Source organism: Bactrocera neohumeralis, unplaced genomic scaffold (assembly GCF_024586455.1).
Source record: "Bactrocera neohumeralis isolate Rockhampton unplaced genomic scaffold, APGP_CSIRO_Bneo_wtdbg2-racon-allhic-juicebox.fasta_v2 cluster09, whole genome shotgun sequence".
Lineage (NCBI taxonomy): Eukaryota > Metazoa > Arthropoda > Insecta > Diptera > Tephritidae > Bactrocera > Bactrocera neohumeralis.
The window spans coordinates 26,046,436-26,118,524 of record NW_026089622.1 but is presented as its reverse complement, the minus strand read 5'-3'; the positions used below and the strand labels follow the sequence as shown (position 1 = coordinate 26,118,524).

The window sequence follows — 72,089 nt, the reverse complement described above, 5'->3', positions numbered from 1 at the left end:
AGTAGCTACTCCTCACCAGAAGCCAAAGGACCATCACCGCCGCATAAATCACCGTGCCAACTTCCATCTAACTCGCGGTATAAATACATGCTGGTCTGGCTGTCCACATAAGGGGGTGTGGATACATCTTTACGAGAGTAAACACTTTTCTTTGCTAAGGGTTCGTGGGTCCCAAGGCTGACCCTAAAGCGGCTGAGCATACCTCAGCTATGGACGAAACCCCATTACAGTGTAATAGTATAAATTTCAATGATGATTACTATAACCATGCAAAACGAAGTAGACAAACAGATTCATGTTACAACTTTAACAGAGATCAACAAGAATATAAAATAAATCAACAATACTTGAGAAATTATAATACAAATTTTCAGAAATTCTATCCTGATCAAAATAGAAAGTTTTTGCCAAGGCAGAATTATTCAAGTCAAATTAATAATAAATTTCGGTTGCAAAATTCCAATCAATATAATAGCCCAAATTTTAGAAGAAGTGAACTAATGAATACAGATTGCGCACAATTTGATGAAATTGATAAAAACCAAGTTTCAAATTTTCATGTTATAGCCTCAAGGGAACATTACCCATAATAGAGCTTCACATAGAAAACAGTACTGTTTTATGTTTAGTAGATACTGGCTCAACTACTTCACTTCTAAATGAAAAAGTACTACCTTACTACAAAAGAATTGCACTTCGAGTTCCATTCAAATTTAAATCTTTAAATAGTGAAACTAAAATTAATTTTGAAATTATTACCAATTTACCAAAAGAATTTAAAAAAGATGCAACAATGTCATGGAAGTTAACCAGCTTTGAGGGAAAAACTTTTGATGCAATTCTAGGACAAAATATTTTAAAACCTCCGAAGGCAATTATAGATATGCACAAAGAAAGTATTACTATAAATAACATCGAAATTAAATTTGTTAATGATTATCCATATAGTAAAATAAAAGACTTCCATTACTTAAATACAATCAATATAACTGATACCTCGGGATTACATGACAGAGCTAATGTTGAATTAGTCGCAGATAGATTGTTGCTCATTCTCAAATAATTTTTAAGTAGAAAAGGCAAATTCGCCTGTACTCTTAACTTATATACATTCTTCTTCTTCTTAACCCTAGAAAGATAATCATATTGTTACGTACGTTAAAGATAATCATGCGTAAAATTGACGCATGTGTTTTATCGGTCTGTATATCGAGGTTTATTTATTAATTTGAATAGATATTACGTTTTATTATATTTACACTTACATACTAATAATAAATTCAACAAATAATTTATTTATGTTTATTTATTCATTAAAAAAAAAAACAAAAACTTAAAACTTCTTCTATAAAGTAACAAAACTTTTAAACATTCTCTCTTTTACAAAATAAATTTACTTATTAGTCAGTCAGAAACAACTTTGGCAAATATCAATATTATGCTCTCGACAAATAACTTTTTTGCATTTTTTGCACGATGCATTTGGCTTTCGCCTTATTTTAGAGGGGCTGTAAGTACAGTAAGTACGTTTTTTCGTTACTGGCTCTTCAGTACTGTCTTCTGATGTACCAGGCACTTCATTTGGCAAAATATTAGAGATATTATCGCGCAAATATCTCTTCAAAGTAGGAGCTTCTAAGCGCTTACGCATAAACGATGACGTCAGGCTCATGTTAAGGTTTTTCATAAAATTACAACAAAAGAATTTATGCAGGCAATGTTTATCATTCCGTACAATAATGCCATAGGCCACCTATTCGTCTTCCTACTGCAGGACATCACAGAACACATTTGGTCTAGCGTGTCCACTCCGCCTTTAGTCTGGTTATAATACATAATCATTTGCGGTTTACCGGTACTTTCGTTGATGGAAGCATCCTCATCACAAGATGATAATAAGTATACCATCTTAGCTGGCTTCGGTTTATAGGAGACGAGAGTAAGGGGTCCGTCAAAACAAAACATCGATGGCTCCACTGGCCTGGAGCGACTGGTTTTCAGTACTTCCGGTATCTCGCGTTTGTTTGATCGCACGGTTCCCACAATGGTTAACTTGTACGGTTCTTGTAGTAAGTTTTTTGCCAAAGGGATTGAGGTGAACCAATTGTCACACGTAATATTACGACAACTACCGTGCACAGGCTTTGATAACTCCTTCACGTAGTATTCACCGAGTGGTACTCCGTTGGTCTGAGTTCCTCTTCCCAAATAAGGCATTCCATTTATCATGTACTTTGTACCACTGTCACACATCATGATGATTTTTATTCCATACTTACTTGGCTTGTTGGGAATATACATTCTAAACGGACACCGTCCTCTAAACCCAAGTAACTGTTCATCTATGGTCAAATGAGCCCCTGGAGTGTAATTATGTATGCACTGATGGATAAAGAGATCCCATATTTTTCTAACAGGAGTAAATACATCGTTTCCTCGAAGTGTGGGCCGTATACTTTTGTCATCCATTCTAAGACATCGTATCAAAAAATCAAAACGATCACGACTCATTACAGAGACGTACACCATTGACAAAGATCGATCATAGAGGTCATCTGTGGACATGTGGTTATCTTTTCTCACTGCTGTCATTACCAGAATACCAAACAAAGCATGGATTTCATCTTCATTCGTGTCACGAAATGTAGCACCTGTCATAGATTCCCGACGTTTCAATGATATCTCAGCATTTGTCCATTTTACGATTTCCGAAATTATCTCATCAGTAAAAAATAGTTTGAAGCATAAAAGTGGGTCATATATATTGCGACACATACGCGTCGGACCTCTTTGAGATCTGACAATGTTCAGTGCAGAGACTCGGCTACGCCTCGTGGACTTTGAAGTTGACCAACAATGTTTATTCTTACCTCTAATAGTCCTCTGTGGCAAGGTCAAGATTCTGTTAGAAGCCATTGAAGAACCTGGTTGTTCAATAATATTTTGTTCTAATATTTCACTACCGCTTGACGTTGGCTGCACTTCATGAACCTCATCTATAAACGCTTCTTCTGTATCGCTCTGGACGTCATCTTCACTTACGTGATCTGATATTTCACTGTCAGAATCCTCACCAACGAGCTCGTCATCGCTTTGCAGAAGAGCAGAGAGGATACGCTCATTGTCTAAAGGACTACCCATTTTATTATATTTTAGTCACGATATCTATAACAAGAAAACAAATATATATATAATAAGCTCCAAGGAGCTCCAAGCGGCGACTGAGATGTCCTAAACGCACAGCGACGGATTCGCGCTATTTAGAAAGACAGAGCAATATTTCGAAAATGCATGCGTCAATTTTACGCAGACTATCTTTCTAGGGTTAATTGGCGTAGACACCGCTTACGCGATTATAGCCGAGTTAACAACAGCGCGCCAATCGCTTCTCCTTTTCGCTACGTGGCGCCAATTGGATATTCCAAGCGTAGCCAGGTCCTTCTCCACTTGGTCCTTCCAACGGAGTGGAGGTCTTCCTCTTCCCCTGCTTCCCCCGGCGAGTACAGCGTCGAATACTTTCAGAGCTGGAGTGTTTTCGTCCATTCGGACAACATGACCTAGCCAGCGTAGCCGCTGTCTTTTAATTCGCTGAACTATGTCAATTAGGTCGTAAATCTCGTACAGCTCGTTGTTCCATCGAATGCGATATTCGCTGTGGGCAATGCGCAAATTTTTCGCAGAACTTTTCTCTCGAAAACTGCTAACGTCGACTCATCGGTTGCTGTCATCGCCCAAGCCTCTGCACCATATAGCAGGACGGGAATTATGAGCGACTTATAGAGTTTAGCTTTTGTTCGTCGAGAGAGGACTTTGCTTCTCGTTGGGACAATAGTCCTAACGGCCGAGTGACGTACGAGTACATTCGGGACGTGGGGTTCGTTGTGGATAACCCAGACTTCAGATTTTGTCTGAGTCTGGCTTTCCTGCTTACGGGGCATGGGCCTCTGAATGCATTTTTGCATCAGAGGCACCTATCGGATACGTCGGGGTGTTTTTGTGGGGCGGGGTTAGAAAATTGGTCGCATTTAATTGCGGAGTGCCCGATGTACTCGGACATTAGGGATCTGGGTGGTATGGGCATTAGCTGGACTGATGGACGATTAGATGTTAGTGGTGTGATCTCCACTAGTCGGAATACTGAACAGTTAGGGTCGTTTGCGCGTGAATTATTTAAGCGGCGAAGGCGGTTAGCTGGAAGTTAGGGTTAGTTTCTGTATGATTGGGGTGTGAAAGTGATGTGTGTATGGGGTCCAACCCCTGGCCACCAGTCCAGAGCCGTATGGAAGCTCAACTGGTAGTAGTTTCGGCTACGAGGTCTGACCGGAGACTTAATTCTGGTACCACGGGGAGCAGGAGCCCTTGGAGTTCGCTCCAACCTGCTCGTGCGGACTGGCCCCTCGGGGAGTATCGTGGTGGTTGTGGTTGAAACCCAAATCGCGGGAAGAACTGACTTTGTCAGTTGAATGTGGAGTTGCATTGCAACCGGGTGCCAGACCCAAAGCACGGCAGAGGTTTTAGATGGGCGTCGAACCCTACCAAGGTGGTTAGTGTGTCCATTCCACACTGCCAATTGGTACTGAAAATGCTTGCATTCTCAGGGCGCTGATCAACGCATTGATTTGATCCGCTGTGCTTTTGAGCGCCGTGGAGTAAGGCTGTAATCAGCAGGTGCCCACGTAAAACACACCGGACGTTGTCAACAGTGACGTGAGTGTCAAGTCGCGAGTGCGACGACTGTTTGTTTGATGACAGGAGATATTTCAGTTTGCCCTCGTTCACTGCCAGACCCATTTTCTGTGCTTCCTTGTCCAGCCTGGAGAAAGCAGAACTAACGGCGCGCGTATTAAGGCCGATGATATCAATATCATCGGCATACGCCAGCAGCTGTACGCTCTTATAGAAGATGGTACCTTCTCTATTTAGTTCTGCGGCTCGAACTATTTTCTCCAAAAGCAGGTTGAAAAAGTCGCACGATAGGAAATCGCCTTGTCTGAAACCTCGTTTGGTATCGAAGGGCTCGGAGAGGTCCTTCCCGATCCTGACGGAGCTTTTGGTGTTACTCAACGTCAGTTTACACTACCGTATTAGTTTTGCGGGATACCAAATTCAGACATCGCGGCATAAAGGCACAAAGGCAGGTTGCTGAAATTATTTAAGATAAATACCGTTAGTTCGTTTCTGACCAGCATACAGCCTCTATTTCTACCTGCATCTTTGGCCACCAGCAGCTTATGGCTCTTCGTCCTTAGTCCAGATACACCGTTGCCAGTTAGCCACGGTTCCGGGATCAGGACCACATCGGCTTCGTCTTGCTCCAGACGAAGCAGTAGATTGGTGGAGGCCGCCTTTGCGTGATGGAGGTTAATCTGGAGGAATTTCATCTTTCAGACTCTCCTCTAGGAGCGCCAGTTCAGCGCTTAAGTCCACTCGTCCTCCAACAATTGTTCGAGGCTAAAAACGGAGTCGCCGGTCGACGAACCGCCTCCAGTACTCGCCACGTCCGAGGGGTTTGGGACGTTTTCCATGGTCATTTGACCATCACTGACGCCCTCCTCCTTCTCCCCCGCACCTGCAGCTTGAGTGCCATCAGCCCTGGCATCCGTTGGGAGTACCTTAAGTACCACCATTTCGAACCCATAGCTGATGGCTCTTTTGGTTTTTCTGAGAGGACCGATATGGTTTATCGGTTTTCTCCAGCCATATGACCCTCCAGTCTCTTTCGCAGTGGATGGTTCAGCTGGCAGCCAGACGCAAGCCCTAGGGCGAAGGGGAAAATCCTCTTTGTCCACGGCCTCCAGTCTGGCCCCCCTCCAAACCTCCCCCACCAGAGAAACCGCCTTCTTACATAAGATCTCCTCATGGGAGATAGCCCAGTCCACCCTACTGCGGTCAAGCACGCCAAGTACCCTTGCACCAGCACCTTTAGCGATCTCGCTGAAGGTTGGCGCCGCGCCCGTTCTCGGTTTTTAGCCAAGGGAGGTTTCTCCATCATGCGACCTTTGTCGCTTAACCGCTGGTTCCTGCCTCTTTGCTTCGAGTCGTGACCCATCGGTCTCGCTCTCACTAAGCACCTTCTTGGCCCACTCAAGCGTGTTAGCATGCTGCTCAGATACCTGACCAGCATGCTCACCACCGTAGCGTTCCACGATCTTTGCCGCTAATCGACGATCCGACTTCAGCTTCCTAGCTAAAGCCCCCTTGCTAATGCCCCCTGTGGAGCCCTTCATGATTCTAGCAGAAGTTCCTCTGCTAGTGCTGGCGACTCCGCCGCGTATGAAGGCTCCACCCTTCACTACCTGTTTTGCTGGCGGATCTGCGCCGGCTTCCCCCATGGGTGTCGATTTCGACGCCCCTTCGCCTCCCTTCGTCACCTTCTCGTCCATGTATGTTGGTGTGTCCATGCAATAAGGGTCCCCACTCAGAGCCGCTATCCGTCCCCCGGAAAGGTAATCGCTTTTTATGGTCCCAAGGTTGTCTCAGTGATGAGACCAAGGCGAGGGTTGACGTACGCCCTTATGAGGCAATACGTTCAGAGCCGACCAGCGTAAAGAAGGACTCCTCTCAACTTACATCTACCACGCCAACTTAACGACGACGGGGGGGAACGTACTCTGAGGCCTGCTAGGGTTTTAACGGGACGGCGGCAGTTTCGACATAAGCCCGACAGCCATTTCTGACTAGGTGTCACCCCATCATACTCAGGTGCCAGAATGCCGCCACCACCAGCCCAGGGTTTTAACAGATCCAGATAAGTTTCCTATTCTAAAAACTAGTTCGGTGCCTAAAGTCGTGTAGGGAGTTGTAAGGCCGTGAAGTCCGCAGGCCATTTGGCGTTACCCAGGATGCACCAGCGTGGAGGCGACCTGCACTACATCCCAAACATCCCGATACAGTTTCCATTTCCACCGCACAACGATGGTTTCAACGTTTTCGTTCTGGTGTAGAGGTGGTCGAAGATGCTCCACGCTCCGGAAGGCCTGTCGTCGAAAATTGCGATAAAATCGCTGAATTGGTCGAAAGAGACCGGCATAGTAGCAGCCATAGCATCGGTCAAGTGCTGGGCATGAGTCATAAAAAATTCATTTCAATTAAATAAAAATACCGCAAGACTTTTTTGTTATTTATATTTTCTGTTGCATCGAAAGTAAGAAGAAACATATCTAACGGCACTTTCGTTTTCCACTTCAGTTTGTTGACTGCGTTTATGGCTTTGAATCCCTTCTTGTGGAGGTCTAATAATATAGCCTCTGGATCGTTTGAGTGATGTAAATTTTTAACCATTACCTTAATTGGAAGAGATTGCTTATTTTCATAAGAAAACCACGGTAAATTCTGTGTAGACAGACAGACAGACAGGTTAACTTTCTATAATCATCAGAGTCCGATGTATTGATTTTGTATGTATTATTATTTAGAAGCTTAATAGCAAATGCTTTTATTGCCTCATCATTCGTAATTTTATATATTTTTTGGTATTCACAGTCACCCGATATCATTATTGGAGGAGGTCGTGAGATTTTCGTTTCTGTTTAATTTCTTCCGACTTCTCTTATGGTATTTGATGTCGCTGGAACCACAAGCTGAGGACATAGTTCAGACCACTTTTAGCAGATGCAACAGCCTATCCACTCGATCATCTCACTGCACTTCAACTTCCAGCCAATCTACGTAAAATGCACTTCCGTGTAGAAACAAGTTTTTTAAATTAATTATTGTAAATCTTTAAAATTTTGAATTTATTGAATATTATTCTATCACACTTCAATTTTCATGACTTCGCTTCAGGGTTGCTAAGAGGCTAAAAAGTTTCATTTAACAAAAAAAATTAAATTGGGGGAAGTTGAAAAAGTGTTACAGCTGTTAAAAATTGAGTGAAAATATGTAAGAAATTCGCTATATTTAAACAATTTTGTATAAAAAAAAGGAAGAATGCCACGTAAGCCACCAATGATATTTGTGAAGTTTACGGAGATGATGATGAATCAGTTCGTGTAGCACAACAATGGTTTGTTTGCTTCCGTTCTGGAAATTTTGATGTGAAAGATGCACCTCGCTCTGGTCGACCTATCGTTGAAAAAGTCAATGAAATTATGCAAAAGATTGACCAGGACCGTCTCATAAGCAGCCATGACATCGCTAAGAAACTTATCATTAATCATTAAACGGTTTTAATCCATTTAAAAAAGGATGGCTACCAAAAGATGAATTACCTGCTATACGAATTTAGGGCTTATACATATAGTAAGTATTCAGTATACGGGGCATCTCGACAGGCAAAATAATATTTGAAGATACTATAGGCTTGAATAGTAGGAAAATACATAACCTTTTTTAATCGTCTTTGTAAACTTACCTAATAATAATTTGCCGATTTTCAATATTATAACACCGAACGATTTCATAACTAGTTTTAATAACCTGTGTGTAGCTTTTTAATAACAATAAAATGCAAATAAATCGAAGTGCGGTATACTTAAACCCATTACAACAATTTGGTGTCAGAAGTGGCGGGTATCCCAAAAGTGGAAGAAGAACTGTTAAATCGAAAAAAATTAACTTGAAAGGCGGAGGTTGTCACACAAATCAGTGTACTTGGTGTCAGTGGTGTATGCGAAACAAACTAGCAGTAGCAGAGCGTACAGTTTCAACAAAACGTTAACTCTACTATTCACATACCGGCGACAGTTAGAAATCAGAAACAAACCTGCGCGAGTGGCGTCGGCAAAAGGCGTTAGCAGCCGTGGCTGCAAAGTTTAGTTTTTATACTCTCGCACCAAAGTTGCTAAGGATAGTATTATTGTTTTGTTCACATAACGGTTGTTTGTAAGTCCTAAAACTAAAAGAGTCAGATATAGGGTTACATATACCAAAGTGATCAGTGTGACGAGTAGAGTTGAAATCTGGATGTCTGTCTGTCCGTCCGTCCGTCCGTTCAAGCTGTAACTTGAGTAAAAATTGAGATATCATGATGAAACTTGGCTCCATAAGAAGGTTAAGTTCGAAGATGGGCAAAATTAGCCCACTGCCACGCCCACAAAATGGCGAAAACCGAAAACCATAACTAAGCCATAAATAAAGATATTAAAGTGAAATTTGGCACAAAGGATCGCATTAGGGAGGGGCATATTTGGACGTAATTTTTTTGGAAAAGTGGGAGTGGCCCCGCCCCCTACTTAGTTTTTTGTACATATCTCGGAAACTACTAAAGCTATGTCTACCAAACTCTATATAATCGTTTCCTTTAGGCATTTCCATATACAGCTTAAAAATGGAAGAAATCGGATAATAACCACGCCCACCTCCCATACAAAGGTTATGTTGAAAATCACTAAAAGTGCGTTTACCGACTAACAAAAAACGTCAGAAACACTAAATTTTACGGAAGAAATGGCAGAAGGAAGCTGCACTCAGGCTTGTTTTTTAAATAGTCCATATATGGGCGTGGCGTCGCCCACTTATGGACTAAAAACCATATCTTAAGAACTACTAGACCGATGTCAAAAAATTCGGTATATAATATTTTCTTAACACCCTGATGACATGTACGAAATATGGATGAAATCGGTTCACAAGCACGCCTTCTTCCAATATAACGCTATTTTGAATTCCATCTGATGCCTTCTCTGTATAATATATACATTAGGAACCAATGATGATAGCGGAATAAAACTTTACACAAATACGGTATCTATCTATCTTCTTATCTTCTTATATAAATAAAAATGAATTGTAGTTCGTTAGTCTGATTAAAACTCGAGAACGGCTGGGCGGATTGAGCTGACTTTGGTTTTAAAATGTTTGTCGTAGTCCAGGGTAGGTCTAAACGGTGAGCAAATAAGGAAAAATTACGAGTAAGATAGAGTAAAACGACAATTCCATATAAAAGTTGACCACTTACTTGCTGTCAAACATTTGACGGTATTTGTACTCTCAGTTCCACTCGAATTGAAGAACGCATTAAAACAAGACTTTTGAATTGACAACATAATATCAACTTTGCTCATAACATCGTGTATTTAAATTTCAATTTCAAATTTCAAAATATATAAATATAATTAATGTGTTGACATGTTTGATGGTGCCAACCTTACAGTGTTACCAACTCTCAAAAATACTTTTATTATAATAACGGAGCATCTCTGCCTGTGCAGACTCCACATTGCTCATTGCTTACTAGATATAGAATACTACATAGTTTGCCATATATCGTAAGCTGGAAGCTGTCTCTTCAGCAGTTTAACAGCGCAGTTTTCATTTATATGAAAATTTCGAAGAGGCAACATATTCCATTTCCAAATATGTCGACGGCATTTTAATTTCGGTAATATGAAAATTCGAAGAGCGAGTTAAGACGGTGTGTTATATTATAAAAATAAAGTACGTTTTCAAAATAACATTTAATATTTAGTTTAATATTGTTAATTTATAGAAATATTATGGAAATTGGGTTGTGAAGTCTTAAACTTAATAAACTTATACAAGCATATATCAAAATATCATTTCTCATTTTAAATTTATTATTTTATTTTCAAAATATAAATATAATTAATGTGTTGACATGTTTGATGGTGCCAACCTTACAGTGTTACCAACCCTCAAAAATACTTTTATTATAATCTCTGCCTGTGCAGACTCCACATTGCTCATTGCTTACTAGATATAGAATACTACATAGTTTGCCATATATCGTAAGCTAGAAGCTGTCTCTTCAGCAGTTTAACAGCGCAGTTTTCATGTATATGAAAATTTCGAAGAGGCAACATATCCCATTTCCACATATGCCGACGGCATTTTAATTTTGGTAATATGAAAATTAGAAGAGCGAGTTAAGACGGTTGTGTTATATTATAAAAATAAAGTACATTTTCAAAATAACATTTAATATTTAGTATAATATTTTTAATTTATAGAAATATTATGCCAATTGGGTTGGGAAGTCTTAAATTTAATAAACTTATACAAGCATAAATCAAAATATCACTTCTCATTTTAAATTTATTATTTTAATTGGTATATAAAAGTTATGCCACAATTATTATATAGTAGTCCAAAAATATAAATTCTTATTTTTCCCAGAAATACATTTGTAAACAAAAGGATATTTATCCTTTTTTTATGTTCCACACAAAAGATTTAAGGAGTTCAAGAGCTCAAAACGTGCCCTACATCAGCTACCTACCCGACGGCATTTCGCAAATGATAAAATAAATTTTTCAAGAGCTCAAAGCATACGCTACATCATCTCAAACCTACCTACCCTACGCTTTTGCGCAAATGATTATATCATGATAGCAAATGCCCACATACAGATTTAGCAATGGCAATAACATAAATTTAGAGACTTTTTGCTGCGCTCCTACTTTAACATCCTTGGTTTTGTCATCTCATGTTAAAAAAAGAAACATTTAATTGGAAAAATATTGAAATACTGCTAAAAGTGATTTTCTTCTCGCTGCTTACAATGCCGAGGAAAAGAAAACGACCTGACATAGGTCGTCGAAGTCGTGTAAATGTGCAACGAGCTACTTTACGCTCCAACCGCACTAATGACCAGCGAGATGCTGATAATGATAACAGTCGTACAAGTATGGGAGAATTACGTTCAAGAGTAAATAACTATCAAGTGGATAGGGGGAGAATGGAACGAGTTCGTGCACATCGATCACAACAGCAGCGAGCACGGGATAACGAATTTAATCGATTCCGCAGACGCAATGCTCCTGTAAACCTCGAACGAGGAGCATTTTCCTACGATCCGGAATTTGGTTATAGTGCCGACAAATCTGTGACGATTGGAGAAATGTCAATCATTTGTCAACATTGTAAAGCATTAAAGTACAGTAGTGAACCAGTAGGCAGGATTATGTTGTGCTGGTGGCAATGTACAATTGCCTCAATTGGTTCCACCACCTGAACCGTTACACTCATTAGTTAATGGGATGGAAAGTGAGTCTAAACACTTCTTGGCTAACATCCAAAAATATAATAATTGCTTCCAAATGACATCGTTTGGTGCAACGCATATAGTACAAGATAATTGTTTTAGTGAAATTCTAATTTGTATTTGAATCTCAATTAATTTAACCAGTTCTTAAACAATTACAGATACAAGGACAAATTCATCACCTACTGGGAGCAATGCTGCCAGTGCCAGAGGCAGATCATAAATTTTTGCAAATTTATTTTATGGGCAATCAAGATGTGGAAGTTGATACAGGTTGTGGTCATAATCCAACCGTCAAGCGAATCATTGTCCAACAACTGCAAACATTTCTTCACGAGAATAATGAATTAGTGAAGATGTTCAAAATGGCACTGGATCGGATGTCATCAGACAGCCATAATATTATAATAAGAGCCGACAAAACACCTGCTGGAGAGCATGCAAGGAGGCTTAATTCACCGACAATAGATGAAGTGGCTATTGTCATTGTTGGAGAGAATTTGCAATCAAGAGATATTGTACTTCATCGCCGGAACAATGAATTGAAACGTGTATATGAAACGCATAGAGCTTATGATGCTTTACAATACCCATTAACTTTCTGGCAGGGAGAAGATGGGTACCATTTTAGTATCAAAATAGTTAATCCAACAACAGGTAATTAGATTATACAAAATAAAATATTTTATATGTTCAATAGATAAATGTATTTTTTTTATCATATGTACTTCCAGGTGCTGATACACACAAAAAAGTCAGTGCCATGAATTATTATGCATGCAGACTCATGATCCGTGAAGGTGGAGTAAATCACATTTTGATGTGTCAACGGCTCTTTCATCAGTATGCAGTGGACATGTACGTCAAAATTGAGACTGAAAGATTGACATACATCCGTCTTAACCAACAGCAGCTTCGATCTGAAGAGTACATTCATCTTCGCGATGCAATCAATGCTGACGGCAATGTAAATAATGTAGGAAGAATGACAATTTTACCGGCCACTTACATCGGAAGCCCGCGCCACATGCACAGGTATGCTCAAGATGCAATGTCTTATGTTCGAAAGTATGGCCGTCCAGACCTATTTATTACATTCACCTGTAACCCACAATGGATTGAAATAAAAAAAGAACTGCTACATAACCAAACACCACTTGATAGGCATGACATCACAGCCAGAGGTTACAAGCAAAAATTAAAATCTTTAATGAATTTCATTACAAAGCATCGTGTGTATGGCCAAGTACATTGTTGGATGTACTTTGTTGAGTGGCAAAATCGTGGTTTGCCACATGCTCATATATTAGTCTGGTTGGTTGACAAAATAAGGCCAGAAGAAATTGATTCCATTATTTCAGCCGAAATTCCTGATGAAACGGTTGACCCAAAATTGCATACGATAGTAACTAAACACATGATACATGGACCTTGCGGAGTTTTCAACAACAGCTCACCCTGTATGATCGACGGCAAGTGCTCCAAACGGTACCTGAGAAACTTGTTTGCTGAAACCATCTCGGGAATCGATGGTTACCCATTGTATCGTCGGCGATCAATTGAGGACGGTGGACGATCTGTAGATGTCAAGATAAAAGGACAAGATTTTCACGTAGACAATCGTTGGATTGTGCCGTTCTCGCCCATATTGTCCAAAACTTTTGAAGCTCACATCAACGTGGAATTTTGTAACTCTGTGAAATCCATAAAGTACATATGTAAATATGTTAACAAAGGTAGCGACATGGCCATGTTCGCAGTAACAAACACAAATGATGAAGTGTCTCACTATCAGATGGGTCGCTATGTAAGCAGAAATGAGGCTATTTGGCGCATATTTTCGTTTGCAATTCATGAAAGACATCCCACTGTATTGCATTTAGCAGTTCATTTAGAAAATGGACAACGAGTGTATTTCAACCCAAACCACGCTGTGGATAGAGCGGCACGTCCACCTGTAACCACATTGACAGGTTTCTTCTCAATTTGTGCAACTGATCAATTCGCTCGCACTTTGCTGTATGCTGATATGCCGCGCTACTACACATGGAACGCATCATCAAAGTCTTTTCAGCGTCGTAAACAAGGGACACCACTTGAAGGATATGAAAATGTATTTGCCACAGATGCTATAGGCCGTATATATACAGTACATCCTAATAACGATGAATGTTATTATCTTAGATTGTTATTGGTGAATGTTCCTGGTCCGACATCTTATCAACAATTGCGAACAGTTGATGGACATCTGTGTGCGACTTACCGTGAGGCGTGTCAATTATTACGGTTGCTTGAAAACGATTCGCATTGGGATGATACGCTCAAGGATTCCGTGATATCTTCATCGCCGCATCAAATTCGCACACTGTTTGCGATTATAATATCGACATGTTTCCCCTCAAATCCGAATGATTTGTGGATGAAATATAGGGATGACATATCTGAGGATGTATTGCATCGCGTGCGTTGTGAAACTTTGAATCCTACATTCGAAATTACGGCAGAGATTTACAATGACACATTGATCATAATAGAAGATATGTGTTTGTTGATGGCAAATAAAGTATTGTCGTGTTTGGGCCTGACAGCACCCAATCGTGCTATGCAAGATGCATTTAACCATGAGTTGCAAAGAGAACTCCAGTACGATACTCAAGCTATGACCGAAGCAGTTCGCACAACTGTTCCGCAATTGAACGAAGAACAAAGGATTGCGTATGATCGTTTAACATAAGCTGTAAACAGTGGGTCTGGGGGGATTTACTTTCTTGATTCTCCTGGGGGTACTGGGAAAACGTTCCTAATTTCATTGCTATTAGCAAAGATCCGATCGCAAAATGAGGTAGCCCTAGCGTTGGCTTCATCTGGAATAGCAGCAACTTTATTAGAAGGCGGACGAACTGCACATTCAGCCTTAAAATTACCATTAAACATGCATATCGACGAAACGCCAGTTTGCAACATTGCCAAAAATAGCGCTATGGCGAAGACTAATTTGCACAATGGCCCACAAGAGGTCGCTGGAGGCACTAGATAGGGCGTTAAAAGATTTACGTGATAACCAAAACATTTTTGGTGGAGCTATGATACTGTTGTCAGGTGATTTTCGTCAGACTCTTCCAATAATTCCTCGATCGACTGTTGCTGACGAAATAAACGCATGTCTAAAATCATCAAATTTGTGTGGCACGTAAAGACACTACAATTAACTACTAACATGCGAGTGTTTTTGCAACAAGATCAAACTGTGGCAATGGTAAGGTCGCAGTTGACAGCTCGACCGGATTAATGACCTTTCCCACAGATTTCTGTCACTTCACAGAATCGAAAAAGGAGCTTATTCAGCGTGTTTTTCTGGACATTAAACAACAATATAATAACCACGATTGGCTAAGTGAACGAGCAATATTGGCAGCAAAAAACAAAGATGTCGATGATCTCAATGCTACCATTCAGAATTTCCTTCCAGGAGAGTTGTTTACGTACAAATCAGTTGACACGGCCACAAACCAGGATGACGTAGTCAACTATCCTACAGAATTTTTAAATTCATTGGACTTGCCTGGACTACCACCATATAATTTGAAATTAAAAGTAGGGTCAGTTGTCATCATGCTGCGTAATATTAATCAACCTCGACTTTGCAATGGAACGATATTGGTTGTGAAGAAACTCATGAATAACATCTTCGAAGCTAAAATAGTCAAAGGAAAATACAAAGGAGAGGATGTCTTAATCCCACGAATACCTATGATTCCAACGGATTTGCCATTTGATTTTAAGAGGTTGCAATTTTCCGTGCGTAACTGTATATGATCATAACTGTGTTGTATTTAATTTAAGCAAAGATTTGTTTATCATGTTCACGGTCCAGAAACGAGCACATTCAAGAAAATTTTAAATTTTTTTATATGAAGTGTATAAATATAAATAAATGACTTAATATGTATATAATATGTGCATTTGGATCCTTAATGTCAACGTGTATTAGTAACTCTTTATTTCCATCAACTTGGCTCCATCTACTTGGGAACCACTTGGCTCGCCAGGATATGATAATATGGTGGAAGTACTAGGCGACTCGGACAAATCTGATTCGATCAGAACATTATCAATGTTGAGCTGCTGGCTGTCTTCAATAACATCAATATCTATCAGAACATTCTTGATGTTGGGCTTTTGGCTGTCTTCAATAACTTGAATGTCCTGTATGTCTTCGGCCGATAAATTTAATTCACAGAATGTCTCCTCAGATGATGAAGATGGCATTGTAGAAACGTGTTTTGGTTTAGATAGCAGCTTTTGCTTTAATATATTTTTTTGTACTTTTGCCCTGTTCACGCGTATTATTCGTTCTAAACGCATCTTAATAATAATTTAATACAATCTGGACAGTTATTATTTTTTTTCTGCCGTTCCATTCACTTTTTACAAAACGGACAATGCATTTTAAGGAGTTGAGGGATATATAGCTTCACTATAACTATATTATAGTTGTTTGAATTCTTTATTTTCTCGATGACAGATGTAGTTCTTCTTCTTTTCCTAACCATGGCCATCGTCAAAAAAAAAAAACGACAGATGTAGTTTGATAGTTATAGTGTAAATATTTGTCAGTATTCACTCAAAAAAAATTGTCTACGGTAAAATGTCACTTGAAATGTTAACGTCTCTTTGCTGTGCATCTATACTGTAATTCTTTAATATTCCTAAAAATCTAAAAGCAGCAAATTTCAATATAATTAAAAAAGTATTGTGTCGTGTGTTTGTGACTTACTAAATATGCCTCCAATAATTAGGCGGTGCGAAGTTTGCCGGGTCAGCTAGTATAGAATAAATCTAAAGGTATGTATTCTCCTACTTTGTTTGGTGTTGGTACTGCACCAATCGGTTGTTTGTTTGGTCGGCGTTCGTATTTGTTTGTGAAACAGATTTCACAGTCTTGTACTTCTTTTTTACAAACGTCTCGTATGTTTGGCCAGTAATATTTTAACGAAATTTCCTTTGCGTTATTTTTGTAATTTCTGTGTGCACGTCTATGTGTGTCATTTATGATTTGTTTTTGTTTTTCGATTTCGGTTATGTCTTCAACCGTTTTATGAGTTAGAACAATAGACACAGTGGGAAATGCACTGATAATATCATTTTCAACGAAAAATAATATTTGTTCATCTATTTGTAGAGCGTTTACAACTTGTGGTTTGATTACATTTTTTAATCTGTCCAATAGCTCAGTTTTAGTGTTAAAAAAAATTGTATGTCTACTGTTAAAAAAGATATTTTGGGATGCTACTTGGGTGGAGTTTGCGTCTGGTTGTTTTATAATAATTTGATTTTTAAAGTAATTTAATGGTTGCTTTACACATTTAATTTTTTCTATAGGAGATCTTTATGCTGAATGTTGGGAATTATTAGAATTAGATGAGTTATTAACTTGTTGGCGGGAAAGTGCATCAGCAACAACGTTCTGCTGGCCAGGTTTGTAAGTGATTTTAGCGCCGTATTCTTCGATGAAATTTTTCCATCTTTTTAATTTTGTATTTTCCGATATGGCAAAAATTAAAGATTGATGATCGGTGTATATAGTTAAATCTGCTATGCCATACAAGTAATTTCGAAGCTTTTGTAAGGCCCACACAATTGCGAGTAACTCTTTTTCGTTTGTAGAGTAATTCTGTTCGGTTTGGCTAAGTGTTCGTGAAATAAATGATATGGGTTTTTTATTTTGCGATAATACAGCTCCTATCCCGTAATTACTAGCGTGTGTGATTAATTCGAAAGGTTTGTTAAAATTTGGTTGGAAGAGTTCAACCTGAGCTTGCAATTCTTCTTTTATTCGACTTAATGCTGCTTTTGCAGGTTCATCTAATGCAATTTTAATTTTTGCGCTTTGAGTCTTTGATATGCCACCGTTTTCTCCTCTGAGAAACGTAGTAAGTGGTTTGACAATGGCTGCAAAATTTTTTATGAATTTTCTATAACTTGCAAGACCTAAAAAGGATCTGAGTTATTTTAGTGAAGTAGGCGTGGGAAAATTTTTATGGTTTGTATTTTTACTGGATCAACAGTAATTTTATTAAATTTAATTATGTGTCCCAAATACTCCACGGAATCTTTAAAGAAGTTTGATTTCTCATTGGAAATCTTCATGTCAACTTGATGAAGTGCATTTACAATTATACGTATGTATGTGCTCGATATGCTCTTCAGGAGAAGAAGAGTAAATGAGAACGTCGTCTATATAGGCATAGGCAAATTTTCCAATATATGGTCTCAAGATGTCATCTATACACCTTTGAAAAATTGACGGAGCATTTTTCAGTCCGAAAGGCATACGAAGAAATTCATATTTGGCTCCATTTATGCTGAAAGCTGTTTTTTCTCTGTCAGATTCTTTAATAAGAATTTGATGAAATCCAGATTCTAAATCTAAAGTTGTAAATAGTTTTGCTTTACCAAGATTCTGTATTGTCATGCCTACATCAGATATGTGATATATATCTGTAATAGTTTGAGCATTTAGCTTTTGAAAGTCTACAACCATTCTGCGTTTAGGTTTCCCTTTTTCATCAGTACCTTTTTTAGCAACTGTCAAAATGGGTGAATTGTATGGACTTTTACTAGGTTGGATTATTTCATTTTCTAAAAGTTTATTTATTTCTTTGCTAATAAAACCATTATCAGATATAGGATACGGATATTGTTTTGTCCAAATAGGATCGTCAGATTTCGTCCTAATTGTGGCTTGTACTGTAGTAGTAAATGGTAATATTGAGTTAGTACCTTCATTTTGATGCATTATTTTTTCAATTTCAGATCTATATTCTTCACTGCTTACTGTATAATTTATTTTTGCAAAGTATCACTTTATTTCTTGGCCCTATATTTATAACTGAGCTTGTACTCGAAAAGATTAATCTCTGCTTTTAGTGTTCTAAGTCCCTGTTCAACTAGAAGCATATCAAATTCTTCTAATGCATCAGTTTCAAAAAATGTAAGCAAATTTTCTAACACTGATACTATTTTTTTTGATTTTGTTATTGAGAAACCATGAAGAGTTTCCACTTTAATAGGTTTAGTTGGAATAGACTCACCAAGATTACATTTAGTGCTTATATAATTGTTTGTTGCTCCGGTGTCGATAAGAATCTTTACTTCTTTGCCTGTATCCCTGCAGTGACGTTGCAGACACGGCAATTCATTCACTCGCTTAAAAAAAAACAGAGCATGTCTTGTAATCATCGTCGCTTTGTTGTGGAGCAAGAGAGTCTACTTCTTCTTCATATGTTTGGTTTACACATTGCATCTTCTGTGGTGCGACGTAGTTGCGTGATGAAGGATTTTGATGCCTCTTCTGTGGGTCTCCTCGAAATGGGTTGTTTGGAGATAATCGTTGCATTTGGCGGTCATAGTTGTTTTGTATAGGTGCGGCGTTGAAGTTGGTGGGTCTTCTGTATTGGCGTGAGGAATCTACGGCCATTGGTTGGCACTGCTGCGGCGGTGCACTTTGGGTATATTGCACTTGCACGTTTGGCTTGTATCTTCGCTGGTCATTGTGGTAACTTCTGTTTCGTTGATGCTGCATGTTGTTGTATTGTCTCTTGTAGTTGTACTGTATCTGGTTGTTGTACTGCATAGCATCAAATTGGCAATTCACGTTGTCATGGCTTATAGTGCAAGCGATAGCGTAGGCGGTTTCTAAGTCCTTTGTATTGTGGCTGTAGAGGGTGCCGCTGGTATACTTGCTATTCAAGCCAAGTATGAATGTTCTGATTACTTCTTGAGTCGCGTATTGTTCCATTTTTGGAGATTCATCGGAGCTGTTCATCTCGATTTTAGTTAGGGCAAGATTCAATGCCTTGCTGACTTCACAATGAAATTCTGCCAGCATAAATTTTCCTTGTATTATTTTTTTCATCTCATCCAAGTAACACGTATAAAGGCCTCTGATCTGCATAAGTGTAGTCCAGACGATTTATTATCGAGTAAAAATTGAACTTTGGGTTGTGGTTAATTAATATGTCGGCTGCCTCTCCTTGAATTTTTTAATGCAGTATCGAGAGTGCAGTGTAATATGTTGGGGTTGCGGCATATTCTTTTATGTTCTCCATGTGCGTCCACGCACGTTTCCTCCAGGATCTGTACTGATTTCTGTTGCCCGTGAAGTCTGGTAACGACTTTAAGACATCTAGGTTGATCTGCGATTCGTAGGCGATATTTGGCTTGCAATCATCGAGCTGTTCGATAGTCCTTATATTCGATTGCAGACCATGTTCTAGGGTAGCCACCCTTTCTCGGTTTTCTGTTAGAGATGCAGTTAAGGTCGCAATTTGAGCCCTTTCTGACTGCCTATTTTTCATAATCTTACTTCTATTTATACTAGTAAATAGTATGTTTACTTATTACTAGTTGATTTATTTATTTATTTATTATAATATGACTTGTAAATCAATTTACAAACATACTAGAAAAAAAAAAAGGAACTGGCTGCTTAGGCCTTCGTCCCATTTAGTACATATTAATTTACTTATATAAACATTTCAATTTTAAATTAATTTTAATAATATAGCAGGTAGATGTTTTCTTATATTTTCGTAGTCCAGTGTGGCTATAGCGGTATGCAAATCAACATTTTGCGATGTGTCATTGTAGCAGTTTATTAGATGTTGCATGGTCAGGGTATCATTGCAGTTCATGCAAAGTGGTGGTGAATCTTTTGAAAGTAAATATCCGTGCGTTAATTTTGTGTGGCCGAGTTTAAGTCTCATCAAAACAAGTTGCTGGTGTTTTGTTTTAAAATAAGATTTACTGCCATGCTGTTGAGATAACTGGTGCATAGTTTTATAATGAGCATTAATTTTGTTTTCATAATTAGAGACACGTTGTTTTTTGATGAAGTTTGCGAGGCACCTTTTAATATCTTTTTCGGTGTAGTTATTTGATAAAAAAGTAGGATGAGAGTGTGCGTCTTTTGCTAATTGATCGGCATTTTCATTACCCGTAATGTTTACATGCGCTGGCGTATATAAAATTTTTATATTTTTGCCTCGTATGAGAGTCTCCTTAACCCTACGTGTGAGAATATCACTAATATTTGCAGATTTTAAAGCGTTTATAGATGAGAGACTATCGGTGCATATTATTAGTTTACAGCCTTTAGGTTTTAATTTTGCAGCTTCTTCAATTGCTGTAATTTCCGAGGTGAATATAGCGGGTGTAGCTAGGCAAAAGTCCATTTTTGATTAGTTCTTTAGATTCTGTTGTAATAGCAAAAGTGTTTTCAACTTTTTTTGAACCATCACAGTACCAAATTAGCCAGTTCTTTTGCTTCCATTTTTGCACTTCCTCAGCATGTAGTTGCCTTAAAGCAAGTGGGTTCGTGCTATTTTTGGTAAAACCACTGAGATTCTGCAGATTTCCAGGGAGGACTGAAAACTTTGTAAGTTTTTAGCTTCGAAAAATCTATATCCATCTTCGTTGCCATTTTGAAGATTTCCGAGATTGTAGAATTAATTTTTAAGTATCTTTTCGAGTGAGCTAAAGCCTTAAAGTCTTTGTACAGGATGTTATCCGAGTTTTATATGCAGTTATATATTTTATTCCCAGTTAATTTAAAAATGCAGTCTTCAATAGTAGGGAGTTTCAGTTCAAAAAGTATGTTTGCAATTGGAGTTGTTCGAAACGCGAGACTAATTATGCGCGCTGCCATGTGGTAATATTTTTTGATTTTCTGCAGACAGCGTTTGGATATTTTGCCATATATAATAAGGCCATAGTAGATTTTCCCCAATATCAAAGCTTTCATAATATTTAATAGAGACTTTGTATGTGCACCACTTTTCATGCTGCATATGATTTTGAGTAGATTTATACGTTTTGAGAGGTCTTGACATAAGTCTTCAATTTGGTATTTCCAAGTCAGTTTTTGATCAAAGGTTATTCCAAGGATTTTAAGATAGCGCACATTTTCTATTAAATGATTTTGAAATACTGGATCTGGAAGATTGCAGTTCCGCTTCTTGCATATATGTAGGTGCTTACACTTTTCAAAATTAACAGAAGCACCCGATGTTAAGGACCAATTTGTGAATAAAGTAGACAACTTTTCCAAATCATGAATGTAAGTATTTACATCATTAATCTTCGAAACAAAATAGAGGTCATCCGCGTATAAATAGTGTGATATATTATTAACTTTTCCCATTAAAGCATTAATTTTTTCAAATGCAATTAGAAATAACGTCACCGATAGGGGAGAACCCTGTGGTACTCCATTTTCTAATTTCTTTAAATTTGATTTATATCCGTTTACGTTGACCATAAAAGTTCTGTTTGATAAAAAGGCTTTTGTATAGTTATAGATTTTTGGACCAACTTTCCACTGATCAAGTTGATTGAGTATACAGTGGACACCTATACGATCAAAGGCTTTTGTAAAATCAACACTTATGACAGAGCAGTGATTTCGAGTTGATAAATTACTAGCTAGAAAGTGGTCTAGGTAAATTATTGCCTCTAACGTGCCTGACCTAGGTTTAAAAGCAGTTTGCTTTCTACTTATTAAATTGTTTTGAAACAAAAAAAATTGTATACGTTTTGATATTATTTTTTCCAACAGTTTGCTTAGACATGATAAAAGAGAGATAGGACGGTAATTTTTGTAGTCATCTTTCTTATTCATATTCTTTGGAATACAAATTACATTTGATTTTTTCCAAGAGTGGGGAAACACACCAGTTTTGAAGATTAAATTATATAAATTAATTAAACGAATTTTTAGAACCAGAGGTGCATTTTTAATCATTGCATAGGTGATTTTGTCCGGGCCAGGACAATTCTCTTTACTATTTTTAAGATTATTTTCCAGTTCAAACAGTGTAATTTCTTCTTCAAGACTACGAGCAAATTCGAATGTATTCACTAGTTGATATTTTGTTAGATACAGATTATATTATTTGTTTAGGTTTGTTTACAGATTTATTGTTTGTTTAGATACATTTGGTTTGTTGTATGATAGTGCATTTACACTACCAATGGATGTACGAGTAATATATATACATATATGTATAAATGATCAGGATGACGAGAAAAGTTGAAATACGACTGTCTGTCTGTACGTCCGTCCGTCCGTCCGTGGAAGCTGTCAATTTACTCAAATTGAGATATCTTAATGAAACTTGCGGGTTTTTTAGTACAAAAATACGAACTCGTAGATAGGCGTAATAGGACCACTACCACGCCCACAAATTGCCATTTACCGAAAACCTATAAAGTGCCATGAATTAAGCACTGAATTAAGATATAAAAGGGGTAATTTTGCACAGAGCACCGCAGTTGCAAAGGACGAAAGTGAGCTTTTTTTAAAAAGTGGGCGTGGCCCCGCCCTCTTATAAGTTTAATGCGCATATCATCTGAACTACTTAACGAACAACAACCAAATTTCCAGAGCGTAATTAATATTAGAACTCCTATCGACAGTGCGAAAATGGATGAAATCGGTAGCTAAGCCCGTTCGCTCCCCATATAGCGGTACTATTAAAAACTATTAAAAGCGCAATGACTCAATAACTAATTAAGACAGAGACACTAAATTTTATCCTTGAAATTGTATGAGATGGCTTTATGCGAGCCGGTTTGAAAATTGGGCGATAGGAGTGGAACCGACCACTTTTTTTGAAAACCGTGATCACAACTAAATTTGGTATGTGTCATTTCTCTCTTATTCCTATATCACAGTGTGAAAATTGAACTACAACCACATTTACTTCTCATGCAACACAATTTTTAATTTCATTTGATTATTTTACTTTCCAGTACACAAATCTGCAAGCAATTGATATAATAGGCTACATCTTTGCACTAATATTTCCTTTAAAGTATACCACCTTCAAGGAATCAAAAATGGATTGAATGGGGTCAATACTTCCCTGAGCCCCCATATACCTAACATAAATATTTCCGCTTTTCCAGGTTAAGTTTTTTGCAAATTTGAGTTACCTGAATGAAAGTTACAGAACATGCTTTACTCATAACAATACAAGGTGGGTTTCGAAGTAAACAGGACTTTTTGAATCTAGCGCCCCCTGGAGGTGAAATCTATATGTCGGCTGGTACGTTAGAATCTGCTATCTTTATCGATTGTCCAGTGGAAATGAAGTTGTTGCGTTTTAAGTGTCAGTATGTTTGTGTTATCGGTGCGAAAATGAGCTTCGAACAAAGAGCCAATATAAAATTTTGTTTTAAAATTGGTAAAACTTTTACCGAAACGTTTCAATTGATGAAACAAGTTTATGGTGATGATTGCCTATCCCGTAGTAGAGTGTACGAGTGATTTCAACGTTTTCAAAGTGGTCGTGAGGACATACTTGACGATCAACATATGGGCCAATCGAAATCCGTGATCACCGGAAATCCCATCGAAACTGTGCGTGAATTCATCAAAAATCACCCGAAATCATCATAGAAATTCATGGAAATGGAATTTAACATCTCCAAAATATCGATTTACCGCATTTTGAGCTAACATATAGGCTTACGAAAGGTGTGTGCACGGTTTGTTCTCCACAAATTGACTGACGACCAAAAATTGCTCAGAATCCAACATTCGAAGGACGATTATTTGACCACAAATCACATTTTAACCATTAACCACTCCCCGTATTCACCTGATATGGCCCCGTGCGACTTCTTCGGAAAAATGCATTTGCTCATGAAAGGAAAGCGTTATGCAGACGTAGAGGTCATTCAAAAGGCTTGCACCGGCATACTGGCGGCCATACCGACCAACGAGCTAAAACACTCGTTCGACATGCTTTTGGACCGCGCAAGAAGCTGTATTGAAGCAGAAGGAGACTATTTTGAATAAAAATAAATTGATTTTACCGAATCTATTTGTTCTGTTTTTTTTTTAAAGTCTTGTTTACTATGGAAAACACCTCACATATCAACAGCGTCTTAAATAGACACAGTTGAGCGAAAACTTGACCTACTACCCATATAACAATTACCCGGATTTATCGGCTGACTTTGCTCCATATTATTGGTGATTGTATGTGAGGTACTTTAATAAAAGCCAGGGGACATTTTCTTTGTATGTGCCAGGATAATAAGGAATTTTTCAATAAGGAAGCTACAAATGTAGTGCAAGAGGGACAGGAAATGAAATTCAGTAAGGTTTGCCATTTAATTGTAGTACAAAGATATATGATCCAACCACAAGTCGAAGTTAATAAAATTTAGTACCGAAATTCGGAGAGCGGGTTTTATCCACAAAAACTTTTTTAGCGTTCTTATTGAAAACCCCCATAGTTAATAGATAAAATCGAGTCGATACGACTCCAACTTCCATATACTACGTATAATAGTTTTAATTTTTCAGAAAAATTGTATGCCGAATTTGTCAGCCAGTGTATGAGTTATATAGAGTGTAGATATATGTATATAAAATTGTTTAAACTCCGATTTTATTGTTGACGTATTACACCTTAAGGTATTTCCCTGGCGTTGATTCTTACAAGTTGCAAGAATATAAATTGTTCGGTTGAATCCGAACTCAGCCCTTTCTTACTTGTTTCCTATAGAAAACTTTCCTTCATTTTTAACAGTGTTTCCTCTAAACTGTTCTTCGCAACATTTAATGGTAAAAAGTAAGCTTTATAATTTCAAGTATATGAAAACATGGGTGAAATATTATATACATACATTACAATTATTACTATTTTCTTAAAATCTTATTTACATGCTTTTTGGTGTACATATCGCTCAAGGCACTAAAGCCAAATAACCAACTTTACTCTGAACAATTATTCGGAACGTCCACCCCCATTTAACGGAAAAGTACTAAAATCAATTAATAAATGCGTCAGAGACGTTAAACACCAAGAAGATGCGAGAGAGTCTCAGAGGCGCGATGGGCGTGGCCTCCTGACACTCCCATGTTATAATAAAGGGTGGCGCAAAAGTAATCCTTCTATCAGAAGATGCTATAAATTTTGCAATTGACCTCTAATGTCAGTTCTGTTTTGACATTTGTGTAGTAAACACATGCGAAATGCACGTAAATAAACAACGGTGCGCTACACTGCTCCAGAACGCGGGTTATTGGTTATTTCCTGCCGTCCAACGCTTACTGGTGAAACACTGCGACGTTTAGTCGCTCGCCTCGAAGAGACTGGCGCAACACGAGATGCTGCCAGGCGTGGCTGACCCCGGAGTAGCCGTTCGACGTGCCACGCAACTGGGTATCAGTCGACGGCGTTTACAGCGAATTTTGGTACAGTATTTGAAGATGTTTCCGTACAAAGTTCAGACGGTGCATCAGCGGTCAGTAATCATGAGTGATGAGGCCCTTTTCCATCTTAGCGGGTACGTAAATAAGCAAAATTTACGCTTCTGAGGCACTGAATATCCGCTTGTAACCCACGAAACGGAAGGAGGATGGAGTCATGTGTAGAAGTTCACGCAAGTGAGGAAAGTTCTCTGATCGCCATTCACTTGGGAGTGGCCAGAAAAGACTCTTTTACATGGCTCAAGCAGCTCACTACTTCCGGTCTTTGACCAAGTATCCTCTGGGTAGCCTAAGAACATCCGTTCGAAGGCGAGCTAAAGTGAGAAGGCGAAACATTCCCTACAAGGGTTGTGCGCTGGGTTTGGGACCCGCCACGTAAAAAACACCCCCAGTGAAGAGCTATAACCAGCCTCGGATGAGAGACCCCCCTTTTGATGACGACCCTTAATTGGGAAGGTGCCGCTGCCCAGCTGGTTGATGTCCTCGTAAAGACAAAGGCTGACATCACCGCCGTCCAAGAAATGCGATGGACGGGACAAGGACAGAGACGAGTAGGTCCTTGTGACATTTACTACAGTGGCCATATAAAGGAGCGCAAGTTTGGTGTAGGATTCGTGGTGGGAGAGAGACTCCGTCGCCGAGTACTATCATTCACTCCGGTGCATGAACGTCTACCCACAATCCGCATCAAAACGAGGTTCTTCAACATATCGCTGATTTGCGCCCACGCCCCGACGGAAGAGAAGGACGATGTGACCAAAGATGCCTTCTATGAGCGCTTGGAGCGCGCTTATGAGAACTGCCCCCGCCACGATGTCAAAATCGTGCTTGGCGACTTTAACGCCAGGGTGGGCAAAGAAGGTATATTTGGCACTACGGTCGGTAAATTCAGCCTCCACGACGAAACATCCCCAAATGGGTTGAGGCTGATTGACTTCGCCGGGGCCCGAAATATGGTTATCTGTAGTACTAGATTCCAGCATAAGAAGATTCATCAAGCTACCTGGCTGTCTCCGGATCGAAAAACTACCAACCAGATCGATCATGTTGTGATAGACGGAAGACACGTCTCCAGTGTTTTAGATGTGCGTGCGCTCCGAGGTCCTAACATCGACTCGGACCACTATCTTGTTGCAGCTAAGATTCGCACCCGCCTCTGTGCAGCAAAAAACGCGCGCCACCAAACACAAGGAAGGTTCGACGTCGAGAAGCTGCAATCACAACAGACAGCCGAACGATTTTCTACTCGGCTTGCACTCCTGCTCTCTGAGAGCACTCGTCAACAACTCGGTATAAGGGAACTGTGGGACGGCATTTCAAACTCCTTACGTACAGCTGCAACCGAAACCATTGGTTTCGGAAAGTGCAAAAGAACAGCTGGTACGACGAGGAGTGCCGTGTCGCAGCGGAGAGAAAACAGGCTGCCTACCTCGCAACGTTACGATCGACCACTACACGTGCGGGATGGGATAGATACCGAGAGTTGAAGAGGAAGCGAGACGCATTTGTAGACAGAAGAAGAAAGAGGCTGAAATCCGTGAGTACGAAGAGCTTGATAAGCTGGCCGACAGGGGTAATGCTCGAAAATTCTACGAAAAAATGCGGCGGCTTACGGAAGGTTTCACGACCGGAGCGTATTCCTGTAGAACCCCCAAAGGTGATCTAGTCACTGATGCCCAGAGCATACTTAAATTATGGAGGGAACACTTCTCCAGCCTGCTGAATAGCAGTGAACGCACAACACCAGGAGAAGGAGAACCCGATTCCCCATTCGATGACGATGGAGCAGACGTTCCATTACCCGACCATGAAGAAGTTCGAATAGCAATTGCCCGCCTGAAGAACAACAAAGCGGCAGGAGCCGACGGATTGCCGGCCGAGCTATTCAAACACGGCGGCGAAGAACTGATAAGGAGCATGCATCAGCTTCTTTGTAAAATATGGTCGGACGAAAGAATGCCCAACGATTGGAATTTAAGTGTGCTCTGCCCAATCCATAAAAAAGGAGACCCCACAATCTGCGCCAACTACCGTGGGATTAGCCTCCTCAACATCGCATATAAGGTTCTATCGAGCGTATTGTGTGAAAGATTAAAGCCCACCGTCAACAAAATGATTGGACCTTATCAGTGTGGCTTCAGACCTGGCAAATCAAAAACCGACCAGATATTCACCATGCGCCAAATCTTGGAAAAGACCCGTGAAAGGAGAATCGACACACACCACCTCTTCGTCGATTTCAAAGCTGCTTTCGACAGCACGAAAAGGAGCTGCCTTTATGCCGCGATGTCTGAATTTGGTATCCCCGCAGAACTAATACGGCTGTGTAAACTGACGTTGAGTAACACCAAAAGCTCCGTCAGGATCAGGAAGGACCTCTCCGAGCCGTTCGATACCAAACGAGGTTTCAGACAAGGCGATTCCCTATCGTGCGACTTTTTCAACCTGCTTTTGGAGAAAATAGTTCGAGCCGCAGAACTAAATAGAGAAGGTACCATCTTCTATAAGAGTGTACAGCTGTTGGCGTATGCCGATGATATTGATATCATCGGCCTCAACACCCGCGCCGTTAGTTCTGCTTTCTCCAGGCTGGACAAGGAAGCACAGAAAATGGGTCTGGCAGTGAACGAGGGCAAGACGAAATATCTCCTGTCATCAAACAAACAGTCTTCACGACTTAGCTCTCACGTCATTGTTGACAGTCATAACTTTGAAGTCGTAGATAATTTCGTCTATCTTGGAACCAGCGTAAACACCACCAACAATGTCAGCCTAGAAATCCAACGCAGGATAACTCTTGCCAACAGGTGCTACGTCGGACTGAGTAGGCAATTGAGAAGCAAAGTCCTCTCTCGACAAACAAAAACCAAACTCTATAAGTCACTCATAATTCCCGTCCTGCTGTATGGTGCAGAGTCTTGGACGATGTCAACAACGGATGAGTCGACGTTGCGAGTTTTCGAGAGAAAAGTTCTGCGAAAGATTTATGGTCCTTTGCGCATTAGCCACGGCGAATACCGCATTCGATGGAACGATGAGCTGTACGAGATATACGACGACATCGACATAGTTCAGCGAATTAAAAGACAGCGGCTACGCTGGCTAGGTCATGTTGTCCGGATGGACGAAAACACTCCAGCTCTGAAAATATTCGACGCAGTACCCGTCGGGGGAAGCAGAGGAAGAGGAAGACCTCCACTCCGTTGGAAGGACCAAGTGGAGAAGGACCTGGCTTCGCTTGGAATATCCAATTGGCGCCACGTAGCGAGAAGAAGAAACGACTGGCGCGCTGTTGTTAACTCGGCTATAATCGCTTAAGCGGTTTCTACGCCAATTAAGAAGAAGAAGAACCCACGAAAAGCCCTTACACCCGCCCAAAGTCACTGTATGGTGTGGTGTTTCGCGGGCCAAACGGTTACTGTGAGTGGTGAGCATTACAGAGCAATGATCAACGAGTTCTTCTTGTCGCAACTTGATGAATTGGGATTGGAAAACATGTGGTTCCAACAGGACGATGCAACGGCACACTCTGCACATGCCACAACCGATATGCTGAAGGATGCATTTCCCGGGCGCCTAATCTCCCGTTTTGGCGATTTGCACTGGCCAGCAAGATCGCCTGATTTGACCGCTCCAGACTTCTTTTTTTGGGGCTTTTTGAAGTCAGACTCTTGCAGCTCTTAAAGACAATATCCGTCAAAAATGTGCGTTCTGGAAGTTCTGGCCAAAGTGATGGAAAATGCCATAAAAAGGGCTCAAACGACAATCAGCTGTGACGGCGGCCATTTATATGATATATGTAATATTCTTGACTTGATGTAAAAAAATTTAAAAGACCAAATAAAAATAATCCAATAGCAGAATCAAAGTTTTTAATTAAAAAAAAAAAAATACAGCCAAAAAACATCGGAAGGTTATTTTTGCGCCACCTTGTACAAAACTTGTTAATGTCAGAAAACTTCCTATTTTTAAATTCCATCAGATTCTTTCACTTTCTGCTTCATTTAATAGAGTTTACTCACCAAGCAAAAATCATAACGCGATTTCGCATGCGTCTGCAAACATGTTAGCTCAGGGTTGCCCCAAAAATGCTGCCCGTTTGTTTAAGCATCTGTTATAGTTTGTTCGATTCGGTGGAGAGTAACACTAGGTGAATCAAATCAGTTTCAAAGTTTTTTACGTATATAACGGATGTTTTTTACACTTGTGGTGTTTAATGAAGCAATAGTGGAAGCTCACTTTTGGTTTAATACATACATAGGTACGTTAATAAACAAAATTATCGCATTTAAAGTAATGTAATCTACAAGCCATTATGGAGCCATCGTTACATCCCCAAAAAGTTAGTGTTTGGTGTGCTATATGGGCAGAGGGGAACATTGGTCAATATGTCTTGATAATGTTGCTTACAATGTCAACCGTTGCAAAACTACGATTAATGACTTTTTTGTGCTTGAATTGACTTTAATGAAAGAGGTGAGCGTATTATCTCGGGTTGTGGGCCTGTGACGTGACCTTCACCATCGTGCGACCTGGAATATTTTTTGTGGGGTTATGTGAAGTCACTTGTTTGTACAGATATGCCCAAGTGATTGACGTTATGTAAGAAAAAATTCGACGCGTTATTGCTAGAATACGATCCCAATTGCTACAAAGCGTGGTCGAAAATAAGGCCTGTCGACTGGAAATTATTCGCAGCATCCGCGACGATAACTTGACCGTTTTTAAACATAAATATAAACTCTTATCACTATAATTAAGCTGAATTCAAGGCCATAATATAAAATTACAAGCGTTTATTTCTTCTTGGAAACCTCATGTCCAAAAAAACACCTTATATTTGGAATTAAATTGTGCTGAATATGCTGTATACTCTTTACTTTTAATTTTGCTGATGCTAAATTAGTAAAATATATACTAATATGTTTGTTATCGGAAAATATGTTGTTTGTTGACTGAGCTAAGCCATTGGACAACAGTAGTATGATAGTTTATAACCATGAAGAAAACATTGTTTTATTTACTTACCTTTGGTGCAATGACAGCATATACTACATCGCAAAATATCTACGTTACTGAATATACATCATTTAGCGAATATAAGGTATCCGAGACTTTCGCATATATTTATCATGTTAATTCTTAAAATTTGAAATGCAAACTTTTAGAGTGCAGTAAACAAAATCTATATGCACACATATGATGAGTTTCGCAGCAAAAGAGCATTCGAGGAAAATGTTAATATAGTGCGGCAGCATAATAAATTATTTCAAAAAGGTGAACGTAGTTATCGCTTACGGACTAATATAATGGCAGATATGGTAACTAAAAACTAATTTTTCCAATTAAAATTTTTTGAATTAGCTAAACACACAAAGGCGTCCGTTAGACAATTCAAAGGATCAAACGACAAGTGAAAGGTACAAACGCACAGAAATAACGAATACTGAATTCATTTGGAACATTTGTACAAATACTCTCACAACACGATGCAACAGAGAATTTTGTTCTCTTAAAGGTCATTTATAACACCTAAGCCTGCTCGAGACAGATATGGAGTTATATATATCGTCCCTTCAATATAACAATAGCGTATAATTTTTTTGGGGTTTTGAGAAAATCGAGTTTAAAGTTTTTATCAAATCAGATGTCTATTAAAACCTCAATATCGCGGTAAATAAAAATTGTTCATAGTGGATTTTTCGATGAGTACATTATACCGTTTCTTGTCTTTAAATTTACCAAGTTCCTTTAAGACCATAATTATGTTATTCAAAGCGCAAGTCCTCCATATAGGCCATTTTATTTTTTAAGGAATTCGTATGATGTATCTGATACACTATTTTATTTTGTATGGTATACGCTGTTTTATTCAATAATTTTACGGTATTTTTATTAAAATATTTGATCTCAAAAATATCAATTTGTAACATTATAAAACAGTAATTAATTCATAGTTTTGTTAATTCAGTGGCATTTATTCATTACTTTCCAATTTGGGTTATTATAAACCAAAAATTATGACACATGAAGGTATACATTGCGTAAATCAAAAATAACTAGAAATTCATTCGTCTTCATTCTCTTCCTCTGCTACATCTGGCTCATCTAAACAATTTCGCTTGTTTCCACCTCGTAAATTAAAAAAAATGACTGCGAGCCACGAGGAATTACACTCTTTTTGCACAAATTTTAAAGATCATGCAGCTTTCGATTACAAATTGGCAGCTCTTTATTGTATTTGCCAGTAAACGAAAAGTTGAACACCTCTTTATTGTATTTGCCAGTAAACGAAAAGTTGAACACCTCTTTTTGAGGTATCTCTATGTCCGGCAATCCCACAGCGAAATCAAACTCATCAGTCTTTGGAGCAATTTCCACAACGACTGGTGGTTTCGTGTCACAGCCTGTTGATATTTACCTTGCTTACTTCACTTACATTATATAAAAGACGATACTCACTCAGATGTTTAAAATCCATATTTTTAATGAACAAACTTTCTCTGCGAAATGAATTTATAAGCTGAAATTTCAAATGACTACAATATTTCCTTGGCATTCATGTAGTCAAAACAACGTAAAAATCGCATAGGCTACTACTCTTGTAAATTTCTGATAAAACTTTCGAATTTGTATTGAGAATAAAACAGCTTATGTGGAGTATAGAAATGGTCGGAATAAAACTATTTCTCAAACAATAGTGTATATTATTATAAGCTATTTTATGAGTTAAAGTTTTGATGAATTGTATTTATTTCTACAGGCTAAAATGGAGTATAATGCGCATACACTATTATTCTTTTAACAACTTTGCAGTAGCAATTTAAAGCAAAATAGCGCATATGAGCTTATACACTTATTGAAGGAATTTTTTGAACATGAAATTATACACCATTTTTTCCAATGACATTTTGACCCACTTTGTGGAAGTAGAATTTGACGAAATTTTGACCAGACATAGAATCAATGATGGAGATTCTAAATATGCAATAAAAAAATAATGGCGTATGAGCACATACGCTATTGTTATATTGAGGGGACGATATAATAAATATAGTTTAAAAAACTAAAAATACGCTTTTAAAGCACATCAAGATAAAAAGTGAAAAGTAATTCGTGTATTATTGTGAAAATAGCGTGGAATTCTCCATATATGAAAAATATGTCACAAAGCTTCCTATGATATTTGGGAAGAAAGTCCGATTCCGCCAATTTTCACACGCCAGCATAAGAATATTGAAACCAATATATTCACATAATTTAAACCGCGTCCGGTTAAAAAAAAAACACTTTAAGCTATAGACCGCACTCTAATAGGTTTCATGAGCATATCTCATAAGCCACTAAAGGTATTTTAACTTTACATACTAACAGAAAGTCTTTCTAGCACTTTATCATACACCGTAAAATAGAGTGAAATCAAATGATAACCACGACAACTCAACATATTACGTTTACATTGAAAACGCAATAAAAGTGTAGTGCGTTTCAATAAGGAATGTACTTTGTCCTCGTTAAAACATTTACATTTTACTCCGCAAGATGAATCGGAAAGGCTACCATCATAAGAGCCAGTATCAAAATTTAAATGGGAATGGCGCCGCCCACCTGTATGGGGAAAGTATATCTCAGGAACTATTTTATCAATATTAACCAAATTATGTAAATATATTGGTTTCAATATTCTTATGCTAGCGTGTGAAAATTGGTAAATTCGGACATTCTTCACAAATATCAAATTTCCATACGATGGTATCACTTTACTGTATATACATATGTACATAAATCGAAAGTCAATGTCTTTGGGGAAATACAAATTTGCATACATAGTGAATCTTAGGTAGATGACATACTTCGTCCAAAGATGATCTGCCCTTAAGCAGCATTGTCACCGCTTTGTCCAACGATGTACGAACCTCTACACCTAAATCCCAATTATTCAGGATTAGAACATTTGTATTATATCAATATTAGTTGCACTGTCTCTCTTATCTTCAAACATGTTATTTTGCTAGATATATGTTTCCTCCACGTAAGTCTTTTATCTAGGTAAATAAAAGTTAATAAGAGTCTACAGCTGCAGGCGTACGCCGATGATATTAATAACATTGGCCTGAACAACCGCGCCGTTAGTTCTGCCTTCTCCAAAATGGATAAGGATGCGAAACAAATGGGTCTGGTGGTCTACGAGGACAAGACGAAATATCTTCTGTCCTCAAACAAACAATCGTCGAACTCGCGACAAGGCACCCACGTCACTGTTGACAGTCATAACGTCGAAGTCGTAGATAATTTCGTCTATCGTGGAACCGCGGCTACGCTGGCTAGATCATGTTGTCTGAATGGAAGAGAAGACTCCAGTTCTGAAAGTATTCGACGCAGTACCCGCTGGGGGAAGCAGAGGGAGAGAAAGACTTTCACTTCGTTCGAAAAAACAGGTGGAGAAGGACTTGACTTCTCTTGGAATCTTCAATTGGCGCCACCTTACGAAAAGAAGAAACGACTGGCATACTGTTAACTCGCCTAGAACCGCGTAAGGGGTTTCTACGCCAGTAAAGAGGATGAAGAAGTTATAAGAGGGTTAGGCGAGGTTATGTTCCAATTTTATCGACTTTTACAGAGTCGTTAGGTCTGCTGACGGGATTTGTACTAAAAATTTGGTTATAGTATCCCAAGTGGTTTAGGAAGTATGTATCGGGTGATTTTTTAAGAGCTTGATAACTTTTTAAAAAAAAACGCATAAAATTTTGCAAATATCATATTAATTTATTTGAAACGTCAGATTGTTCATGAACTTTTTCAAATGGATTTAAAAGGCATTAATATTTAGTGGTATACAATTTGAAAATTTTTTCGAAGAGTTTGACGGAAACCAGACTTCGGAATCAATTTTTAATTTATTTGCAATAAGAAAATACATGAATTACGACTATGCCCCACAAAAAATAGTCTAAAGGCGTTAAATCGCATGATCTTGGTGGTTTAAGGTTACGGGTATCATTGAATGAATTCAAGTTTCCCTCAAAAGGCCAGATATGAGTAAGCTGTGTGGCATGTAGCGCCATTTTTCAAAGATGTATATTGACGCAACGTTACGGTGAATGGCGATCGCTATCGTTCGATGCTAACAAACTTTTTGTTGCCAAAAATGGAAGAACTGAACTTGGTTGAAATGTGGTTTCAACAAGATGGCGCTACATGCCACACAGCTCGAGATTCTATGGCCATTTTGAGGGAAGACTTCGGAGAAAAATTCATCTCAAGAAATGGACCCGTAAGTTGGCCACCAAGATCATGCGATTTAACGCCTTTAGACTATTGTGGGGCTACGTCAAGTTTAAAGTACAGAAATAACAGCAACTATTCCAATTATTTGGAAGACAACATTTCCATACTGAAGAAATTTCTGTATTATTCCGGCCGAAAATGCTGAAAAATTTGCCCAAAATTGACTTTCCGAATGGACCACATAAGACGCAGCCGCGGTCAACATTTAAATGAAATTATCTTCAAAAGTAAATGTCATGAACCAATCTAACGTTTCAAATAAAGAACCGATGAGATTTTGCAAATTTTATGCGTTTTTTTTTTTTAAAAAGTTATCAAGCTCTTAAAAAATCACCTGATACATTGCAGCAATTATAGAGCGACGCAACAGCAATTTTCTCAAAATCTTTAGCTCACAGAAGCCCAAATAACAGTTTTACATCTTAATTTATTACTTAGTTATGACCCCTTTATACATTAACGTTTATTGAAATTTTGTGGGCGTGGCACTTTTTTAGAATAGAACCCGTTTACCAAGTTTCGTCAATATATCTCAATTTTTACTAAAGTTACAGCTTAAACAGACGGACAGGCAGAAAGATATTCACCCGGATTTCAACTTGTCTCGTCATCCTGATCTTTATATAAAATTATACTAAATCTATATTATATTAAATCTACCTCGATTAATTTAAGGTTAAGTGAAGTGAACAAAATAACACCATGATGCAATAGTATAAACAATTAAATAAACGTTCTTGATTAAAAATTAATTTAGAAATCATTTTAAAAAAGCATTTAACAAAAGGGGAAAATAGGGATATCGAGATGACAATCAGTATAACATAAGTATAATAATTTACACTAATACAAAATCAGATTTCCTAACATTTAATGATATTTTTTTCAAAATTTGCTGTCGCTTATTATGTAAAAGAAAGAACAAATCAAACTATAATATACTAAAAAAAATATACTTTATGATTTTCAAACGGACATTTATGGCATTTTCCTTTGTGGCCAGATCAGAAAAAAACTAGTTTTTTGGCATTTTAAATAAAACACCTATTTCGCGATTTCCACATTACCAATGGGGTATTCAAAAAAGCGTGTTACCGAAATTATTTTTGGGGGCCAAAGTAACAAGGATTAAAAAAAAAACAGAACTAATGTTTTTTTCGACAAAATCAATTAATTTTATTCAAAAAAGTCTCCTTCTGCTTCAATACAACTTTTTGTACGGTCCAAAAGCGGTATGGCCGCCAGTATGCCGGTGCAACCCTTTTTAATGGCCTCTACGTCTGCATAACGCTTTCCTTTTATGAACAAATGCATTTTATCGAAAATAAAGAAGTCGCACTGTGCTATATCAGGTGAATGCGGGGAGTGGTTAATGGTTAAAATGTGATTTTTGGTCAAATGATCGGTCACAAGCGTCGATCAATGAGACGGCGTATTATCGTGCAACAACCGCCAACTGTCATCTTCGAGATATTCGAGCCGAACACGTCGAATACGGCGCACTAAACGCTTCAAAACTCCAAGGTAGAATACCGCATTAACTTTTTGGCCGGGTGGAACAAATTCTTTGTGGACAATACCTTGGAATTATAAAAACAAATCGTGAGTTAATTTTTACATTAAGTAAAAATGAGTCAAAAGAATATATTTTTGAGCTGCACCGAAATGTGTACTCTTTATTTATACTCTTAAGACTAACTTATTCCATGGTTCTTACTTTTATTTATACTAACTAGTATGTTTACTTATTACTAATTGATAGTTTGTTAAGATGCAAATTATATTATTTGTTTTATTATCGTGCAACAACCGCCAACTGTCATCTTCGAGATATTCGAGCCGAATACGGCGCACTAAACGCTTCAAAACTCCAAGGTAGAATACCGCATTAACTTTTTGGCCGGGTGGAACAAATTCTTTGTGGACAATACCCTTGGAATTATAAAAACAAATCGTGAGTTAATTTTTACATTAAGTAAAAATGAGTCAAAAGAATATATTTTGAGCTGCACCGAAATGTGTACTCTTTATTTATACTCTTAAGACTAACTTATTCCATGGTTCTTACTTCTATTTATACTAACTAGTATGTTTACTTATTACTAATTGATAGTTTGTTAAGATGCAAATTATATTATTTGTTTAGGTTTGTTTACATACATATACATATATTGCTTGCTTAGATACAATTGCTTTGTTTTAAGATAAGGTTGTTGTGGTATTCAAACTCAATGTTGTTTTGATACTTGTTTGTTTAGGATTGTTTGTTGGAGTGATAGTGCATTTCAATTGTTCCAACTCAAGGTTGTTTCTACCTTCTGTTTACTGAAACAAAAGGTTGTTTTGATGTTTGTTACTATTATAAGGAATACATTCCTTAACTCGTGCTTTTTTGGGTTTGGGCTCGTCCTGTGCCTTCCATTCAGCCCTCTGGCGTTTCGTTTCGGAATCATATTGGAAACACCACGTTTTGTCACCAGTCACAATATTGTAAAGGAAGTTTTTGTCCTTTTTGACCTCTTTAGTGATGTCCTTCGAATGCTGGATACTGCGCAATTTTTGGATGTCAGTCAATTTATGCGGAATAAACCGTGCACACTCCTTTTGTAAGCCAAAATGTTAGGTCAAAATGCGGTAAATCGATGTTTTGGAGATGTTCAATTCCATTTCCATGAATTTTAATGATGATTTCGGCTGATGTTTGATGAATTCACGCATAGTTTCGATGGAATTTCCGGTGATCACGGATTTTGATTGGCCCACATGTTGATCGTATTTTATGTTCTCACGAGCACATTGAAAACGTTGAAACCACTCGTGCACTCTACTACGGGATAGGCAATTATCGCCATAAACTTGTTTTATCAATTGAAACGTTTCGGTAAAAGTCCGGTAAAAAATTTATAAATAATGATAGCCGCAAAAATATCTAAATGTATTTTCTTTTAAAAAGTTAATTTCTAAATTACTATCTAATATAATTAATAACAACATTATGGTTATGCTCTGAAACGACTGTAGGTTCTGGTTCTAAATGCAGCTCTCAATTACCTATTGTTACGATATTTACGTAACATAAGCCCCACGACATTAAACCCTTTGAAAAAATTGAAATTATGTGTTGTGTTGTTTCCTAATTCATCTACGCCCGAATTGTTTTTAAAACTTTTTCTGCTTCATCTAAAAACAAATTTTGCTCTAGGAACTTACAATAAGTTTTTAGTGGGTAAAATGGCCTCAACGAAACTGCTGTTAAATATCGAATAATTCATTACAAAAGAAACGATTTCCGCGGTATTAATAAAGCTCACACTATTTAAGCTAAAGGTTTCCGAGCCGTAAAGGGCTGCATACCAGAAACGACTTTAATACTCAACATTTGAGACACGAATTTAACTTTCATTTTACGGAAGGTATTAGTGTAAATATGAGCATAGGTTAATTTATTCGCACACCGATAACTCGAATTAGAATCCTGTTTTATGAAAATGGACTATATCCAACCAACATCTGCAACTATAATTAAAATAAACTTTACCATTAACACTGAAAAAAGGCCGTCACTTTGAAATACCTTACAAATTATCTAAATTTTTAAAATTGGTACCCTGGTCAGAAAGAAATGGCAAGGGACAAGTCCAATATTTTGTAGTTGGGTAATGGCTTCAAGAATATATTTCTTCATCGAACATCCCCTTGGAATGAACCTCCAACAAAAAAATTAGTTAATTAATGGTACTAAGGTTCTCCGCCTATACATTGCACCATTATGGTCATTACAGTTGTGGGTATTCAGACGTGCGATTTTCATTGCCATAATCTTCAAGACCTATCACCCTATCAAATTTCCTATGGTACTGCAAATGATATTTTAGTGATATTTCATCGCATAAAAGTGATATGAACTTTTGTTCTAACGAGAATCCCTTACTCCTATTTTTGTAATGACTTACTGCTGCTTTGGGTGCAAGCTGGGAAACGATGCCAATCTGCGACAAAATTATGTTGGTGCTTTAGGTAAGCAACTGGCGACAAAAAAATGCACCCAAAGCTAAGCAAAAAATTATTAAATAAATGTAAATTTATTTAACAAAAGTTAAAATGTACCTCAAAGTCCAAAAAATTATTAAATAAAGGGAAAGTTAAAATATACGTACAAGTCCACAAGTTGCGTGCTGTTTTTATTTTGCTATTCTTCGGACTAATGGCCGTTATAAATGGAGAGAAAAAATGAAAAATGTCTCTATTCGAATAATAATTTGGCGCAGTTTTAATTGGGCCGTACTTCATTTCCAATTGCTATACATCAAAACCTCCTGAACTCCGTTAACTGTAAAAGTTCAGGAGGGTTTGACGTTTAACAATTGCTCTCTCTTTTCCGAAGAGAGATGAGTTGAACATCTCTCTATCTCTGGTAAAGAAAATCTTCATTTAATGAAGCCCAACAACCACACTGGTAATCCCGATAACGAAAGATTGCATTATAACTCATATCATTCGGTAACAAAAGCAAAGCCAATATACCTTGAACAAGGAAATTTTAATAAGAGAAAAGCTTATGAAAATATTTTAAAAAGAAAACAAAAATGTACATAGAAAAGAAACACAAATAAAGAAATTTATAAAGAACAGAGGTTTGATGGTAACATAAAAAATTATAAATCTTCCGTCATAAAGAACAACCGGAATACAAAAATCTAAATTATAAAATATTCATAACTTTAATGTAAACAGCCTTTCCAAAGTAAACGGGACTTTTTGAATCTAGCGCTCCCTGCTGGCGCCATCTATATGTCGACTGGTGCGTTAGAATCTACTATCTTTATCGATTGGAAGTGAAGCTATTGCATCTTAAGTGTCAGTATGTTTGTGTTATCGGTGCGAAAATTAGCTTTGAACAAAGAGCCAACATTAAATTTTGTTTTAAAATTGGTAAAACTTTTACAGAAACGTTTCAATTGATGAAACAAGTTTATGGCGATGATTGCCTATCCCGTAGCAGAGTGCACGAGTGGCTTCAACGTTTTCAAAGTGGTCGTGAGGACATAAATGACGATCAACATGTGGGCCAATCAAAATCAGTGATCACCCAAATTCCATTGAAACTGTGCGTGAATTCATCAAAAATCAGCCGAAATCATCATTGAAATTCATGAAAATGGAATTGAACATCTCCAAAACATCGATTTATCGCATTTTGAGCGAACATACATATAGGCTTACGAAAGGTGTGTGCACGGTTTGTTCCGCACAAAAATTGCTCAGAATCTAACATTCTAAAGACGATTATTTGACCACAAATCACATTTTAACCATTAACCACACTCCGTTTTAACCTGATATGGTACCATGCGACTTCTTCCTTTTGGGAAAAATGCATTTGCTCATGAAAAGAAAGCGTAATGCAGACGTAGAGGCCATTCAAAAGGCTGCCACCGGCATACTGGCGACCATACCAACCAACGAGCTAAAATACTCGTTCAACATGCTTTTGGACCGTGCAGAAAGCTGTATTGAAGCAGAAGGAGACTATTTCGAATAAAACAAATTGATTTTGCCGAAAAACCCATAAAGTCCTGTTTACTTTGGAACACAGCTTGTATTAAGAGAAATTGAAAAACGAAATCACTATTAACTTTTAAAATATATCTTCAATTTTAAACATAACGATAATTCACCCTCTATACAAGTATATTGTAACGTTACTTTCCTTTTGTACATAGTTTTTCTTTCTCCTTAACTTACTGTAACTTTTAAATAACTTCTGGAAATTAAGTAATTCATTTGTTTACTGTTGATTTGACGAAATATTTATATCACATGGTATGCGTCCGATCCCCTTCCTAATGAACTGCTTATTTTAAAAATCGGTGATTTTGCGAAATTTTCGTGGACCACTTGACGTGGTTTGACCCTGTTTCATACTTTAATCTTCCTTAATTTATTCTTGTGTTGAGCATATGTTTAAGTGAAAAAGTCGATATCATATATTTAAGCTGTTATACATATTTATTGATAATAAAATGGAAATCAATATACAGGTATACATATACAAATTATATTTAGTAAGTAAAACTATTTTTCGTTGAACTTGTAGAATGGATTGTCTTATCTGAGAAATTTTCTACGTCTATTGCGAAATAAAGATTTTGGAAATGAAATTGACTTGGAATCGGATGTTGTGGCTTCATCTTTAATGCAGCAAACTCCAGAAGCGATAGATTGGCGTGAAAAAGGCTTCAAAACTCAATCTGATAATCAGAGAACTTGTGGCTCATGTTATGCCTTTAGTGTAGCGGAAAGCATCGAAGGACAGGTATTTAAACGAACAGGACGTATATTGAACCTCAGGTGAGTAACCTTCTCGAATATATACCGCAAATTTTGCTCTTAGAGAAAAATGTGCATTCCTTATAGTTGAAATTTTCATTATCGTATTTCATGTAAATTAGAATATATAGGATGAGTTTAAAAAGTGGGTGTGGTCCAGCGCTCTTATATGTTTCTCATACCAAAGCTATTTTTGGCTTAAAATTCTGTCAGAAAATCCTTCCAGACCTCTTTAACATTGTGAAATTAATTGAAATTTGTTGATAACCTCGCCCGCTGGTGAAAACTACCAAAAATTCGATAGCGCAATAAATTAACGCGTCAGAAGCATTTAATTTTACACCCAAGGTGGCCAACATAAAAATTGGACAATAAGCAAGGCACCAATTCCCTTTGGATGAAATCATGTATCTCAGGAACTGCTTGACCATCTTCAACCAAGTTTGGTTATGATATTTGAAGCTTTCGAGCTGTTGCATATGATGTTTGCTGATTCTCTGCTGATGTGCAGAATAAAATGTAGTGTTGCCGATTATTTGTATAAATTGCAAGCAAGAAAAAGGCAATAGAACGTGATAATGTTGCAAGAGTTGCCAAAAATTAACACAGAACGTGACACTTTGACAAATTCGTGATATTGCTGTCGTGATTGCCAAACAGTGCGCCAGTCGTTTCCTCTCGCAATGTGAGGCTAATTAGAGATTCCAAGCGAAGTCAGGTCCTTCACCTCCTGGCCTTTCCAACGGAATGGAGGTCTTCCTCTCCCTCTGCTTCTTCCGGCGGGTACTGTGTCGAAATGAGTTAAGCGGGTTCTGTTTAAATGACTGCAAAAACTGGCGCACTCTAATTAAACACAGCTGATGGCACTACAACACAACACCAACACAACTCCCCACATATGTACTCAAAAAAGGTTGGGCAAAGGGAAGGCAGGCAGATACCTTGTCACCGAATACACTATTCTTCAAAACATATGTATAAACTCATTTTAAAGACGCTTTGAAATGATCATGTGTGTTCACTCGCACTCATTTTTCAATCGGTATTTCATTTCTCGCTTCGGTTAGAAGGTGCGTATAAACACCTCACGTTATCGAAACATGCCTTATGGCAGTCAAATGAACAGGGCTGCCAGATATTTTTCTTATTGAAAATGCATAATTCTACATCATGAAAAAACTGGAAAATCTAGTAAATTGTGTTATTTCGTATTTATCTTAACCAAATCTAAATATAAAGCAATAATTAACTTGGACTTCTACTTGTGCAATTACGATTTAATGAAAAACTTTGCTAAGAACTTATTTTTTTTGCAAATAACTTAAAACCGGCAGCTCTGTCAGTTAAGCGTATATTTATTTGAGCTTTTCGATTTGTCCTCATTTATTTATACAAAAGTGAAAAATTTTTATCAGAAATGGAAAATAATATTAAAAAGCAAAATTTATGGAAGCATATAGAAATTACTGAAATGCTTTCAGTAATTAAAGAGAACCATGTGTTGAAACTTCTTGATAGTAAGGTAAAACGCAACAAAAATGTATTTGAAGAAGTGGCTCGAGAACTGAAGGCAAAAGGACATAATAAGGATGCAGTACAAATAAGAACGAAGTTTAAGGCATTAAAAAGTGAATACTATAAAGTAAAGCGTAATAATAACACCAGTGGCGCAGAAAGACAGACATGCGAATATTTTGACCTACTGGATGAAGTTTTAAGCCATCGCCCAGCAATAGCGACAGAGGGAGAGGACACCTCACACAATAATTCGGAGAATGGCACAGCTGAATCTGAACCCCCCAAATTCAAGCAAGTTCATTGAAAACTTTTAAAAATCCAAGTATGTAGACCAGGTTACTTCTAGTTTTGATTGATCAATCATTTTCAAGTTTCAGAAAAGAAAACCTACCAAAGGGTAATGGAGTCTTTTACCAAAGACTGGAAGCAGACTCAGGACAATTTAATCGGCGCAATAAAGGAGCAGAACACAAATTATTTAAGCACCATGGAAAAATGATTGAAAAAAAATCGCGTAGAAACAGCCAAAATGCTGGAAGAGGATCGTCGTGAGACAGCTAATGTTTTCAAACATGGTCAGCATGATCCAGCCGCCATCACTTACATCAATGTGGTATCCCTACCAAATTGGGGTTCCATCACGTAGTGCAGTGCTATCTGATTAATTGTTCAGTAATTTTTTGACTTCTCAAGCCGATGCGCCAACTCCGGAATGTAATGGTATTTTTGCATCCACGCCGCAGTCATCTCCAGCTAAATAACATGACCTTGATATTAGCTGTTAACTTTTTAAGTCATATTATTTAATGAATTGTAAGAGCTTTTTAATTTTCTAATACACGTTTTTAAACTCTTAAAGTTTACACAGCGATTTTCTTATATTAAGGAAATAGGGGTTAGCACATACATATAATTAATATAATAATACGAGTATATTCAATAGTATGATTCCGCTAACTGAAATATTTATGAGTAGGAAAAAATTGTTAGAAATGTGATGTTCGTAAAGGATAATTGTCTTTCAGCCAATTTTTAATATTATTTCGCAAATCTTTGGGATGGATGGTTCTTTCGCTAATTATCTCACTTGTAATAGTATCTTGTGGCTGTAAGTAATGTATATCTTCTTGGACGGATTGGGACCAGAACTCCAAATATGATTCCTTCTGCTGCTCAACATAGTTGTGTAGAATTGCACAAGCCAGAACAACTTGTGGAACGAAAGCAGGGTCGACATCGATTCGTTTTGCAATGCATCGCCAGCGTCCTTTCAATCTGCCGAATGCGTTTACTACCACTATTTGTGCGGAACTCAACTGAGTGGCAATTGAACGATTCCTCTTCAGCATTTAAGTTGCCAATAAATGGCTTCATCAACCATGGAAGAAGAGGATATGCAGGGTCCCAAACAAGAAATAAAGGCGTTTCTATATTATTTACCAATTTTGTGTATATTGGAATACTGGTTGAGCAGTTTTTGAATATTCCTGATTCCTTAAATACCGTCGCATCGTGAGTACTACCTGGAAGCTTCACGCTGACGTCTGTAAACCTGTATTAATAGAACACAATGTTTAATAATTTACACCAAAATGTACGTTTTTCTACATATCTTCTTATAAATAGTTGTTATCTACGACCCCTTGCATTACAATCGAAGGCCATCCTTTTCTATTTATAAAATCTAAGAATCCATCACTTGGCGGCAAGACTGGAACATGGGTACCTGAAAAATTTATAGATTTACTAGCTACATATATTTATGTACCAGCTTAAGCTATTCGATGAATATTACCATCAATTGCACCAATAATGTTTATAATACAAGACTTCTTTTCGAATTCATTTGCAATTATTAATGCGTCTTCCAATTTTGGAAACTTGATCATTTCATTTTTCAGTTGTATTAAGTCACTCACTACTAAATGGAAGTATTTGTGAACTGTGCTTTTATGTACACCATCTCTCTGTTGGAAGAGGCAAAGTGACGGCTCACAGTCCCTTCTGAGAAAAGGATCCAGTTTTTCACAAAGCAATAAGAAAGACTTCTTGCTCATTCAGAACGCTTCGAACTGGCTGTTTGAGGATCCACCAACAGTTGTCGTTTCGTTTCCTTTTCTATAAACTACGAATTCGCGGCATATTGGTTGTTAAAAATAAATTTGGAACATTGCTGTGTGAAACCCAAAATTCTTTTAAGTTTTCCTTTCTTTTGTCAAGCAACTTGAATATGTCTGAATCCGCAGTCAAATGTTGATTTATACAAATAGACCTCTTTCTTTTCACCGCTTTCATTAAAGTAAAAAGCAAGAATGATAGAATACAAGATTACGACACTAGTTTACAGTTAGTTTTTTTCGGTTTAGCTCTTGACAATTCTTACAAAAACAAATACATTGTTCAACAATTTCGTGACGTAACAGTTTTGCGTTGAGAAGAACAAGCATAGAAATGCATACAAATTGTAAACAGAAAACTAAACACTTTTTGAAATTCCCAAAATAATATTAATTCATTCGTCTTTGTAGGAAAAATTTCAGTAGAATGTTTAGAATATTGTTGCGAGAAAATATGTATATAATTAGTTTTAGGCACATCCACAATAAATAGAGTAGCATGTGTGGAAATTGTTCAAATGAAGAAAACCAGTGTAAGTGTACTGTTGTATTTATTTAAATTTCTAAGCATAAATATATTAATTTTTTAAAATGAAATGTGCAGTGGCTTTTTGTAATAATTATTATGCAATTAAAGGATCGAAAACGAGGTTTTTCAATTTTCCGGCCGATTTAAAAGTTGCCAAAAAATGGGTGTTATTTTGCAAAAGAAATGATATATTTAATACTAAATTAATAATTTCACAATTCTTTTATCATATTTTCATACATCTGATACATCTGAACTTATAATATATGTATATATTTATATACAACACAAGAAACGTCTTCTCCATTTGAATCACAACTTAATAGACAATTTTATTATCAATAGGCCGATATATTTCTTTAGAAATGATTCAAATCTTTTCACTCAACAATATTCAATCGCTTCACTAAAACTTTTCATTAAAATCGAAAGAATTAATAATATTTTGCGAATTTACAAAAGTGTTTACTTTTCTATTTACTATTTGCAAGCCATTTGACAGATTTTTACTCTTTTTCTTCTCAACATGGAACTATGACGTTTCGTAATGGCGGTCGTCGTAATCTTGTATTCTATCATTCTTGTGTAAAAAGCAAGTTTTTAGAATTGTTTTCTCCGTTCATCTCGGTGAATTTAACACCAATGAAGGAATATCAACAGAAAACAGCTGATTCGACATGCATTACAAAGCGGTTGCACTGAACACGGTTTTAAGTCTATTGCATAAACACTTGGCAAGAAAGCGTATTGAGTCGATGCGGATTCGATTAATGCGTGGTATAAACGTGGTAACAATTCGACACATTCAATTCGATCATAAACACTTTTGATTCTACACTGCGCCTCATAAGCACTACCTTTCGTTAATCGGATATTTAGTGCGGCATTATTAAAAGGTGCAAACAGTGGCTATACATTTATTCACTTTCTGAGCTGGTGCGTTTTCGTCTATTCGGATGATATGACCTAACCAGCATAGCCGCTGTCTTTTAATTTGCTGAACTATATAAATGACGGTGATATGTCTCATACAGGTCATTGTAATAGGCAAAGTACCATACATTTTTCGCGAAAAGTTTCTCTCGAAAACTTGTAACGTCGACTCAACAGATGTTGCCATTTTCCATGCCTCTGCACCATTTAGCAGGACGGGAATAATGAGTGACTTATAGCGTTTGGTTTTTGTTCGCCGAAAGAGGACTTTACTTTTCAATTGCCTACTCAGTGCGAAGTAGCAAGAGTTATCCGGCGTAGGATTTCGAGGCTGACATTTTTGTTGCTGCTAATACTGACGTCAGTGACGTCGGAGCCTAGTCGCGAGTGCAATGGCAGCTTATTCGATGAAGGAGATATTTAGTGTTGCCCTCATTTGCTTCGCTTCCTTATTCATTCTGGAGGAAGTAGTACTAACGGCGCGGTTGTTCGGGCAAATGTTATTAATATTATCAGCGTACGCTAGCAGCTGTACACACCTTCTCTGTGTAGTTCTGCAGCTCGAATCATTTTCTACAAAAGTATATTGAAGAAGTCGCACGAAAGGGAGTCGCCTTGTCTGAAACCTCGTTTGGTATCGAACGGTTCAGAGAGGTCCTTCCCGATCCTGACGGAGCTTTTGGTATTGCTCAACGTCAGTTCACACAACCGTGTTAGTTTTTCGCGGATACTAAATTCAGACATGGAAGCATAAAACAGCTACTTTTCGTGCTGTCAATAGCAGCATTGAAATCGACGAAGAAGTCTTCTCTTTTCACGGATCTTTTCCAAGATTTGACGCAAGGTGAATATCGGGTCAGTTGTTGACTTTCCAGGTCCGCATCAACACTGATAAGGTCCAATTAGTTTATCGACGGTGGTCTTTAATATTTCCCAATCAATAGGACCTTATATGCAATGTTGAGGAGGCTTATCCCACGGTAGTTGGGGTTGATTGTGGGGTCTCCCTTCTTGTGGATTGTGCGAAGCACAATTAAACTCCAATCATTGGACATGCTTTCGTCCGACCATATTCTACAGAGAAGCTGATGCATGCTCCTTATCAGTTTTTCGCCGCTGTGTTTGAATAGCTCGGCCGGTAATCCATCGGCTCCCGCCGCTTTGTTGTTTTTCAGAAGGGTAATTGCTATTGGAACTTCTTCATGGTTGGGCAATGGAATGTCTGTTCCATCGTCATCGGGTTCGCATTCTCCTGGCGTTATACTTTCACTGCCATTCAGCAGGCTGAAGAAGTGTTCCTTCCGTAATTTTAGTATGCTCTGCGCATCGGTCATTAGATCACCTTTGGAGGTCTACAAGAGTATGCTCCGATCTTGAAACCTTCTGTTAGTCGCCGCATTTTTTCGTAGAATTTTCGACAGGGGTAATGTGTTACGAGTTACGTTTTCTGTTGTTGTAACAAAAAAATGAATTTCACGAATAAAAAGACCTCGATTCACCGTACTGTGCGGTTTGTCGTTAGGTTCTTTATTAAATATGATCTTTAATTCTTAAACTATGCTTAGCTTAATTTACTTACAGCCGTTGTGCTGATTCGACATTTCCCGCTGTCAACGACAAATATTTATAATATTATTTTATTATTTAAAAAAAAAATACTTATTCTTACATTAAGTTGTAACAGCCTGGGAGAGGTGGAGTCATCTGATGATACAACTCCCCCAGCTTTACTGTTAGAACTCTCCTGAGTTCTTGTATTTACAATTTACAAATTTAGTTATATAATTATTATTAAGTGCGATTTTTCTGTCATCGCAGTTCTGTTTTTTTTTTACATCGTTATTGGTATTTTTTATTATTACTATATCTTCGCTTACTTATATTATTGTGGTTGTGTTATTGAATATAAATTCACATGTATTTGAGAATATACAGCTTTTATATAATTTTAAATTTTTGACTGATTTATTCACTTCATAATTGAAATAGTTTTCACCTATCTTGGTGACAACTTTTTCTTTTTCATTAATAAGTAATTTATTTTTATTTGGTAGCGGAGCTATTATTTGAATTTTAGTTCAATGGCAAATATTATTTTTTCATTTTTGTATACTACTACTCCTACTTTTGCCATTTTTAATTTGTAAAAAGTAATTTCATATTTTTCAGTTTCTTCTCCAGTTAACATACTTGTTTGCACCATATTGTGCTTTGCCGCCGCTTGGTTATCTTGTATTTCTGGAATTTTATTTTCTATAATTTTTTGTTTGTTCATTTGGTTATTATACAAAAGTTTTCGTTCAATTATATTTTGCTCTTTGGTTGTTTCATTTACAGATGTTATTACTTATTTCCTGTCTAATTCCATGGTCCCTTTCAACAGGTTTAATGATCTATTGAAATGTTCATTAATATATCGCTCATTTGCTGCAAGACCGGCATAAATCAAAAAACGTGATTTTTGAGTTAATGATGCAGAATTGTTCGTCATACTTCATGTTGAGTGAAAAATTCATATGAATACCTCTTATATGCTGCGCTTGAGAAGAGAATATGATTCCTGTTTTCCGTGTAAGGTTGGAGTCAGTTGAAAACTTTTAACGCGTTTTCTGGCAAATCGATTTTTTTGACTTATGCCGGTCTTGCAGCAAATAAGCGATATATTTGTTTATTTAAATTCTTAATATGTAGCATAGGTTTTAGTCGCCTCTTACGACAGGCATAACTGACCATGGGTATATCCTTGGAAAATCCCATACGCACTGGGGTATTACCAAAATTATGCAATAATGCCTTTTTTGTTTTTATTTGCCAATTTCATTCTTCTTTTTATATTCGTCGGATGAACGTTCTGTAGTGGATTAATTTGGTAATACGGTTGATTTTTATGCCGTACTCTTTTGTAGTTCTTTATTGGACCTTCTCCCCCTGTTTCTATATAGTCTTCCCTTTCTTTGTTCCTTTTGCCTATACTGTTCCTTTTGAACGTGTCCTCAATTCCTATTAGTTTCTCCAACAGGGCTGTTCAATCTCTCTACGTCCGCATTTCCTATATGGCTGTTTGGCTTTTTGAGATGAACCTGTATTCCTTCATGGTTAATCATTATTGCTTTCTTTGTGGGCCAGTTTCTATCTGTTTTTATAGACGGCCTCAAATTTTGTGAGCTTATCCTATTCTGCTACAAAGGCTTGTTTTTTGAAACGAAATATATAAATGTGCACTATTTCAGTTTTTATTGAAGTTATACTTCTTATACGAGTTCGGAAAAGGTTGCGATAGATTCAGGTTGCGCAACCTTGCTCAATAATATGAATCTACGCAACCCCTTGCTCAATATGAATCTACGCAACCTTGTCTGCGAAGATGTTCGAGCAGCAAGCGAAGACACGATGTCGCTAACGGTTCTCAGAACGCACAGCAGTTCAGGGATAGAAACATACTCTGCTGCTGAGTAAGGTCTGTTCGTAGGGGCATAGATGAGTGCTTCGAATCTGCGTGACGGGTTAGTTAGTGTTGTACCACCGAGAGACGAACATAACTTGCTGCGTGAAAATGGAATTAAGTGAGCCATCTCTGACATGTACATATAAGTATATATGAATGTATGAACATGCAAGTCAATGCGCGCACATGTAATAAGTATATTGATAAGTGATGAAAATTTGATTTCAATTTCTGAACGCGCACATGCGTATACATACACTCATAAGAGCATGTGCAGATACACAAGATAGGATAGAAGATGTATGCCTTTTAACATCGTATACTATACAAATAAATATTTTTCTTACTAATAGAAATTAAATTTATCACAGTAATATACATAATATACATATATGTCATAATATTGCAATGATAAATATATATTCTTAAATAAGAAAAATATTTATTTGTACAAGTATACGATGTTAAAAGCGTAAAATTAAAAATTTATTCTGTCGAGATTCGAACCTGAGACCTGTGGTATCATCTTGACTTTCCAAGCGCTTACCACCAACACCACGATTGACACTTAGGTTGCGCTGACTTAAGTATGGTTTTTTTATGCATGTACATAAGAAACATACGATGGTTCTAATAATTTGGTTTAAGTATAGAAATATGCTTTTGTAGAACATTTGCTTTCGCAAATATACAGAAAAATGTGCAAACGACATAATATATGTACATATGTATGATTGTTCCGCATTTTGATTCTACGCCGGTCAAATTTCTATACAAAAATCGGCTGAAATGTGCGAGAAAATAAAAAAATGGACAACTAGGGCAAATAATTTTTAAAAAATTTATTGACAATTAAATATAAATGAAAATACATGTAAATTTACTCAAATTTATTGAAATTTCGTAATATTCACGACTTAACCCGCACACGTCTTATTCGCGCAAAATTTCCAACTTTATGAAAATTGGCGCAATTATTGACACTTCAATTTTATGTAAAGTTTAAAACATGTTTATATATGAATATATAACATACTTGATTTTGGCGCAATTATTGACACTCGTCTTAATATACAAAATTGGGCCAAAACGAAACAATAAAATACATACATAATTACTTTTGCATGTCAATATGGAAATGCCGACGGCAAAACGCAAAGGCATATATTGCACATATGTACATACATACAAACAAGCGATTTCTTGGTTGAAAGCAAAAATTGAAGCATGAGAAATTGAAATGCCGACGGCAAAACGAAATTGCTTACATTCGTACATTGCGTATGAATCATGAAAATATCATCATAATGTTTAGGTAAATCTATATATATAAAAAGAAGTTACATTTCCTTGGTAATCTTATAACTCAAGAACCGCCAAATCGATTGACTCAAAAATTTTAGAGTTCGTTCCTACCTATAAGGAGGTAGTTTGTGTGAAGTTTGTTTGGAATCGGTGCAGCCGTTCCTGAGTTTGACATTTTTTGTGAGTAAATACACTGTACCAAAATCAAGTATTTGCAATACGATTTATCAATTTTACATCGTGCTCTCATTGCGAACAGAATATTAATTTGCTGTCATTGGAATTCAGTTGACAGTTTTCTTATGTGCTTTGAGTTCTTTTATATCTTGCTCTCATTTTGAACAAGCATACTTTTGGTGAGTGTTAACCATGTGTTTCTTTTTTAATTGTATTTTAATTGCTTCATTTCTATATATATAGTTCAATTGCCAAGCGTTACTTAATTTCACAATTTTAATTTGATCTAATTTTCCGGTGAGTGTTTTCTTTATTTGCACAATTGAGGTTATGTCCAGTGTGAGTGTATGTGAATTCATATTTCCACGCACACACATTGAAGTTTGAATTAAATGTATAATTTTTTCTAGAAATAATTTTCAATGTATTGCTTTTACATTCAATTAGTCATACACTGTACTGAAAGAATGTCACGTTCAAGACGTTGGCAGACGTTCACGTCAATCAAATGCTACAGCGTTAAATCGAAGATCACAAAGTGAAGAAGATCGTGTTCGACGAAATGAAATGGAAACACAACGACACAGACGGAGAACTCACTTGGATAATAGTGAAGCACCAAGAAACCGTCGTGGGCGTACGTCCGTTTATGATATACGTCAAATGGAACAAGCGGCTTTCAATTACGATGCCACCATTGATTACAGCATGTATGCCTACATTGGCCAGATGAATATAGAATGTATACATTGCAAAGCATTTAAATTTATAAACGAAACTCCTGGCATGTGTTGTGCTGGTGGGAAAGTCAAACTTCCGCCAGAACCTTTGCATTCATTGGTTTTTGGTAATTCGCCAACGTCAAAGCATTTCCTCTTAAATATGCAAAAATACAATTCATGCTTTCAAATGACATCTTTTGGAGCTACAAATATTATAAAAGATGGATTTATGCCGACGTTTAAGGTGATTTCTTCGTGTGAATTAGCAATATCATTTTTAATTTATGTGCCGTCCCTGTGTTCGATGTTTTTAGAAATTAAGATCCGTTATCATCTATATATATTTCTCGACCGTTACAGATTCAAGGTCAAATATACCATAGAGCTGGGTCTTTGCTACCATTCCCAGATGGTGATCATAAATTTTTGCAAATATATTTCATTGATGGTGAGAATCGAGAATTAAATAAGCGCTGTGCAATTTCGACGAATACGAGAAGATCAATCGTGAATGAATTGCAAACATTTTTTCATCAACACAATGAATTGGTGAAATTGTTTAAAGTGGCACCCGAACGGATGCCCTCCGATGGCCACAAAATCATAATAAAAGCCGATAAAACACCAATTGGGGAGCACACCAGACGATTCAATGCACCAACGATTGATGAAGTAGCCATTGTTGTGGTTGGCGAACAGTTTCAGTCACGAGACATTGTTTTGTATCGTAGAAATGAGAATTTACAACGTATTTCAGAACTCCATCGCTGTTATGATGCATTGCAATACCCCATTTTGTTTTGAAGAGGGGACGATGGCTATCACATCAACATACCAATGATAAATCCAACAACTGGTACATATACATTTTATTTTGTTTAACACGTTCGCGTTCATTTGAATTTAGCGGGTGGCTGCCAAATAATCACTTAATTTTTCCATACAAAATTGAAGAGCGGGAATTCTCGCTTTTTTTCTACAGGTTAATTTTTTTAAATAGTCTGAACAAATTAGGGAATTCCCGCCATTACCACATGTATTTCCTATGCACTTTTGTCGGGATTTCCCGCATTTCGTTTTATTGAAACTTCCCCTCAACAAACCATAAATGACTGGCACGTTAACTTTGAACGGGGATTCCCCAAATTAAATTTGTTTGAATTGCGGTTGGCCTGTCAGGGATGGTAGCACACGACTTTACCAACACTAAAAATGTGCAGCGGTAGAAAAGCCCTATTCAAATAGCGCGGGAATTCCCGCAATTTACGCGAATGTGGTAAATATGATTTATAAATCATTTTCATTCGCTAATTAATTTTTGCAATACAGGTCAATAATCAACAAAAAAGTCAGTGCGATGAATTTTTAATCGTACCGATTTCCAAAGCAATTGATTGCTGAAACAATTACAGGAGGTGATGGATATCCACAGTATCGTCGACGATCAACTGAAGACAACGGTAAATCAACTGTAATTAAAATTAAAAATCAAGATGTTGAAATCGATAACCGGTGGATAGTTCCGTACTCAAAAATGTTCAACGCTCACATCAATGTAGAATATTGCAGTTCTGTAAAATCAATCAAATATATTTGCAAGAATGTGAATAAGGGCAGCGATATGGCTGTTTTTGGAGTGGCTCCTGAGAATAATCATGACGAAATTTTGCAGTACCAAATGGGGCGCTATATTAGTACGAATGAAACTGTATGGCGTATTTTATCGTTTTCAATTCATGACAGACATCCGGTTGTTGTACATTTGGCAGTTCATCTTGAAAACGGCCAACGTGTTTACTACACTGCGGCAAATGTCGAGCAAAGAGTAGTAGAGCCACCAGTAACTACACTGACAGCTTATTTTCAGTTATGTGAAACTGATGAATTTTCCAGGACTTTGCATCAACAAAAAAATTTCAACGTCGCAAACAAGGCACACCTGTTGATGGTTATCCAGGTATTTTTCGAACAGATACTTTGGGACGCATTTATACAGTTAGTCCAGCTAATGTTGAATGTTTTTACTTGCGACTTTTGTTGGTGAACGTACATGGACCTCAATCATTCCAACATTTACGAACTGTTAATGATCAATTGTGCGCAACATACCGTGAAGCATGTCAACACTTGCATTTGCTGTAAGATGATACGCATTGGGATGCTACGCTTCGTGATGCATCAATTGTTTCTCCACCAATTCAAATTCGTATGTTATTTGCGATCATAATATCAACATGTTTTCCATCAAATCCACTGGAATTGTGAAATAAATACAAAGAGTTCATGGCTGAAGACATTTTGATTCAACTTCGACATCGTTCCAATGATCCTGCATTGCTGCTGACATTGGAAATGTATAATGAAGCCTTGATAATGATCGAAGATTTGTGCCTTACGATTGCAAATAAGGCATTAGGGCAATCCACCAAATCATTTGATGCATGATTAATTTGAACGAGAATTGCAACGCGAACTGCAATTCGATCGTAATGAATTGCGTGCGTTCGTACAAACGTATACTCCACAATTAAATGATCAACAAAAGTATGTATATGACACAGTGATGCAAGCTGACAATGACAACACTGGTGGATTGTATTTTTTGGATGCACCTGGCGGCACTGGAAAAGCATTTTTGATTTCATTAATACTGGCAACGATTCGGTCGGAACAAAAAATCGCATTGGCACTTGCTTCTTCCGGAATTGCAGCTACATTACTTGATGGCGGCCGCACAGCACATTCCGCCTTGAAATTGCCATTGAACATGCAAGCAATTGAAACACCAGCATGCAGTATTTCAAGGAGTTCTGGAATGGCTAAAGTCTTGCAACAAACATCCATTATTTTATGGGACGAATGTCCAATGGCCCATAAAAAATCTTTGGAAGCCTTAAATTGAACATTACAAGATTTGAGACGGAGTTTACAGCTGTTTGGCGGTGCATTAATATTGTTATCTGGTGATTTTCGTCAAACGTTGCCTGTTATTCCGAGATCAATACCAGCTGATGAAATTAATGCATGTTTGAAAAGTTCATTTTTGTGGGCACACGTACAAATGCTTTCGTTGACGACCAATATGCGTGTGCGTCTTCAAAATGATTCTTCAGCACGTGAGTTTTCAAAGCAATTGCTGAAGATTGGCGATGGAAAAATGGCAAGTGATCAAAATGGGTTTATCACGTTACCGAATAATTTTTCAATAATTGTATCATCAAAAGAAGAACTCATTGATCGCGTTTTTCCAAATATTGCTCAAAATTATAAGAACCATGATTGGTTACGAGAACGTGCAATTTTAGCACCAAAAAATGTCAATGTCAATGAATTCTTTTTCCACATCCAGGAAAAATTGCCAGGTAATTCGGAAACGTATAAATCCATTGATACTGCTATGAATGATGAAGACGCAGTCAATTATCCGGTTGAATTTTTAAATTCTTTGGAACCACCAGGCATGCCACCGCATAATTTGAATTTGAAAGTTGGTTCATCGATTATACTTCTTTACTTCTTCGAAATCTTAATGCACCGAAACTTTGTAATGGGACGAGACTTTCAGTGAAGAAATTGATGCCAAATTTAATTCAAGCAACAATTCTCACTGGCAAAGCAAAAGGTGAAATTGTACTAATACCGCGCATCCCATTAATACCAACGGACATGCCATTCGAATTTAAACGTCTTCAATTTCCTGTTCGGCTATCTTTTGCTATGACTGTCAACAAAGCCCAAGGGCAAACGCTTCAGGTGTGTGGAGTTAATTTAGAGGAAGCTTGCTTTTCTCACGGTCAACTGTACGTTGCATGTTCGAGAGTTGGAGCCACGAAAAATTTGTTTATTTATGCACCAAAAAATAAAACAAAAAATTGTGTATACAGTTGTATTAAATTGAACATTGCTTTTCTTTTTCATTATTGAAATCAAATCTTTTAAGCAATCAATTTTTTGCGTAGAGAAACGCGGCGGGTAACGCTAGTCTTTTATATATTTAAAATGAGTTATTATAAAATAAGATCACATATTCAATTAAAAATAAATTCTGTTGGGATTCGAACCTACGCACCTCCTACGTGCTCGTCGTAACTTTTGAAGCGCTTACCACCAACATCACCATTGACACTTGAATTACGTTTTCCTAATTATGGTTTGGTTATGCATGAAAGAAATATACAATGGATCGCCGATTGTGACCTCTTTCCTTGCTGCTGCTGCGCATATGTATGTTTGTGTGTGTTTAAATGAGTTAAGCGTCCACCCACTCTACCCGGGAAGAACTAGCGCACCCTAATAAGACAGTTTAGTTCATCACAGCTGAGAACACGACAACACAACTCACCATGCCCATACACCAACAAACTTATCAAAAAGGGATGAAAAACCAGAAAGCAGACACATTTAAACACACATTTCGTTATACACACCCGGGCAGATACTTTCGATTCGTCTACGGGCCTAAGCTCCACATAGCCTCAGAAGTTTATACATACAATTTTCTCGATACAACATTCAAAACGCTTCTACATTACTTTGGATCAGCCGTGATCCTTCCTAATTCAACATCTCTTCATTTCGCATCGATCCCGCACTTATTTCATTTAATTAAGTTTGGCATGTATTGTAACCCGGATTTGTGTTAAAAATAAATTATAACGTTTTTCCTATTAGATAAAAGAATGCGTTTTATTTAATAACATCAATCGCGAGTTTAAGTGACTCATAAACTTAAATACAGAGGTGTGTGATTCCCAGATAGTTGGGCACCCAATTGTTCAGTGTGCTTGCTCATTATTGTAGTTATACTGCTTTTTCTTTCCTTTGTCTTTCATTTCTGCGAATTCTCAACTATTTTATGTGACCTTTTGTTGAAATACCCTGCTTTGGCCGTTGAAAAATTAGGGCTATACTTTACAGGATTATTTCTGTAGTTAGTCTTCATTTACATTTTTTGGAAATCGACCCGCGATGACGAGGTATATCGTTTTATCTGACAGCGTGAGGTTTAAGAAGTTCATTTCTAATTGTGTCTTGTGGCATATTAGAAATGATGTTTCTTCGAAAATCGTTCGCTTACAACGGATAAAACGACTTCTGAGTGGTGATTTTAATGAATAAATTCCTTTTGGTTGAAATGCTCTGCGTTGGCCGTTGAAAAGTTAAGACTATACTTTTCAGGATCATTCATTTCTTCAAAGAAATTAATGACCTTTAGAAATATGCATATTTGCATTATTTCGTTGTCATTTCCATATTCGAAGTTCTATGGCATAAGTAAAGTAATGGCCGCCGATTGTCACCCCTTGCCGCTGTAGCAGCTTCGCCTACAAACATGCGTAAATACATATGTATATATGTATACGTATGATCGTGAATACATATCGACGCAGATTTTTGCGAGAAGCACTAGAAAGTTGTGCAATTTATGATTTTTGGCTTTTGCCATCGTCGCGAAAAGACGACTTGTTGGCAAAGGCATGCTCGGGGAAAACAGCACAATATTATCGTGAATACCGAACAAGAAAGAAAGCAGAGCGGGAAAAGGAGAAATTGGAAATGATAGCTGGCAGTCAAACGAAGAAGAGCAAAACAGCTGCGGAACATCAGAGAGCGCGTAAAAAAATTCAACATTTGCTGTTCCATCAATCTCTGCGGGAGCATCTATAACTACTGATACTATATCAACGGTCGTCAATTCACCGATAACTGCTGGGCCTTCAACGCGTGTTGATGGATTACAAAAGAGAGATGATTACGCTGCATATTCTCTTCCGCAACGAAGAGACAGAACTACTTTTCTAGTCAAAGTTCCTTCATTTAGACTTTGCTTTATTCTTCATTTTATGTGCATAATAAATTTATAAAATGTGAATTTAACTTTTCTTGTTTTCTTTCATTTAAAATGATATGCATTTCTCGGAATATCACTAAGAAGTATAACTTCATCCGAGCGTAGGGACTCCACGCACCTTTTTTTTTCTCTCACTGCGTCTGACTTGTTGATTTTCATTTTCTTGTATCTTATCACCAGTTTCAACTACTGGATCGGTATTCTCGAGACAAGTGGAATTTTCATTTGAGTTTTCACCAGACTTTGAATCCATTGATTCATTCATATTCTGTGATGGAAAATTTGACTCTTCATTCTCTTCAATTAGAGAATCATGACTTGTGCTATCATCATTATGTTTTACCACAGAGTCATTTTCATTTAAGGTCACAGATTTTATGTTTTTTTCGTCCACCACTACATCTCTAGCTATCATAAACCTTCCCGATTCCTCATTCCACAATTTATAGCCATTTGGCTCATACCCAACGAGTACAGTCTTGATAGATTTTTCATCAAATTTTCGCTTACGCACTTTATTTAGTGCGTATACAGTCGATCCAAAAATTTTCAAATATTTTAATATTGCCTTCTTTTTACGCCACATCTCATATGGTGTTTTTCTTATATTTTCCAAAACTCTACTTGGGGACCTATTAACTAAATAAGTTGCTGTTAAAACAGCTTCTCCTCAAAAACTTTTATTAAGTTTAGTACAGTTAATCATAGAGCGAGCTTTTTCGGTGATTGTTCTAATCATCCGCTCTGCAACACCATTCAATTGTGGGGTATGAGGAACCGTTAAATGATAGCTGATACCTTTTTCTACACAAAATTCACGCATTTCATTAGAGAGGTATTCCCTACCATTATCAATATATAGATTTACCATTTTTAAGTTGAAATGAGCCTCACTTTTTGCCACAAAGTCTTTGAATACAAAAAACACGTCTGATTTATAAGCTATTAAATATGTCACACAGTAATGTGTGAACTGATCAATAAATACTACATAGTAGTTTTTATTATCAATAGTTGAGGGCGTAACCGGACCACACACGTCAGAATGAACTACGAACAATGGGCGGTCAATATTTTCTTTGTTTTTAGATTTTTCAAATTTTAGCCTAGATTGCTTTCCGTTAATACACGCCTCACATATTTCATTTCTATTTAGCTGTACGTTTTTTATAAGTTCAACATCTTCAAACAAGCTATTCCGTTTAATTTCTAAGAATTTTCCTACACTAATATGGCCTAACCTTTCATGCCACAAGCGATATTCTGAATCATTTAAAATTTTGGGTGTATATACTATACTATTTAAATAAAATTTCACAATCGGTACATTATACTTACATATCCCTTCAAATGCCAAGTTACCATTTTTGACTACTTTTATACCATCCGGATTAAATTCGACGGACATTTCAGCATCTAGCATCTTCTTCACGGATAGTAAATTGTGCGGGATTTCCTTGCAATACAGCACATTATATAATGCAATGTTTTTCCCAGAACTGTTAAGACTAACTAGTCCTTTCGCAGTAGCATACACAAATTCTCCACGCTTTGCAATCTCAATAGCCACACTTGGATTTATATTCTCATACTCGGAAAATAAAGTTATGTCATTTACTATATGATCTGATGCCCCTGAATCTAGTATAAAATCTACGCCATCTGTCTTTTCACTGGAATTAGCTAATTTCATCATAAATGCGAAAGCACAGTCCGGCTGCGTTGCTGCCATCTGAGTCTGTTTCATCTCTAACCGCTACGTTCATCATAAATGCAAACGAGCGTTCTGGCTGCGTTGCTGTTGCCATCTGAGCCTGTTTCTCTCTAACATTACTCTGGACATGAACATTCTGGTTGCCACCTGCCTGCCTTTTTAAGAAGAAACAGTCTTTCTTCATATGGCCTAATTTGCCGCAATTAAAACACTTCAGCTGAAGCTTTGACTTATTCAGAAATTGTTTCTTCACAAATTTTGTTATTTTGTTTTTGTATGTGCTATCCCTAGGCTCTCGATTGCCTATAGCCTGCAACACTTTTGCACTTGTGTCCTTCCCAACTCCTTTTAGTTTAATTTCGTGATCGAGAAGCCGAGTCTTTACAAAACCTAATGTTAAATTGCTCTCAAAGAGAGTTTCTATCGCTGTTATTACACCATCATAGCTAGTTGGAAGTGTTAGAAGCAAATTAGACACTTTGTCCATTTCATCTATCTTGGCTCCCGCCGCAACTAACTCAGTAACCAAATCATCAAATAAACGAAAGTGGATTTCTAGCGGAGTATCACCCTTCAATTTTAGAGACAATAGTTGTTTGCGTAATGAAAGTTGAGACGCCAGGCTTTTACGCTCGTAAATAGTGTCTAAATTTTCAAAAATCTCCTTAGCCGAGTTCCCATTGTTGGCAAATACTAAAAAAGATTCACTCAAATATTCAATTACAAGACTCTTTGCATTTCTTTCTGCTCGCTTCACTTCATCACTTTCCTTATCATTTGGTTCCTCATCAATTACTTTTAACAACTCGTTTTCCTCTAACAAAGCCCTGACTCTAAATTTCCATATAGAATACTTTTCCCCATTAAAAGGTGTTATATTTCTCTTTCCTTTTTCCATCTTCCGAGAATAACTGTTCTTTTTTTTTTTTTGATTGCTATGCGCTTCTCAGAATTTTAGTATTTTGCTAGTCTGCTCTAATACTCACACAGAAATTGAAAAAATGTACGCCAATTTGGTGCGTTATACAATACAAATATGTATGTACATTAGGGTGATTCAAAAAAATTATTATGAATGATGATACACATAGTTTTTTTTAAAATTTACTTTTCTATTAAAATGGTCTACTACGATATTTCGATTTTTAAGCGTTTACGAGATATTCATCGTCAAACATCAATGCATATTACGGTGATTCTTTTTTTTTTTCGTTTGGTACCCTGAAAATGGGTTCCTAGACACCTCTAAGAAAGCCTCTCAAAAATCTATTCATAATAATTTTTTTTCATTGAGTTATAAAATTAAGAGGAAATAAAGAATTTTTCCAAAAATAGTCAAATTTCAACCGTTAATATCTTTTAAACGGTTGGGTTTACGAAAAAATCATAAGAGACCATATTTTAGAGCATTCAATTTCCTACAAAACCTAATTAACAAAATATTTTTTCAAGTAGTTGGAAGCGAGATATAAATTTTTCTATCTGATAATAAGAAAAAATAGAAAACCGTTAGACGGAGGACCTTCCCGTTACAATTAAAAACTCATATTTGGAGAGGCTTTCTTAGAGGTGTCTAGGAACCTATTTTTGCAAAAGTAAGATAAGGAAAAATTAAAAGGTCATAAAAAAAAAAAAAATGCCAAATTGAGGTTTTTTTGAATCACCCTAATGTACATACATGTATTTTGATCCATTTGTTCACATTATGTATAATAATCGTGAGGATGTATAAATAATTCGATTTTAATTTTAGTTTCTATTAACAAATTTCAATATTAATTATTTTGTTAGTTATTTTGTTTAGACTTGATTTAAGTTTCAGTTGTTTCACTTTTCTTATTTCAATTTTATTATTTGTTAACAATCAAAGAAATTTGAAAAAATATAGCATGTTTAGCTGCGTTAAATTGTGATGGGCAAATAATGTATGGAAATTATTAAATAATAGTTTTATACAAACTCCAGTGGTAAGATGTGAACACCATAAAAATGCCGATTTGCCAAAAATAGTAAAAATGAACTTTTAATTGTAGTTTTCAGATAGATAATTTTATTTTTCCAACCGCACATTTTTCGTTGTCTTTTAGTAAGTAAAATAGGTAATGTGTAGGAAAAAGAATGCTAAAAACGTTCTTATGTAGAGAGGGAGAGAACAAAGAGAAGAGAGAGAAACTTTGAACTCATTTCTGAGATCTTCTTATTAATTTCATCTCTTTCCACACACAACAATGTATTATGTGATGTACAATGTTTTTAGTATTTTCAACAAGCCACCTCAAAAGTTACACTTTTACAAAATTAAGGAAAAACAAAAGATAATTTTAAAATGAGTGTGTGCATATTCAAATGGTTGTATTATTTTTCTTCTCTGGGGACTCTTTCTTTTTTGATCCAGCATTTGCTGCAAAGAATTGGGGAAACCCAGTAAAACCCAATCAGATCAATAAAAAAACACAAATTAACAAGATTCGTTTATATAAACAGCAATGGTTAGACTAGAAATTATTTTAGTTTGATTATTGCTAAATATATATATATATGCCAAGAGATCCAGTTTGTCTTGGTTATCAAGGTTCAGGCTGAAGGTCCAATTAGTCCCAGTTGGTCTCGCAGTGCAGTGAATCTAGCTGTTGGTAGTGACTTCGTTAAAATATCAGCCAATTGTAAATCTGTGGAAATATACTTGACGCAGATTAGTTTGTTTTCAATTTGTTCCCTGGTAAAATGATATTTAATATCTATATGCTTAGTTCTCTTGTGGCAAATAGGATTATTTGCTATACTAATACAACCTTGGTTGTCTTCAAAAATATCTATTGGGCCATTTACTTTAAATTTAATTTAATTTATTAATGACTTTAGCCATAATGCTTCTCTAACACCTTCAAATAAGGCCATATATTCGGCTTCGGTAGATGAAGCAGCAACTGATTTTTGTTTCATAGTACTCCAGGAAATTGAACAATTTCCAAACATTTTAAATATATATCCTGTACTTCTCCTATCAGTCTCATTTCCAGCCCAATCAGAATCGACATACCCTATAAGAATATTATCTACTTGAGGATTCCTTTTGAACGATAACTTTAAGTCAACAGTTCCTTTTAGGTATCTTAAAACTCGTTTAAGACATTGCCATAATTCTTTATTATTATTATTAGTATACCGGCTTAAGATACTTATTGATGTACTCAAGTCCGGACGTGTGCACAACATTATATACATTAAACAGCCAATTAAATTCCTACATGGTGCTTCACATGATTCTTCCGCTTGCAAGTCCTCATAATTTAGTTTGTTTGGAAGAGGGGTACTAACTGGATTACAATCCTCCATTTTGAATTTCTTTAAAACATTTTTAATATATGCAGATTGACTGAGACAAATTTGATCATCTTTTCGATCAATTTTTATTCCAAGGAAATGTCGTATTTCACATAAGTAAGTCATTTGAAACGTACTTGAAAGATAAGTTTTAAATTTAGACATACTTTCGGAATTTCTGGTGGCAATTACCATATCGTCAACATATAATAGTATATATATATTTTTACTTATATCTCCCTTATTTAAAATATATATACATCGGTCTACTTCTAGATTCTGAAAACCAAAATTTTTAAGTGGACTTTCAAAAACCTCAAACCAGCATCGTGCAGCTTGCTTAAGGCCATAAATAGCTTTATTAAGTTTACATACTTTATTTCCATCATACTGGTTTAAACCTTTTGGAACCTTCATATAAATTTCATCCTTTAAAGTTTCATATAAAAACGCTGTTTTTACATCCATATGATGGATCAGTAAATTATATTGATTAGAAAATGCCAAAGAAATCTGAAACTAGAAATTCGTGCAACAGGTGCAAAGGTCTCATCATAATCCATCATATATTCTTGGGTGAATCCCCTTGCTACCAGTCTTGCCTTATATTTTAGTAAATTACCATTTTCGTCTTGCTTTAAACTAAAAACCCACTTGCAATCTACTAAGTTTTTATCCATAGGCCTTTGCACTAAGCACCATGTATTATTTACAAAATGAGAATTTAGTTCATCTTGAATGGCTTCCTCCCACAAGATTCTGTCATCGCGAAATTTAATTTCCTCATATGTATTGGGAATATTAAACATAATTGGGTATTCATAAGACATTTTTCTAAAAATCTATATGATAATTTTGGTTTATCTTTATTGAAGTTATACTTCTTATACGAGTTCGGAAAAGGTTGCGATAGATTCAGGTTGCGCAACCTTGCTCAATATGAATCTACGCAACCTTGTCTGCGAGCAGCAAGCGAAGCGGTGACAATCGGCGATCGTTTGTTCGTTTCTTTCGGCACAGCTCGGCTTTTCTACCAACAACACAATGTTGCCATGCTTATGCTGTTGTTGTTTTTGTAGAACAATGTTTCAATTTTTGGTTGGTGACATATTCAATTAAAAATAAATTCTGTTGGGATTCGAACCTACTTACGTGCTCGTCGTAACTTTTCAAGCGCTTACAACCAACACCACCATTGACACTTGTATTGCGTTGTCCTTATTATGGTTTGGTTATGCACGAAAGAAATATACAATGGATCGCCGATTGTTACCTCTTTCCTTGCTGCTGCTGCGCATATGTATGTTTGTATGCTTGTTCATTATTGAAGTTATACTGCTTTTTCTTTCCTTTGTCTTTCATTTCTGCGAATTCTCAACTATTTTATGTGCCCTTTTGTTGAAATACCCTGCGTTGGTCCATTTTTTGGAAATCGACCCGCGATGACGAAGTATTTTCGTTTTATCTGACAGCGTGAGGTTAAGAAGTTCATTTCTAATTTTGTCTTGTGGCATATTAGAAATGATGTTTCTTCGAAAATCGTTCGCTTACAACGGATAAAACGACTTCTGAGTGGTGATTTTAATGAATGAATTCCTTTTGGTTGAAACGCTCTGCGTTGGCCGTTGAAAAGTTAAGACTATACTTTTCAGGATCATTCATTTCTTCAAAGAAATTAATGACCTTTAGAAATATGCATATTTGCATTATTTCGTTGTCATTTCCATATTCGTAGCAATAGAAGTTCTATGGCATAAGTAAAGTAATGGCCGCCGATTGTCACCCCTTGCCGCTGTAGCAGCTTCGCCTACAAACATGCGTAAATACATATGTATATATGTATACGTATGATCGTGAATACATATCGACGCAGATTTTTGCGAGAATCACTAGTAAGTTGTGCAATTTATGATTTTTGGCTTTTGCCATCGTCGCGAAAAGACGACTTGTTGGCAAAGGCATGCTCGGGGAAAACAGCACAATATTATCGTGAATACCGAACAAGAAAGAAAGCAGAGCGGGAAAAGGAGAAATTGGAAATGATAGCTGGCAGTCAAACGAAGAAGAGCAAAACAGCTGCGGAACATCAGAGAGCGCGTAAAAAAATTCAACATTTGCTGTTCCATCAATCTCTGCGGGAGCATCTATAACTACTGATACTATATCAACGGTCGTCAATTCACCGATAACTGCTGGGCCTTCAACGCGTGTTGATGGATTACAAAAGAGAGATGATTACGCTGCATATTCTCTTCCGCAACGAAGAGACAGAACTACTTTTCTAGTCAAAGTTCCTTCATTTAGACTTTGCTTTATTCTTCATTTTATGTGCATAATAAATTTATAAAATGTGAATTTAACTTTTCTTGTTTTCTTTCATTTAAAATGATATGCATTTCTCGGAATATCACTAAGAAGTATAACTTCATCCGAGCGTAGGGACTCCACGCACCTTTTTTTTTTCTCTCACTGCGTCTGACTTGTTGATTTTCATTTTCTTGTATCTTATCACCAGTTTCAACTACTGGATCGGTATTCTCGAGACAAGTGGAATTTTCATTTGAGTTTTCACCAGACTTTGAATCCATTGATTCATTCATATTCTGTGATGGAAAATTTGACTCTTCATTCTCTTCAATTAGAGAATCATGACTTGTGCTATCATCATTATGTTTTACCACAGAGTCATTTTCATTTAAGGTCACAGATTTTATGTTTTTTTCGTCCACCACTACATCTCTAGCTATCATAAACCTTCCCGATTCCTCATTCCACAATTTATAGCCATTTGGCTCATACCCAACGAGTACAGTCTTGATAGATTTTTCATCAAATTTTCGCTTACGCACTTTATTTAGTGCGTATACAGTCGATCCAAAAATTTTCAAATATTTTAATATTGCCTTCTTTTTACGCCACATCTCATATGGTGTTTTTCTTATATTTTCCAAAACTCTACTTGGGGACCTATTAACTAAATAAGTTGCTGTTAAAACAGCTTCTCCTCAAAAACTTTTATTAAGTTTAGTACAGTTAATCATAGAGCGAGCTTTTTCGGTGATTGTTCTAATCATCCGCTCTGCAACACCATTCAATTGTGGGGTATGAGGAACCGTTAAATGATAGCTGATACCTTTTTCTACACAAAATTCACGCATTTCATTAGAGAGGTATTCCCTACCATTATCAATATATAGATTTACCATTTTTAAGTTGAAATGAGCCTCACTTTTTGCCACAAAGTCTTTGAATACACACAGTAATGTGTGAACTGATCAATAAATACTACATAGTAGTTTTTATTATCAATAGTTGAGGGCGTAACCGGACCACACACGTCAGAATGAACTACGAACAATGGGCGGTCAATATTTTCTTTGTTTTTAGATTTTTCAAATTTTAGCCTAGATTGCTTTCCGTTAATACACGCCTAACATATTTCATTTCTATTTAGCTGTACGTTTTTTATAAGTTCAACATCTTCAAACAAGCTATTCCGTTTAATTTCTAAGAATTTTCCTACACTAATATGGCCTAACCTTTCATGCCACAAGCGATATTCTGAATCATTTAAAATTTTGGGTGTATATACTATACTATTTAAATAAAATTTCACAATCGGTACATTATACTTACATATCCCTTCAAATGCCAAGTTACCATTTTTGACTACTTTTATACCATCCGGATTAAATTCGACGGACATTTCAGCATCTAGCATCTTCTTCACGGATAGTAAATTGTGCGGGATTTCCTTGCAATACAGCACATTATATAATGCAATGTTTTTCCCAGAACTGTTAAGACTAACTAGTCCTTTCGCAGTAGCATACACAAATTCTCCACGCTTTGCAATCTCAATAGCCACACTTGGATTTATATTCTCATACTCGGAAAATAAAGTTATGTCATTTACTATATGATCTGATGCCCCTGAATCTAGTATAAAATCTACGCCATCTGTCTTTTCACTGGAATTAGCTAATTTCATCATAAATGCGAAAGCACAGTCCGGCTGCGTTGCTGCCATCTGAGTCTGTTTCATCTCTAACCGCTACGTTCATCATAAATGCAAACGAGCGTTCTGGCTGCGTTGCTGTTGCCATCTGAGCCTGTTTCTCTCTAACATTACTCTGGACATGAACATTCTGGTTGCCACCTGCCTGCCTTTTTAAGAAGAAACAGTCTTTCTTCATATGGCCTAATTTGCCGCAATTAAAACACTTCAGCTGAAGCTTTGACTTATTCAGAAATTGTTTCTTCACAAATTTTGTTATTTTGTTTTTGTATGTGCTATCCCTAGGCTCTCGATTGCCTATAGCCTGCAACACTTTTGCACTTGTGTCCTTGCCAACTCCTTTTAGTTTAATTTCGTGATCGAGAAGCCGAGTCTTTACAAAACCTAATGTTAAATTGCTCTCAGAGAGAGTTTCTATCGCTGTTGTTACACCATCATAGCTAGTTGGAAGTGTTAGAAGCAAATTAGACACTTTGTCCATTTCATCTATCTTGGCTCCCGCCGCAACTAACTCAGTAACCAAATCATCAAATAAACGAAAGTGGTTTTCTAGCGGAGTATCACCCTTCAATTTTAGAGACAATAGTTGTTTGCGTAATGAAAGTTGAGACGCCAGGCCTTTACGCTCGTAAATAGTGTCTAAATTTTCAAAAATCTCCTTAGCCGAGTTCCCATTGTTGGCAAATACTAAAAAAGATTCACTCAAATATTCAATTACAAGACTCTTTGCATTTCTTTCTGCTCGCTTCACTTCATCACTTTCCTTATCATTTGGTTCCTCATCAATTACTTTTAACAACTCGTTTTCCTCTAACAAAGCTCTGACTCTAAATTTCCATATAGAATACTTTTCCCCATTAAAAGGTGTTATATTTCTCTTTCCTTTTTCCATCTTCCGAGAATAACTGTTCTTTTTTTTTTTTTTTGATTGCTATGCGCTTCTCAGAATTTTCGTTGCTAGTCTGCTCTAATACTCACACAGAAATTGAAAAAATGTACGCCAATTTGGTGCGTTATACAATACAAATATGTATGTACATTAGGGTGATTCAAAAATTTTTTTTTTTTTTCAATTGGTACTCGCAAAAATAGGTTCCTAGACACCTCTAAGAAAGCCTCTCCAAATATGAGTTTTTAATTGTAACGGGAAGGTCCTCCGCCTAACGGTTTTATATTTTTTCTTATTATCAGATAGAAAAATTTATATCTCGCTTCCAACTACTTGAAAAAATATCTTGTTAATTAGGTTTTGTAGGAAATTGAATGCTCTAAAATATGGTCTCTTATGATTTTTTCGTAAACCCAACCGTTTAAAAGATATTAACGGTTGAAATTTGACTATTTTTGGAAAAATTCTTTTTTTTTTATTAATTTTATAACTCAATGAAAAAAAATTATTATGAATGATGATACACATAGTTTTGTAGGAAATTTACTGCTCTATAAAAATGGTCTACTACGATATTTCGATTAAGTTAAGCGTTTACGAGATATTCATCGTCAAACATCAATGCATATTAGGGTGATTCAAAAAAAATTTTTTTTTTTTTCGTTTGGTACCCTGAAAAATGGGTTCCTAGACACCTCTAAGAAAGCCTCTCCAAAAATCTATTCATAATAATTTTTTTTCATTGAGTTATAAAATTAATAAGAAAAAAAGAATTTTTCCAAAAATAGTCAAATTTCAACCGTTAATATCTTTTAAACGGTTGGGTTTACGAAAAAATCATAAGAAACCATATTTTAGAGCATTCAATTTCCTACAAAACCTAATTAACAAAATATTTTTTCAAGTAGTTGGAAGCGAGATATAAATTTTTCTATCTGATAATAAGAAAAAATAGAAAACCGTTAGGCGGAGGACCTTCCCGTTACAATTAAAAACTCATATTTGGAGAGGCTTTCTTAGAGGTGTCTAGGAACCTATTTTTGCGAGTACCAATTGAAAAAAAAAAAAAAATTTTTTTTTGAATCACCCTAATGTACATACATGTACGTTGTTCACTTATGTATAAGCACAAATTTCAATATTAATTATTTTGTTAGTTATTTTGTTTAGACTTGATTTAAGTTTCAGTTGTTTCACTTTTCTTATTTCAATTTTATTATTTGTTAACAATCAAAGCATTTCACTATAGCACTTAGCTGCAAATTGTGACTGGGCCCATAACCTATGGAAATTATTAAATAATAGTTTTATACAAACTCCAGTGGTACACCAGGCCGATTTGCCAAAAATAGTAAAAACACTTTTAATTGTAGTTTTGGTTAATAATTTTATTTTTCACAACCGCACGCTTTCGTTGTCTTTTAGTAAGTAAAATAGGGCACGCATGTGCATACAAAAAGAAGCAAAAACGTTCTTATGTAGAGAGGGAGAGAACAAAGAGAAGAGAGAGCTTTGCCTCTCTCTGAGATCTTCATTGTTCATCCCCTTTCCACACACACACAATGTGTATGTGTACAAGTGATACTTTTGGTATTTTCAACAATACTTATATGCGTTCACATGTAGATATGTCACCCGCAAAATTAAAAATATTGTTCTACAAAAACAACAATCGTTGTAGCATCAGCAGCGTCACAAGTCAATATGGCAGCCATATAGTCGATGCCCAAATTTGGAGAAAACACCTAACAACAATATTTTCATACATGAACGCAAGCGCACTTTCAACAAGCAAACTCGCTTCGTTCATAAAAACAAAAACACCTACATTCCCGAGCATGCCTTTGCCTACAAGCGTCTTTTCGCGACGATGGCAAAAGCTAAAAATCATAAATTGAACAATTTCTGATATTTGTATGAGAAGTAAAAAGTGACAACCCCGCAAATATAAGTATTCAAATATATTTTAATAAAATTGGCAACATAGTTTATTTGTCGATTTTCAAGTCAAGAAATATGTCAAAGAAAATATTCAATATTCCTCTGATTTATGTGTACAGTGGATCCCGGTTAAGTAGTACTCCGCTTAAATGAAAATCATCCCTCTTAACTGCCTATATCTTGCTGCATCTCACGGTTGGTTTTTTGAAATACATCGAAATTATTGTTTTAAGTACCACTCGCTTCAGTATCCGCACTCGCTTAAGTGCCATATTAAAGTTTTTTTTTAAAACACAAAAATCTGTATCTTTGATTGTGGCACATAATCGGGATTGACTGTATTTGTCAAGGAATGTACAAAATATTGTTACGCGGCTTGCAAAAATTTGCGGCGATATGTATGCAAGCTCGTATAGAAACATACATATTTACGGTGTTTTGTTGGAGAAGCTGTTACAGCGGCAAGGGAAGCAGTGGCAATTGCCGATCGTTCGTTTGTGTTTTCGGCACAGCTCGGATTTTCTACCAACAACACAATGTTGTGACGCGTGTGACACATTGATTCTTTGAAATGAAAGCAAAAAATATGAGCTTCGCCATTGGTTGTCCGCGTCAACGGAAATTTCGCATGAAGCATTGAATGTACATATTTACATACATTTGTTGCATGTAGACAAATTTACAAACATTATGCGTATGATTCTTTTATAAGTATTTGTTTACATGCACACATAATTATATATGTATGGGCAAATGTGCTACCGCTTGGTCTTTTAACATGATATCGAAAAAATTATTGACCAAAGCAAATATTTATTTAAGTATATAAATATAAATATATGTCGTACCAAACCTACATATGTATGTATATAAAATGCATATTTAGGTAGTGATACAAATCTTATTGAATTATATATTTGCAAAGATTTTATGGAATTCATCATAAAATAGCTCAATTTTAAAATACATACATACATATGTACATACTTATGTGCTTTCATAATAAATATAAGCATGTATACTGATCTATAAATTATATGCAGCATCGTTTGCGCATAATAAATATGCGAATCTGTAAGCGTACATTCCTTAACATTGGAATTATTATTTTTCTCATATAACACTGAATATTCTCAATTCTGCTATTTTCGTGTCCCTTGATGTTAAGTGGTGAAACGCGCTAATAATTTTCTGTGGTTAAATGCACTCATCCAAAACAGTAAATATCCCAAAATTGAAATATCCCTAAATTTTTGACATCGTGAACCTTCTCTATAAATATACTTACGTTCTCTGGTATAACCTAAAGTTATTTTGTATTCGAATATTAAAATAATTAGTGATTATGCTTTAAAGCGCAATCATTTGCTCATCAATGCTCTGATATTCTTCCTGCGGAATTTCGCTGAAGTTCTTGTTTATGAAGTCAAACAAAGGGCGCACTTTGTATAATTTGTCATAATCTGGTTGGCCCTTCTTAGGCTGCAAATTGTTATTGTTTAGATGGAAAAACTGTTTAATTTTTTCAAATCGGCTTCTGGGCAAAGCATTTGCAACGGCCGCTAGTTTGAAATTTTGAGCCCATGCCATTCCATACGTTGGTATTTTCACCACTGCCAAGTATAGTAAAATGCCAACAAACTTTTTCACTTCTTCCACAGTACATTTCAATTCGGTGCCTTTTTTTTGCAACGCATATAAATTCGTTTCGTCTCGGATTTTTTCCAACAGCTCATCCGCAAAGAACTCGGTAAAAT

General features: G+C 36.7%; 1 protein-coding gene, 3 long non-coding RNA genes and 2 pseudogenes across 4 annotated transcripts; 4 read left to right on the top strand and 2 right to left on the bottom strand.

Moving 5' to 3' along the window:
- Nucleotides 1-31,217: 31,217 nt before the first annotated feature.
- Nucleotides 31,218-42,418, top strand: LOC126764213 (procathepsin L-like). Its single transcript, XM_050482009.1, has 3 exons — nt 31,218-31,335; nt 31,400-31,552; nt 41,617-42,418. The coding sequence occupies exons 1-3, from the start codon at nt 31,231-31,233 to the stop codon at nt 41,872-41,874; spliced, it is 516 nt and encodes a 171-aa protein (XP_050337966.1). The 5' UTR covers nt 31,218-31,230; the 3' UTR covers nt 41,875-42,418.
- On the bottom strand, nt 32,189-32,638 carry LOC126764359 (uncharacterized). The gene is made up of 2 exons (XR_007667971.1): nt 32,538-32,638; nt 32,189-32,498 (listed from the first exon to the last, which is right to left on the bottom strand). It is a non-coding gene; the product is annotated as an uncharacterized LOC126764359 (long non-coding RNA).
- A 1,648-nt stretch (nt 42,419-44,066) lies between the features above and the next one.
- On the bottom strand, nt 44,067-46,798 carry LOC126764269 (uncharacterized). The gene is made up of 3 exons (XR_007667851.1): nt 45,751-46,798; nt 45,163-45,655; nt 44,067-45,093 (listed from the first exon to the last, which is right to left on the bottom strand). It is a non-coding gene; the product is annotated as an uncharacterized LOC126764269 (long non-coding RNA).
- A 10,697-nt stretch (nt 46,799-57,495) lies between these two features.
- LOC126764782 (small nucleolar RNA U3) lies at nt 57,496-57,698 on the top strand (annotated as a pseudogene).
- On the top strand, nt 57,518-65,093 carry LOC126764352 (uncharacterized). Its single transcript, XR_007667965.1, has 2 exons — nt 57,518-57,598; nt 64,963-65,093. It is a non-coding gene; the product is annotated as an uncharacterized LOC126764352 (long non-coding RNA).
- On the top strand, nt 64,920-65,061 carry LOC126764763 (small nucleolar RNA U3; annotated as a pseudogene).
- Nucleotides 65,094-72,089: the final 6,996 nt, after the last annotated feature.

Bases quoted from the DNA above. Each gene is read 5' to 3' on its own strand.
- LOC126764213 (XM_050482009.1), top strand. From the start codon at position 31,231: ATGAAGAAAACATTGTTTTATTTACTTACCTTTGGTGCAATGACAGCA. The intron at 31,336-31,399 runs GTATCCGAGACT...GCAAACTTTTAG, and splicing joins CATCATTTAGCGAATATAAG to AGTGCAGTAAACAAAATCTA. The intron at 31,553-41,616 runs GTAACTAAAAAC...TTGAACTTGTAG, and splicing joins CTAATATAATGGCAGATATG to AATGGATTGTCTTATCTGAG.